Source organism: Mixophyes fleayi, chromosome 1 (genome assembly GCF_038048845.1).
Source record: "Mixophyes fleayi isolate aMixFle1 chromosome 1, aMixFle1.hap1, whole genome shotgun sequence".
In the NCBI taxonomy this organism is placed as follows: Eukaryota; Metazoa; Chordata; class Amphibia; order Anura; family Limnodynastidae; genus Mixophyes; species Mixophyes fleayi.
In genome coordinates this window covers 137049272-137121360 of record NC_134402.1, presented here as the reverse complement: position 1 = coordinate 137121360, position 72089 = coordinate 137049272, and the positions used below count along the sequence as shown (strand labels likewise).

General features: G+C 40.8%; 2 protein-coding genes and 2 long non-coding RNA genes across 4 annotated transcripts in view; 2 read left to right on the top strand and 2 right to left on the bottom strand.

The window, feature by feature from the left end:
• LOC142139099 (protein FAM200C-like) overlaps positions 1 to 1819 on the bottom strand; it is a 1938-nt gene extending 119 nt beyond the window's left edge. Inside the window, exon 1 of the mRNA XM_075196436.1 lies at positions 1 to 1819. This exon is cut by the window's left edge and continues 119 nt beyond it. Coding sequence (XP_075052537.1) covers positions 1 to 1819 — 1819 coding nt within the window.
• A 23088-nt stretch (positions 1820 to 24907) lies between these two features.
• On the bottom strand, positions 24908 to 28607 carry LOC142106080 (uncharacterized). The gene is made up of 3 exons (XR_012679736.1): positions 28510 to 28607; positions 28229 to 28374; positions 24908 to 25018 (listed from the first exon to the last, which is right to left on the bottom strand). It is a non-coding gene; the product is annotated as an uncharacterized LOC142106080 (long non-coding RNA).
• Positions 28608 to 35188: 6581 nt separating this feature from the next.
• LOC142139033 (uncharacterized protein C12orf50 homolog) lies at positions 35189 to 43809 on the top strand. The gene is made up of 8 exons (XM_075196309.1): positions 35189 to 35330; positions 35753 to 35884; positions 36578 to 36655; positions 37172 to 37279; positions 38142 to 38219; positions 41167 to 41253; positions 41646 to 41732; positions 43709 to 43809. The coding sequence occupies exons 1-8, from the start codon at positions 35189 to 35191 to the stop codon at positions 43807 to 43809; spliced, it is 813 nt and encodes a 270-aa protein (XP_075052410.1).
• A 1119-nt stretch (positions 43810 to 44928) lies between these two features.
• LOC142106069 (uncharacterized) lies at positions 44929 to 50893 on the top strand. Its single transcript, XR_012679735.1, has 3 exons — positions 44929 to 45010; positions 50036 to 50104; positions 50621 to 50893. It is a non-coding gene; the product is annotated as an uncharacterized LOC142106069 (long non-coding RNA).
• Positions 50894 to 72089: the final 21196 nt, after the last annotated feature.

Sequence of the window (72089 nt, the reverse complement as noted above, 5' to 3'; positions counted from 1 at the left end):
TGGACTTGATGTTTTTAAGATGTGAGAATGACTGCTCACATGCATACGTAGATCCAAACATGGTCAACACAGCAATACTCACACGCTGCAGTGTGTGGTATGTGACAGGAAGCGCGTTCCAAGTTTTGAGAATCAGCTGGTCTGCGGGTTGAAGTTTTTTCATTTCTGTCCACATGTGCTTGCTCGCCAACTCCGCTTTCTGTCGTGTGATTCTTTCCAAATCTTCATTCAGTGACTTGAACTTATTCACCCACATGTCTGAGGCCTTCAGGTCAGCCACTTCTGCTTCAAAATCTCTGACGGAGACACCAGCAATGTAACTCAGGTCGGCTGTGTTCAGTGAACACTCGGTTGGATGGGTGATGAACTTAAAAAGACGAGCGTGCTCACCAAATTCTGTAAAGCGTGCTTTGAAGGACTGTAGGAGACTGGATGTGAAGCCAGCTAGCTGGTGGAGATCAAAGTTTTGAATGGGCTCACTTGCTGTGCATGCATCTTTAAACTGGCTCAGTTTTTCAAAATGTAGTAAACGACCTGTTTCAAGATCCATAATGAAGAGCTCTAGCTTGTTTTCAAAAGCAAACACAGCTTGTTGAAGGGATAACACTGTATTTCCAATGCCTTGCATTTTCACGTTGAGCTGGTTCAGATGTTCAGTCATATCTACAAGATAGTAAAACTTGAGGAGCCACTCAGTTTCGGCTAGCTCAGGATGCTCGATGCCTTTCATTTCAAGAAAAGTCTGGATTTCATTCAGGCAAGCCGCAAAACGGCTAAGCACCTTCCCTCTTGACAACCAACGCACATTGCTGTGCAAAAGCAGACCAGGATAGTTATTTCCAACTTCATCCAGCAGTGTTTTAAACTGGCGATCATTTAAGGCTCGGGCAGCAATAAAGTTGATCACACGAATGACCAGCGACATCACTTCGCCAAACTGCCCGTCACACATCTGAGCACAAAGTGCCTCCTGGTGTAGAATGCAATGGAAACTTAGGATGGGTCTATTTTCATGTTCACGAAGAAGCGCCACAAATCCTTTGTTTTTCCCCACCATACACGGAGCACCATCAGTACACACTGAGAGAAGTTTATCCATAGGTAGATTTTTTTCTTGAGCAAACTCCATGAAAGACTTGAATAAATCCTCACCTCTTGTGGACCCTTTTATTGCCAGAACAGCAAGACTTTCTTCGCGCAGTGTGTCATCAACAGCATATCTTGCAATCACGCTGAACTGCGACAAATGGCTCACGTCTGTTGACTCATCCAAAGCCAGGGAAAAGAACGGCGCTGCATTTATGTCCTTCACTTGCGTTTCCTCCACTTTGTTTGCCATCATGATGGTACGATCATGAACAGTTCTTGCCGACAGAGGCATGTCTTGTATCCGTTTGATTATCTTGTCTTTGTCCGGAAGATCATCAAAAAGTTCATTGGCTACATCCAGCATGAACGTTTTAGCATACTCGCCATCTGTGAATGGTTTTCCGTTCCTCACTATTGCTAAAGATCCAGCAAAGCTAGCGGAATTATAGTCACCTTGCCGGGTCCATACGCGGAGTTGCTGCTGGCTAGCTTGCACCCTGCTCAGTAGCTCTTGGGCCGCTTTCTTTCTGCTGTCTCCCGCAGGGTATTTTGATGCAAAGGTAGCATGGCGCGTGTCGAAGTGCCGCTTTACATTCGACCGTTTCATCGATGCAATTTTGTCATTGCAAATTAGACACACCGCAGAACCTGCTCTCTCCACAAAGGCGAATTCTTCGGTCCATTCGTCCCGAAATATACGATACTCATCATCTTTTTTTCTTTTCGCCATCTTCTTTGTCGAAGGGTTAGCTTTGAGCTAATGACCAGGGTTGCCAACTATAAAATACAGAATAAGCAACCAATTCGTAAAAAACAAGCCCAAAACAAGCCAAACACAATCCTAAAAAGCCCAAAAACAAGCCCAATATATATTATATATATATATATACACATATACACACACACACACATATATATATATATATATATATATATATATATATATATACTTAGGATTTATTGATTATTATTATTTTTTTTTAAATATGCTTTACAATGACCCTCCTCCTTAGTGTCCATTATCCCCTCTGCTCTATTTCACACCCCCATTCACACTCCATTCATACTTCATTCACACCCCCATTCATACTCTACTCTAGTTCACACCTTTTATACTTTACCTACACTCGATCTTCTCCCCTGCAGAGTACTCCTCCCCGGCTGTCCAGCAGATGAGGAAAAAAAAAAAGCCCAAAAAACCGCGACCCGCGGCAGACAAAAAAAAGCCGCGACAATTGGCAACACTGCTAATGACCGAGCAGACTGATTCAAAAGGGGGCGTTTACCTGTTTACCCAGCAACGGCCAACGTAGGCCAGTATCATCCAATTAAAATAATGGAAAATTGCTCCTACAGCTAACTGCAGCCCTGAACAGGACATGAGCAGTGAAAAATCGATCTGCGAGCCAGATGCAATCATCAAAAGAGCCACACCTGGCTCGCGAGCCATTGGTTCCCGACCCCTGCTGTAAGTGGAACACAGGAAATATGTGGTTTTCACTACACTATTAGACTATTTTTGACTGTGTGGAGATCTAAGAATAGATAGGACTAAGAGCACTTTTATTGTAAAATAACTAGGGAACAGCTAGTCTACACTGTTAACGTGGATTTGTCAGTCACAAAGTACATGACAATGACTCAAAGTTATGGAACCTGCAATTACCATTACATAGAGAGATAGAAAACACTGTTCAAAAAATCAATCTAGAATTTGCCCAAACCGATGACAAATTTACTCACAAGATAATGAGGCCAATCACAGTGCTTGGAACATAAAGAGACAAATCAGAAAACATCAACAAATGTCACATGTCCACAGCAGTATAAATGGAGCTTACAGCCCCTTTCACACTCATTCTTCCTGGATTGTTGTAGGGGGAAACATCTGCAAGTTCTATTTGTGACTCATAACGTGAGATATCAGTGGTCGCTGACTTGTCTGCACAGTTCACCAGCATTACCTTATTTACCTATAGTTTTTAATGGACTTGTTAAAGGTTTTCTACTCCATTTCACAAACCTCCCCCATCATCACATCACTCCGTTTCTTTCTATTATTACTGTATTAAATAAAAATACATGTTTTGTATTTATTTATTACCCATAGAGGTGTGTAATAAATTGCTTGTTAACTTAATTGGTGACTTCTTACAATAAAACTGAAAGACAGAGTTTCCAGCTCCACTGATTGTTTTCACACAGATATATTATAAGTAATAAATTACATAATTTGTCTTGAAGTCTGTGTTCTTTCTTCAATACTTTAGTGACATTCACTCATCCAAAATGTTCAGTAATGTTTATCACATGTGAAAAATAGAATACAACATAGAATAATATTGTGTACATATATTCACACGATTAAAGTAAAATAATAATGTGAATCTTCCGTTTAATCGTTCCTTCTAGTTTCTGTTCCCCAATGGGAATTCACTTACTAGAAAACAATTAATATATATACTCCTGGTTTGAGAGTCTTTTTATTCCTGTGTCTTTTTCTATAGTGAGTAACAATCTTCTTCTTTCACCATGTATCACCTATTGTGATTGCACTTACTAGCGCTAGAAAAAAGTGAAGTGTTGTATCAAAAAGTCTTGACAATCTTTCTTCCACACATTCACTGGTGCGTTCTTCACAAATATATCAGTTAACCAGATGCATTTTTTAAACATGGGTAACTGCCATATTTGTGAAGAACAGATGGTCAAAAATTGAGATTCGTCAGATCAGGCAACATTTTTCCAGTCTTCAGCTGTCCAGTGTTGGTGACCCTGTGCCCACTGTAACCTCAGTTTCCTGTTCTCAGCTGACAGGAGAGGATCCCGGTGAGGTCTTCTGCTGCTGTAGTCCATCCACTTCAAGGGTGGACATACTGTGCACTTAGAGATGCTGTTCTGCATACCACGGCTGTAACACAGGGTTATAGGAGTTACTGTCACCTTCCTTTTTCAGCTTGAACCAGTCTGCACATTCTCCTCTGACCTCTCTCATTACAATGGAAATTTTGCCCTCATAACTGACGCTCTCTGGATGTTTTTTGCTTTGCTCACCTCTCCCTGTAAACTCTAGAGCACAGTTTCCCAAACCCAGTCCTCATGGCCGCTGACAGTGCAGGTTTTCCAGATGAGAAGTGAAATAATCAGTAGAAACTGTCATCTGTTACAATGTGTCAGTCAGTAATGATTACACCTGTGCTCAAGCAAGGAGATAGGGAAAACATGCACTGTACCTGAGGGGTACCTGAGGACTGGGTTTGGGAATCCCTGCTCTAGAGTCTGCTGTCATATTTCCAAAATGCAGGTATCCCTGCAGGTATCTTGAGAGAGCCGGTATGCTGAGAGGTTTGGTATGCTGATAGAGCCGATATGCTGAGAGAGCCGCTATGCTGAGAGAGAGCCGCTATGCTGAGAGAGAGCCGATATGCTAACAGAGCTGGTATGCTGACAGAGCTGGTATACTGGCAGAGCCGGTATTCTAAGAGAAACTTTATGCTGGGAGAGCCGGTACAACATATTTCTAACAGTGTGCAGGTGAATCCAAATCTGCAGAACATCTTACTAACACTTTGAGATTAAATACCTCAGCACCTGTTTTATGTTTGATGTTGTAGTTTATGTATTTCATAGAATATATTTTAAAATATTTCAAAAGTCTTGACATTTTGTTGTTGCTGTGGAGAATAAAAAAATGTTGCTGTTTTGTCTACAAATGTCCCTAATTCCACTTCTGACTCGTTCATGTTTTCAGATAATTATGGTTAAATTGGTGTGACTTATGACTGTGACACTTCAAAAAAACAAAACATTTTTTTTAAAGTACAAACCAATCACATAAATGACAGATACCGGAGGGTTCAGACAAAAGATTGTTTCCGCATGACATAAAGATATTGTTGTATATCTATACATTTGTCATCGAGAATATTGATCCCCATGAGAAACACAACTTTGCAGGATGAACATGGATGGGAAACAATGCACATGATCCTTTTTTATCATTTACATTAATCCCCCATTATATGAAGATGTCTCTATGCACTCTTTCTCAAAGGGATCAATGATCCCTATTGCAACAATTTCATACAACAGATGAGACCTAGCAATGTGTAATCAGTCTGAGAACTCACAGGAACCCTCTGCTGCTGAGCAGGAGCAGGTAAGTGCAGTAAGTCTGGATCAGTCTCAGAGGAAGTTACTACACCACAGTCCCTATCTTTACATGTTTATTAAACTTCATTTTAATTAAGGGTGTGCACCGGGCACTTTTAGTGTTTTGGGTTTTGGGTTCTGATTAGCTTGAGGTTTTGGGTTCTGATTTGTTTTGCCAAAACACCTGACGAAAGGTTTTGGATCTGATTTCTGGTTTTGGGTTCTGATTTATTTTTAAAAAAGCATAAAAGTGCTAAAATCTAGTTTTTTGTTGGTTTTTCACTCATACGCTATTATTAACCTCAATAACATTCAATAACAATCATTTCCACTAATTTCCAGTGTATTTGGAACACTTCACACTTCCCAATATTGTTTTAAGTCCAAATCGTTGGACCGAGGTAGCTTTCTGGAGTGCGTAGTGGAGTGTCCCCGGCACCCAATTTGGTACCGGGGCCACAATAAATAACCATAAACTGGTCTCAATTCCACTGCACAGCTATCTGGACTGCGTAGTGTAGTGGCCCCGGTACCCAATTTGGTACCGGGGCCACAATAAAAAAATAAAAACTGGTCTCAATTCCACTGCACAGCTATCTGGACTATGTAGTGTAGTGGCCCCGGTACACAATTTGGTACCGGGGCCACAATAAATAACCATAAACTGGTCTCAATTCCACTGCACAGCTATCTGGACTGCGTAGTGTAGTGGCCCCGGTACCCAATTTGGTACCGGGGCCACAATAAAAAAATAAAAACTGGTCTCAATTCCACTGCACAGCTATCTGGACTACGTAGTGTAGTGGCCCCGGTACACAATTTGGTACCGGGGCCACAATAAAAAAATAAAAATTGGTCTCAATTCCACTGCACAGCTATCTGGACTGCGTAGTGTAGTGGCCCCGGTACCCAATTTGGTACCGGGGCCACAATAAAAAAATAAAAACTGGTCTCAATTCCACTGCACAGCTATCTGGACTACGTAGTGTAGTGGCCCCGGTACCCAATTTGGTACCGGGGCCACAATAAAAAAATAAAAACTGGTCTCAATTCCACTGCACAGCTATCTGGAATGCGTAGTGTAGTGGCCCCGGTACACAATTTGGTACTGGGGCCACAATAAAAAAAACCTTGACTGGTCAGATTTTCACTCTACAGATGGCTGATCCTACATCCTCTGCAGCATATACAGGGTGTAGTTCTAACGCGTCAAAACATCTTGTTTTTGACGATGACAGGTAATTTTAATTAATTTTGGATTTGGCCCCAACATTGAATGTAGTTTAATATCTGATACGCATCTATCTGGACTGTGTAGTGTAGTGGCACCGGTACACAATTTGGTACCAGGGCCACAATATAAAACCCTCAACTGGTCTGAATACGACTGCACAGATGGCGGACATCGGATGAATGTCTAACACCAACATAGCAGTTAAGGCCGCAGTTATTTTTTTTTGGAGCTACAAAAAAAAAATGCGTAGCAATAGAAATGGCAGTTCCTCTTTTTTGGAAATACAGAAAGAAAGAAAGAAAGTAGTAATAGAAATGGCAGTTCCTCTTTTTTTGAAATACAGAAAGAAAGAAAGAAAGAAAGTAGTAATAGAAATGGCAGTTCCTCTTTTTGGGAACTACATATGCAATTAAAGTATTAAATAGAAGTGGCAGTTCCTCTTTTTGGGAACTACATATACAATTAAAGTATTAAATAGAAGTGGCAGTTCCTCATTTTGGGAACTACATATACAATTAAAGTATTAAATAGAAGTGGCAGTTCCTCTTTTTGGGAACTACATATACAATTAAAGTATTCAATAGAAGTGGCAGTTCCTCTTTTTGGGAACTACATATACAATTAAAGTATTAAATAGAAGTGGCAGTTCCTCTTTTTGGGAACTACATATACAATTAAAGTATTCAATAGAAGTGGCAGTTCCTCTTTTTGGGAACTACATATACAATTAAAGTATTAAATAGAAGTGGCAGTTCCTCTTTTTGGGAACTACATATACAATTAAAGTATTAAATAGAAGTGGCAGTTCCTCTTTTTGGGAACTACATATACAATTAAAGTATTAAATAGAAGTGGCAGTTCCTCTTTTTGGGAACTACATATACAATTAAAGTATTCAATAGAAGTGGTAGTTCCTCTTTTTGGGAACTACATATACAATTAAAGTATTAAATAGAAATGGCAGTTCCTCTTTTTGGGAACTACATATCCAATTAAAGTATTCAATAGAAGTGGCAGTTCCTCTTTTTGGGAACTACATATACAATTAAAGTATTAAATAGAAGTGGCAGTTCCTCTTTTTGGGAACTACATATGCAATTAAAGTATTAAATAGAAGTGGCAGTTCCTCTTTTTGGGAACTACATATACAATTAAAGTATTAAATAGAAGTGGCAGTTCCTCTTTTTGGGAACTACATATACAATTAAAGTATTAAATAGAAGTGACAGTTCCTCTTTTTGGGAACTACATATACAATTAAAGTATTCAATAGAAGTGGCAGTTCCTCTTTTTGGGAACTACATATACAATTAAAGTATTAAATAGAAGTGGCAGTTCCTCTTTTTGGGAACTACATATACAATTAAAGTATTCAATAGAAGTGGCAGTTCCTCTTTTTGGGAACTACATATACAATTAAAGTATTCAATAGAAGTGGCAGTTCCTCTTTTTGGGAACTACATATACAATTAAAGTATTAAATAGAAGTGGCAGTTCCTCTTTTTGGGAACTACATATACAGTTAAAGTATTAAATAGAAGTGGCAGTTCCTCTTTTTGGGAACTACATATACAATTAAAGTATTCAATAGAAGTGGCAGTTCCTCTTTTTGGGAACTACATATAGAATGAAAATATTAAAAACTGTGGCTGAAGTGATTGGTTTGTTTGGGCCCCCACACAAACAAAGCTATTCATCTCTCCCTGTACAAACTAAACTGGCTCTACTGAGGCAAGATGTCGTCCTCATCCTCATCCTCAGATTCCTGGCCCCCTTCAGTGTGTACTTCCTCATCCTCACACATTATCAATTCGTCCCCGCTGGACTCCACAACCACAGGTCCCTCTGTATTATCTTGAGGGCACTGCTGTGCTTGATTGAGGACTTGATAATTCATTTTTATGAACATCATTTTTTCAACGTTCTGAGGAAGCAACCTCCTTCGCCGCTCACTGACCAGGTTCCCCGCTGCACTAAAAACTCTTTCGGAGTAAATAATGGAGGGGGACAACTCAGGTAAAATAGAGCCAGTTTGTACAGGGGCTTCCAAACTGCCTTTTTTTCCTGCCAGTAACAATATGGACTGTCTGACATGTCTACTTGGATGGTGTCAGAATTACACCCAAAAATAGTATCTGCACTGCGTAGAGTAGTGGGCACTGGGCACCACAATAAAATATATAGAAAACCTTCAATAGGTCTGCATTACACTGCACATACGGCTGCTCCTCCATCCTCTCCATCATATACATGTTGGAGTTTCAGCGTGTCAAAACCTCTTGTTTTTGATAATGTCAGTGCATTTTGAATATTTTTCAATTTGCCCCACAACACTGAATGTACTTTATCTATGATATGCATCTATCTTTCTTGACTGCGTAGTGTGGTGGCCTAGGTACACAATTTGGTACAGAGGCCACAATATAATTAAAAAACCCTCCACGGGTCAGAATTCCACCAAAAAAGGGTATGGACTGCGTAGTGTGGTGTGCCCGGAACACAATTTTTTACAGCGCCAACAATATAATTAAAAAATTGGGCATCAACTGTCACCATTGTTTAATATCTGATACACCTAAATATGGACTGCACAGTGGAGTGGCCCCGGTAGTAAACGTTGTGAGGAAGCAACCTCCTTCGCCGCTCACTGACCAGGTTACCCGCTGCACTAAAAACTCTTTCCGAGTACACACTGGAGGGGAGACAACTCAGGTAAAATAGAGCCAGTTTGTACAGGGGCTTCCAAACTGCCTTTTTTTCCTGCCAGTAACAATATGGACTGTCTGACATGTCTATTTTGATGGTGTCAGCAAAGTAATCCTCCACCATTTTTTCAATTGTGACAGCATCAAATGCAGCGAGAGTAGACATGTCTGCAATGGTTGGCAGGTCCTTCAGTCCGGACCAGATGTTCTCAGCATCCCCGCCAGCGGGTCTTTGAGGAAAACTGAGCTTTTTCCTCGCAGCCACAGGTGTGGAAGAAACTGATGGAGGAGCTGGTGGCATGTCACGGTCCTCTTCAGAGGACAATTTCCTGACCAGCGGGTCTTTGCACCGCTGTAGACTTGTGTCCGCCGGAAACAGAGACATAACATACGCTTTAAACCGAGGATCCAGCACGGTGGCCAGAATGTATTCCTCTGACTTTAAAAGAGTGACCACCGTCGGATCCTGGCAAAGCGTACGAAGGTGTCACTCACCGGACCGTGAGTGCTTCTTCCCGGACATTTAGGAACCGTGGCCGTCCTCCATCCTGAGGGTCTGCGCATGCGCAGCCCTTTCCAATCCTTCAGTGTATGTCCCTTTAACTTAATTGGCAGATCAGGCAACACTCCCTATATTAAGCACCTGTGGTCAACACCACGTGGCCTGATCTCGGAGTCTCATTCCCCATGAGTCTCTGAAGGTGTTCCTGTGTTTCCTCGTTTATTCAGCGCTGCTGATTCCTGTGGTTTCCAAACCACTTCTACCACTGTGGTTTCCAAACCACTTCTACTACTGTGGTTCCCATACCACTTCTACCATCAAGTGTATCATCGTGACTGTTAGCTGATTCCTATCCGCTGCCTCCGTGCACTACAGTCTTCTAAGCCACTTCAACTCTACCACATATCATTGTGACTGTTTGCTGATTCCTATCCGCTGCCTCCGTGCACTACAGCCTTCTCTCCACATCCACTCACCTGTTCATCATCAAGACTGTGAGCTGATTCCTATCCGCTGCCTCTGTGCACTACAGTCTCCAGCTTGCAACTCATCTGTGTTTCATCATCGTGACTGTTAGCTGATTCCTATTCGCTGCCTTCGTGCACTACAGCCTTCTCTCCACATCCACTCACCTGTTCATCATCAAGACTGTGAGCTGATTCCTATCCGCTGCCTCCGTGCACTACAGTCTCCAGCTTGCAACTCGTCTGTGTTTCATCATCGTGACTGTTAGCTGATTCCTATCCGCTGCCTCCGTGCACTACAGTCTCCAGCTTGCAACTCGTCTGTGTTTCATCATCGTGACTGTTAGCTGATTCCTATCCGCTGCCTCTGTGCACCGCAGTCTCCATCTCATCTCTCCCGTGTTTCCTCGAGACTGCTGCTATTATTGCCATCCGCTACTCTCCGTGATCAACAGCTCCTGGTCTACTCTGCTCTCCCGTGTTCCATCGCTATTGGCACCTGCTGGTTGCTACTGGTTACCTCCGTGTTTCCGCAGAGTCCTGCTGCTGCTGCCAGCACTAATCGTCCATCTACTGCTGATCCGCTCTCCACGCCTTCCTGTGTTCCGCTGGTCTCTACCCGCCTGTCAGCATTGGATTCGTGTCTCATCAGCTATCCTTCTGCTAGACCATCACCACTCTCCTGGGTCCTCCAAGAGTCCAGTTCCACGTTCTACTGATTCCTGTGGATTCGTGTCCCTGTTGGTCTACTTACCTGTGCGCTGCACCTACTAGACCTCTGCTTCATCCATCCAGGGACTTCTCATCCTGCCGGCCTCCTGCCGCTCAGGTATCGCTGCACTCCTGTCTGACTGCCTGCTTCTGAACCACGGTATGCATACTTCTCATTGACTGTGCTGGTGTATTGCATATCTTGCTGGACTGTGTTGGTTCTCCTCTGGAGTCTACTATCCGCTGAGTCTATTGCCATCATTGACTGTACTATCTTGTGCCGGATTACTTCAAGAGACTTTCCATATTTGCAGTGCTGTATCATTCATATATATATCTATATTGTGCATATTACTGTGGATCGTGTTTAAGGTGCCGTGTTTACCCTGTGTTGCAGTCTCTCCCCGTGCACCTCCTCACATATATATTCAGTGGTACAACTTGCTAGCGGCAGACCACTGATCCCTGTTTCCTGTATCACCTGTTCCAGTATCCTCTCACATAGCAGTGGTACAACTTGCTATCGCAGACCACTGACTCCCCGGATACCTCCACTTGGATTCCATTCCTTCACACAGACAGCGGTACAACTTGCTATCCGCAGACCGCTGACTCTCATCACCTCCTCGTTTCTGTTGGACATTCCTCCTCACTATAGCAGTGGTACAACTTGCTATCGCAGACCACTGACTACCTTCACGTGTCCTTGTCCATACAGTTCCTCGTGTACTATTACCTCCATATTACCAGTGCTGCTAGTCATAGACTTTCCTGAGCATCTCATCATCTGCTATTTCCTGTTCCGTGATCACCCTGCTACCAGAGTACCCTATTACCACCTACATTGCTCTGGTAAGCCTACCACCTGGTGATCCCTGGGTAAAGACTCCTAGTGCCCGTGACAGAAGGGCTTCATCAACAAGAGCTACATGCTTTGTTGAATCGCAATGGTTTACCAGCTCCTCCCTCACTTTCTCCAGCTGCTTCTGCAACAGCCTGATCAGGGGAATCACCTGACTCAAGCTGGCAGTGTCGGAACTGACTTCTCGTGTGGCAAGTTCAAATGGCTGCAGAACCTTGCACAACACGGAAATCAGTCTCCACTGCGCTTGACTCAGGCGCATCCCCACTCCTTTTCCTATGTCGTAGGTGGCTGTATAGGCTTGAATGGCCTTTTGCTGCTCCTCCATCCTCTGCAGCATATAGAGGGTGGAGTTCCAGCGCGTCACAACCTCTTGTTTGAGGTGATGGGAGGGCAGGTTCAGACTTTTTTGATGTATCTCGAGTCTGCGGTAGGCACTGGCAGAATGCCTAAAGTGTCCAGCAATTTTGCGGGCCACCGCAAGCATCTCCTGCACACCCCTGTCACTCTTCAGGTAATGCTGCACCACCAAATTAACGGTGTGAGCAAAACATGGGACGTACTGGAAATTGCCTATATGTAAGGCCCGCACAATGTTACTGGCGTTGTCTGACACCACAAATCCCCAGGAGAGTCTAAGTGGGGTAAGCCACTGTGAGATGATTTCCCTCAGTTTCTCTAAGAGGTTGTCAGCGTTGTGCCTTTTATTAAAACCTGTAATACACAATGTTGCCTGCCTTGGCACGAGCAGCCGTTGTGGAGATGCTGCTACTGATGCAGCTGCTGCTGTTGCTGCGGAAGGCGATGCATCTACCCAGTGGGCTGTCACAGTCATATAGTCCTTCGTTTGCCCTGAACCACTTGTCCACATGTCCGTGGTTAAGTGGACAGTGGGTACAACCGCATTTTTAAGAGCACTGAGGACACTTGTTCGTACTTCTCTGTACATCTTTGGTATCGCCTGCCTAGTGAAGTGGAATCTTGATGGGATTTGGTACCGGGGACACAATACCTCCATCAACCGTCTAAATCCCACTCCACTGATGGTGAACACCGGGCGCACGTCTAACACCAACATTGCTGTTATTGATGCAGTTATCCACTTTGCCATAGGATGACTAGTGTCTTACTTGGTGCTCATGGCAAACGATTGTTGGACAGTCAACTGTTTGGTGAAAGACGTAGCGTTGTTGCGACTTCCTCTCTGGGAAGATGACCGACTACCAGCAGCAACAGCAGCAGCGGCAGTAGTAGGCGTACCGCTGCAGGATTCCTCAGATGAATCCCGTATTGAAGAGGACTCAGTCTGGCTGGTGACAGGGCCTGCAGGACTAAATCTGATGGAGATCGTGGAGGAAGTTGACGAGGAGGGTGTTGGTGGTGTGTATCCAACAGGACCAAGGGATTTAGGTGTCCCTGGACTGATGACGGTCCTAGCCCCAGTTCCTGAACTAACCACTGAACTATGAAGGTTATTCAGGTGACGTATAAGGGAGGTTGTCCCTAGGTGGCCAAGATCCTTACCCCTGCTTATTTGAGCTTTACATAAGCTACGTATGGCCAGACATTTGTTATCCGGATTGGGGTAAAAATAACTCCAGACAGAAGAGGTGCATTTCTTGGTCTTCTGACCAGGCATGACGATGGGCTTTTTCATCCCATGGACATCCATTTTTTTCCCCCCTGGTGCCTCATTTAAAATAACCACATCAGCATCCTCCTCATCAAGTTCCTCCACAACGCCAGCTACATCAATAGCCTCCTTGACACCTTGATTGTCGTAAAGGGCATATTGGCAAGTTTACGTTTCTCCTCAGATGTTTTTCAATTTTCTTTTTTTACTAATTGTAGTGAACTTTTGCTTTTTGGATTTTACATGCCCTCTACTAGGAGATTGGGCATCGGCCTTGGCAGACGACGTTGATGGCATTTCATCGTCTATGTCATGACTAGTGGCAGCAGCTTCAGCATTAGGAGGAAGTGGGTCTTGGTCTTTCCCTACTTTATCCCCCAAATTTTGGTACTCCATTATATGCAGCACACGTTGTATTACAGTACTATTTTTTAAATACTGCAAGAACAGTGAACAATTTTTAATAGATTGCAGTATTAATGTTAATGGACTGCAATAATTTTTTTTAGACTTTTTAGAATATTTTTTTATAGTTTTTTAAAAGGATTTTTGTCGAATTATAATTTTTTTGGAAGATTTTTTAATACTTTTAAAATAAAGATGCACTTAGCAAAACAAAGCACAGGACAAAAGCACTGCTGGACTCAGCAAGGACAGAGCACTGGACTGATGCACCACTGGACTCAGCAAGGACAGAGCACTGGACTGATGCACCACTGGACTCAGCAAGGACAGAGCACTGGACTCAGCAGGACAGAGCACTGCCAAAAGCACCACTGGACTCAGCAGGACAGAGCACAGCACAGCACAGCACAGCACGAGAAATAGCAGGACAAAGGACCACCTAACACACCCACCCTCTTCCCTGATCAATGCCCGAGTGAAGATGGCGGCGGCAAGCAGGGAATTTAAAGGTTCCCAGTATCGCGAGATCCGACAGCGGGATTATGACTCAGAGCCTCGTTTTAAGTTTCGGAATCGGCGGGAATACGCGGACAGTGCTCGGATCTGACTCGGATCCGCGCTGTTCGGGGGGGCTCGGATTCCAGGAATTTTCCTGGGAAGGTCTATGACCAATCCGCCCCTGCCTGGCAGTGTCTTCTATCTCTCAATTTGAGCCTTAAATGATCAAGCTGTCTTGCTTTGTAGCTCCACCCTGGTTATATAGTTGCATAGAGAGGAAAAACACCAATTTTGCAGTTAATGTTTGATAGGCAAAAACATATGTATATTTCAACTAATTTTCTAATTTTGATGATCAAGAGTCAACATTAACTCTGACTGAGTGTTTATTTCCTTTTAAGGGCATAAGCTAAGAATGTATAAAAAAAAAAAAAAAAAAAGGGTTAACGTTTAGCTGACCAGAAAAAAATCTTCTGATGGCAGAAACTAGATAGATTAGGGTGTTCTTAGCTAAATGGGGGCTAATGCACTAATGTATCTTATGTTTTGCCAAAATGCAAAAACAAGATTTTGCTTTGTAGGACAAGTTATATTTAAATGACTGACTGGATAGAGATTGTGCCTTTACTGGGTGATCCCTAGGTAACATGTTGCACCTGCAAATGGATAGTTTTTTGGACAGGTGCTCACGTAATAGCAGATGATTTTAAAGTTTCCACAACATTTTTCCTGTGCAAATGGTTTAAAATCGCATTAAGAGAAAAGAAAATATAAAGAGAAGCATATTGTACTTTATATTCTATTGGCAGACATGGAATCTGCTATTACTAAGAAACAAATGTAAATTCATCTCTATTCTAATCTTAAAAGTGATGTTGGTGAACCGCATCTCATTTAACTGTAACCGATAAGGCTTAGGTTCTCAACCTGTAGTAACTACACGTACCCCAAGGTATATCTCAGATAGATTTAAAGGGTAATTTTAGCTACAACTCAGAATCCCAGAACATCTATCAGAAAATACTAAAACGCTATGTGTTATGCAGCGGCTTGGGGCACCTTCGGGACTCGCTGCTGATAGGCTGGCCGTGTCCTGGCCGTCTCCATGACAGAATAGGTGCCTTCACTGTGTGTAGTTGTGAGGTCCACTTTATACATTGATTAAAAAAATCCACCCGATTTTCAATACACATCATGGGAGGATATTTTGAATTGTGACACTAATTACCCATTGTAAATAATTTTGGGTTTAGAGCAGTGTTTCCCAAATTCAGTCCTCAAGTATCCCTAACAGTGCAGGTTTTCCAGGTCACCAGTGAAATAATTACTACAGCCTGTGGATCTGTTACAATGTGTCAGTTAGTAATGAATACACCTGTGCTCCAGCAAGGAGATATGGAAAACATGCACTGTTAGGACTACTTGAGGATTGGGTTTGGGAAATAATTGTCTAGAGCAAACCACAGATGTGTTAGGGATATTCCCAATGGTCACTTTGTTTTCAACAGGCATTCTGCAAACAATATGTACATTTAGTTTTATATATTGCATCCAGAAAAACCATGTGCCAATTGCGTAAAGCTTCCTGCTTATGGTCCTGGAAGTATTTGCCTCTGAGAGTGGGGGTTATGTACTAACAAAGCACAAAAATGATTGAAGTCCCAGTCTGAGAATTTTTTTTTGTGATGTTATAATGCTCCTCTTTAATAAATATTAATTTAACCCAGAAAAAAAAAAGACAGCGAGTACCTAGGACTGTCCTTGGAAGTTAGGGACATTTAGCATATGTGACTAATACTAGTAACTCTATAATATTAATAATAATAAAAGTAGTTATTATCCCATAAAAAGGATAATGTTTGAAAATTTAGGTGCATAGAGAAGACATACTCTATCCCTAATTTGAATGGACAGTATCAACTTTCAAAGGTTTGCTGTTGGAAATGTCCCTACTTTTCATATCAACCAACTACACAATAAAATGCCTTTTCCAGCAGTTAGCTGCCATTCCTACCATTTACTCGTCAAATTCAGTATAAATGAAATGACGAGCATTGCAGGGATAGACATCGTACAGGACATACTAGGCTGCACTGACCTAACAGCAAAGAGTCTTCTACATTTTAAATATGTCGGCAACTATGAATAGAATAAACATTAGAAGTGGAAATAGTGCGTGATGAATGTACAATATTAGCGTTACTTGAATGTGTTTTAATTTCAGTTATGCGGTGTCAAACAAGTTTTTTTGTTTTTTTTTTGCATTATTTGTACTAATGTTAACTACCAATGAGTTGGGGACAAAATCTACTATGACGACAGTTTTACTAACTTACCTGTGCTGGCGCCGCTCAGTTACATGATGCAGGAGACATCATCTGGGTGGAGCTGAAGTCATGCGAGAGCCTCTGCAGCCCCCTCTCTGTGATAGGCAGCCTCCTTATTCGCTGCCAAGACAGCAATATTGACGTCAGCTTCTTTAGGACAACCAAATGAGAAGCGGATTCAGCCCTCCCGATCCCCCTACCGGCCACCACCATCCCCTACGCCGCCGAGAGACAAATAAAAAAAATGTACTAAAAGAAAAAAAAGACATGAGACAGTATCCAGACGGCCTCATTAGGCCATCGGCCTCCCGGGAAGATTCCCGGTAAGGCCTATGTCCAATCCGCCACTGTTGTAAAGAGATTATATCCTCCGTCAGTGTAACATGAAAGTAAATGCAGAATGCTGTTCCCGTCACATGGAAGTTATTCAGCTGTCAAATAGTGATCGCTACATTGTATCAGGAGAAGACCAAGGGCTTCAATCAAGATGCTTTTGGATTACACTTCAATAAGATTGAGGAAGAAGGAATCAGCTGTCTACCCATAGATGGGTAGTTAGTAAAAAGGATAGGCAGGGGCAAACACAGGATTTGTAGCGGGGGGTTTCCACACCACGTCGCCAGTGGGCGTGACCATGCATGGGGGCGTGGCTATAATTTTAGACAGTGCTTGGCTGCTCTCCAACTCTTCCTATCCCCATATAATACATGGACAATCCTGCGTGCACTACTGTTAGGTGCATGCAGCTTTCCCTTTTCAAGCAGAACTGTGTGAAGCGGTAGCAGGGTCCGGTCACCTCAATTATACAGTGCCCCAGGCTTGGAGTGTGGTTTCCAGGCACTAGGAAACCCCCCTCAGTTTGCCTATGAAGGGATTAAATGAAATCTCTTTATTTAGGGGGAGGTTTTTGTTTCTATGAATTGTCTATTTTTATAGTGGTTTATAATGGTTAAGGGTCTATTTGGCATTTAGACAAGTCTACTGTCACCTTATTCCCAAACAGCATAGGGGGTGTAGAGAGCAAGTCTACTGTCACCTTATTCCCATACAGCATAGGGGGTGTAGAGAGCTTTGGAGGTTACGTTTAATTCCACCTCCAGTGTCCATACCCTACCACACCCTCCTCCCACCCAGCTATAGGAACCAGCTGTCACTGTATATTGTGACAGGTGATTCCAGATTCAGAGGTCCATAATTAATACCAGAACCCAAAGCCTGATATTAGCGCAATGATCTTCTCTCACACTCTGGAACACTGAAAGTTATCTCGAGTCCCCAAACCTGATACTGTATCTCTAACAATGCAGAGACAGACAGTTCCTGTATATAGTACAGGCTGGATATTAGTTAGATTTACTTGTCCAAGAAGTAAGTGTGTTCAGCTTTACCGGATTTTGACGTCAGTATTTACTTTTACAAAATGGTAGAGACTTGTTGAGACTTTGTACTATAGAGGGAACCAGACATTGCCATCCGCTACCTGGATTGTAACTATAACCACTTGAGAACATTATTGGGCTCATCCCTGCCCAGCAAGAAGTACCTTCAGACCTTCTGAAATGTTAATAGTCTTTTAGCAGACCTATTTATTAATTGACTGATTTGTTTACACCGCCTGCTCTCTAGAATGTGAAGGGATAGGCTGCCATGTCTTCCTGGAAATCAGGATTATATAGACCAAACAATAGACAAAATACAGCGCTGTAATTGATCAAAGAATATTTATAAAAATCAACACGATGCTAATATAACATATAACTTATTTTACAAAAACACATATCAGACGTGATTAAAAAATATATTATATATACATGTACAAAACAGATTATGAAATAAAATAGCTGAAATAAGAAACAATGAAAGCTGTGTAGCTTGTAAAAACATTCTGTTCGTTGGATCCCTCTTATATATGTGGGTCACAATTGTATAGTTTTGATGAACTGTAAATGTATATCAACAATGATCACCATCCAATAGGACTACGGGCAATTTGATACTAAACCCTTTTATTCCATACATAATAAGCAGAGTAATAAATTTCAAGTAGCAATGTATAAATATCATCCAATAATCCTCCTATTAGAACTCCAGCAGGCAGAGACAGCATGGAGGACTTAGTAGTGAGCTTGGAAACCACAGTTCATTTGCACCCTGCTGTACTAGTGATTAATATAGTGAGTGACAGACTGAATGACCAGTACTGGAATTGGATTGATGCACATTTAGGTCTTGTTTGTGTCTGATTATGTGGAAAATGTATTATATAAATTTATTCCAAAATAATGAATTGCCCCTTATTTCCTGTGAAAATTCCTGGTCATATTGGTGTAGGAATCATTTAAGAGTGCAGTTATTATTTTATAAGCATGGTCACTGTTCAGCAATTTACATTTAAATAATGCGCATGTAACAAGAGTGTAATTTCACAAAAGTGCTGTGCCGGACAGAAAAGTCTATTTATTAAATGTGAATACTATTAGTTAAATGTCAGGTCTGGTTGGAGGAAAATATGCCTATTTATTACATTTTATTTAATGTTGGAGCTGGTTGCAGGGAGGGAGGTCTAATTATTACATGTGGGTGCTATTGAATGCTAGTTAGAGCCTTCCCTATTTCATGTACTAGTATATTTTTTCCAAACAGGGCCCCAACATTCCAGGATCCAGACAAGCAGCAACTGAGCTCTAGACACCATTAGACACAGTTATTGATAGCTGAAAGAACAGGTAGGAGAGAGCAAGACAGTCTGCCAACTGTCCTGGTTCTGGTTGGATAGATTTGAGTTTTGGTGATTGTCCCACACAATCATGGACAGTCGACTGATATGTTCTCTTCACACTGTTCTGCTCATGAAGGGGGAGCTGGGTGCATCTAGCAGTAGTGCCCACAGCATTGCTTGTGTATTTGTGTACAATGGTAGCCACACTCCTTGCATCTTGGTAATGCCCATTTTAGGGGCATTGGCATGAAAACCCCTCTCCAAAAATCCTTTCTTTGTCCCTGTCAAGATATGTTTGGCAACATACGCACCTAGATTACGGTGCATAAACAGAGTATTTATACCCAAATTCAGAGCACCTGCATATGGGTGGAAATCAGTATTGGCATATGCACTTGTAGAAAACCCCCCACACACACTTCTTAAAGTTTTACATTATAGTTTTATATAGAAATCCTTTATTGTCTGCAACACATCACATGTGCTCATCTTTACAAAATCACCATCTATTAAATGTACCCTCATTGGCCTCTAAAATATAAGGCTTATTCTCAATGAACACTACTGTAATATAATTCATGCAATTAATATACTGGGCATTGATTTAAAAATTACAATTATATTAAAGTAGCACACAAATATATTGAATGTGTGTATGGGATCATTGCTTCTCTATGTACAGACCATTGTCCACGTAATGTCACTGTCCTATTTACATTCAGTATACTCTTCTGTACCTTCACTACTAAGACCTTCATAGTTACATGTATACCCTACTGTCCATGCACCACTAACACATTAATCACACTTTCCATTACAAATATAATTTGAACTAAACCACACATCATCATCAGCTATTTATATAGCACCACTAATTAAGCACATACTAAATTTTTTAAAATAGATATATGTGAACTAAAAATATAATTTATTAAACAATGAAACACAAAGAATTGATGAATCAGGCTCTGAGAGGTTCAATAAATACATCTTTAATATATATGGTAGGGTGCTAAGCTGCCATCTAAGATATTACCTTAAAAAGCTTTTTTGAAAAAAAATCACCCAATTCCTACATAGACAGCGGTCTAGGATAATAACCCATTAAAAATAATGTTACTACTAATCAAATGGCAGATATCATGCTTGTAGTCAACTGGCTTATACACATAACACATTATGATCATTCGCAATTGCAATTTACAATTTAAGCAATTTACAATTAATTAGAACATTTACACCTTACTCTATTAGGGCACATCAAACGTTAATTGATTATGCACATGGATGTATTGGTTTAATACTAAATATTTTATAAATGTTTCGAGCACTGAACATGTGACTAAGCTCTTTCTGGCTGCACCAATCAGATCTCACGCAGTTGAACACTAATGATAATGAGGAGAAGGGACTCCTCCCCCTATGGAGGGTTAAATAAGGACATGTTTGGTTGTAACATTATGCTCTGAGGGAGCGAAATGAGCCAGCGGTAGCAGTGAAGTCGATGCCCTTAAGAATATTGGTTGAACCAGGTGCCACTCTGCAATAGGTATTGTCATCACGTCATTCGAAGATTGATTTCGCGTTTACTAAAACAGATCGACCCAGTGGATGATTACTACATGAACTATCTGTACCGTGTGGCCACTCTGATTCATCTTTATTCTGGACGTGTATGCTAGCGGGAAACGTCATTGAATCTGGTGTGGAAGCTCCCACGATGTGGGTAAATATCAAGGGTGGATCTTTAACCTGCAATTGGGAACTATTTTGCTCCTAAACACGAACTGTCCGTTTTTAGAAATTATATTAGTACTGTCTTTTATTATTTCGCCCTTATAATTTCTATAATCAGCATTAGCCATCCTTGGCTGATCATCACTAATTAACTTATCAAAAGAAAGTCATAGCCATTACTGAAATCTTATAATCAAACATCTTGGCAATCAAACAGATAATTCTTTCCTTTCTATATTTTCCATGAATCACATTAAACCTTTCTCCTGTATAATCTGTGTATATATACACATTGGTTGTAGCTGTTATACAGAGGTATGCCACACCGCCACCTCTCCTTCTGCTTTCATTGTAAAACTATCAAATTCCTTGCATTTTCCACGCCGCCACTTTTAAATATCCACTTCGACATATATATGTGTGTGTGTGTGTGTGTGTGTGTGTGTGTATGTGAGTGGAAACTCCTATAATTAATATTTGATTGAGAGGTGCTTGTTACTGTCATCACTTCAGCGTTCATGCATCACATCTAATAGATGGTGATATTGTAACATTGTGCACAAATTCTCCCGGTTAGATTGATGAACTAGTAAATGTATATTTATAATTCCAGCGCATCAAATACAATATTTAAAGCGTATAGGATCTAATTATAATGAATGACAATCATCAGTACTTTTAAAGCATTTAATAGGTATTGTCTGTATATTAAAAAAATTAATTTAAGATGTGGAATGTTGCATATAATATAGATATGTAACAAAAACATATTAGATGTAATAGGGCACAAATTATTCTAGATCTTACTGATTTAATGAATAAATATTACAGATTCAGGACGTATTCGATATTTATTCAGTAGTAAGATCTAGTATAATTTGCAGCATATTTTATCTAATAAGTTCTTGTTATACAAATCTATATCATCTGCAACATCCCACATCTTGACTTATACAGACTATATATACTGAGTGCTTTAAACGTACTGATGATTGTTATTCATTATAATTAGAATCTACACATTTACATATACTATTAGATGCACCGGAGCTATAAATATACATACATTAGTAATTAAATTGTGTCCTCCGTAAGGTCCAAATATTGCATGATACAATCTAGTTCTGTCTGCAAACCTCTAACGTCCTGACGCAGACAATTTAAATAGCCAGTTTGGCGATGCCTCAGATCTGTGGGCGCCAGTTCCACCTCTACAGCAACAATACGGAAAAAAGGGACATATTAGAATTACAGTCATCAGATATTTTATATTATTAATCAGTACAGCGTTACACACTACATTCAAAATTGTGCTCAATGGTGATAAGCTGGTGGGCATGGTCCTTTATCATTGTCCTGTAAAGAATGCAGAATGTCTTTTACAGGATGCATTTTGCAATTATTTAAAGCTACGTTTGTTTACCTGCAGACATTGTGGTCAGAGCCTCCTGTGGTCCCTCCTCTTGGGCCTTCGACAGGCCCGCCTCCTCATTTTGGGACTGTGTTGACCACTCCTCCTTTTGGGCCTTTGTTAACCCCTGCTCTGCCGTGCCCAGGTCCTGTTCACCGTGGCCCTCCACTGGCCCTTCCTCCTCTTTGCCCTGTGCGGTCTGGGCGCTCTAAACCTTTCTGCGTTGTATTTCTGTGAAACAAACAAATTATTTGTTTTTCTGTAGTTGCCAAACAATCACTACATATATGAAAGACATATTTTCATCATAGGTTTCAGTCTTGTATGTTTGTCAATTAAACCACACTTACGTAACTTTTAAAATACCTTACATTAACACATGAGCAAACTTCTACAGTGGTTGCCCATAGTCCATTAGCATAAGTCACAATGATTTGCAGAGCCGTAACGAGGGTGGTGCAGCCGCCCCAGGGCGTAACGCCTACCTGCTGTATGCAGCCCCCTGATGGCCTCATCACACTCACCGCAGGGCCGTCATTTCTTAGTGTCAGGGAGCCCGGTCAGTCAGAAAGGAGCCGGCTCCAAGCATCCTGCTCCCTGCAGTGTAACTGATGGGCAAACTTGACTTGTCAGGGCGCTGCATAGAGGAGCCAACACTGAGACAAGAAGCAGGAGGAAGACAGAACAAGACGGTGACAGAGCAAGAACAAGCAGGAAACAGATGCAGAGATAAGAGAAGCTGAGGAGCCCTAATTAAAGTGCTGTAAGGAGAGAACAGTGGTGTGAGAGAGGGGCTGTAAAAATGGGGGGGGGGGGATGTAGAGAACAGGATGGGAGAGGTCGCTCTATGGAGAACAGGTGGGAGAGGTGGTTGGGAGTTGGAGAGAAGGGTGGGCGTACATATATATTTACTACATTAATACAATAAAAACATAAGTAATTAATTATAAAAAAAAGTACTATAGTCAAAAAGGCGGTGATGTGTTTATTAGTTATAATAATCTCTTTAAAATGTGGTTGAAATTTGTAAGCCATTCATTTGATTGTGGGGTTGGTGCGGGGTGAATTAGGTCTGTTAATAAATGGTAATGCTATTCAGTTAATGTTGGGAATGGTTGGGGAGAATTTGGTTGGTTTATTTAATGTAAATATGTCTAAATTAATTTTGGGGCTGATTGGGGGTAAACAGGTCTATTTATTAAACATAAACACTAATGTCGGGATGGTTAGAGGGAAGGAGGCCTAATTATAAATGCGGGTGCTATTTAATTTAATGTTGGGGAGGAAAATAAGCATATTTATTAAATAGGAATGCTAATAATTAAATTCTGGGGCTGAATGGGTGCAAGGAGGACTGTTTATTGAACAATTTTATTATCTCATATTCTAACATTGTATAATTTTTATTTATTTTCACTAATACAAGTTTTACTGATTCTGTGAACTACTGTTCAATCCCCATTTAATCTTTCCCCACCTTTCTAAAAATTCTCACTCCATTTAATCTGTCATCATATTTCTCTGTAAGTGTTACAACTCCTGCTCAGCTCACATTATACTCTAGATGCCGCGCACTCTACACACCTTCCAACACATATTCCCTATATACACATTTACAATGTCAACTTCCTGCCATTGCAAACCGAATATATTTGGTCCACCACATAATACTCATAATGTAACATCTGTTTATGACTATATGGTATATCTCTCTCATCCTTGTTATATCTTTAATTAAAATGTATTATTATTATTATTATTATAATTATTAGTGTCCTTTACCTAAATAGTAACCATCGATTTAACATAGATACCTCCCTTACATATAAATACTGCTGTACCCTTACTCATTCCCACCTACTAATACCCTCATAAGTCCCAGCACATATGCCCATTACTACCTCTATTCTCTGCCATCTACCCCACTTCCGATATGATGATCCCCATATTTTCCCTCTATACTCTCCCCAATGATCCACATCCCTACCTAAAGTCTTCACTCCCACCCTCCTCCTTTATACTCAGCCCCTCACTTATCTCCACTTGTTCCCCTAGTACCTCGCACATTATTACATTACAAATATTCAGTTTTCTGCTGCAAGAGTATTTTTAACCTCAACAGCGCTCATCCCACTACTCACGGCGCTAGTTTTTGTACCCGAAGGCTCTGCATACTTCCACTCAGCCCACTCACCCATCCTTGATCACATATCCATGGCCACTATCTATGGACCACAGCTCTTGTAAAACGCCACCACGGCAAATTCCTACAAGCAGTGCTCCAAGGACAGATAAGTATAACTTTATTTCTAGGCTCACTAGGTGGAGGAACCAGTGTTTGCTGTACACACACAATCTCTCACAAAAGCCAAGCACAATCGTACAACTGTATCTTAAAAACTGTCGCTGTGATTTCAATGTGTAACAGATTGTATTAATGTGAAGTACCTACCTTTTCTTCTTTTCATTATTGCTCTAATAATCCAGATTAATAGTGATACTAATAGAACAGTCAGTATGCGTGAAATTATGATCTGAATAATAGGATAAATTGGATTGTTGGTTGTAGCTGTAAAGAGTAAATAATAACAAAGAGAGGTGAACATGATACCACAATCTTCCTGCTCCAATTTAGTTTAAAAAAAATAATTCTATCAGTGGTCATTGGAATCTATCTTCTCACATTCTACTACTCTTTTGCAATTTATCATTGTCTCTGTACTTTGATGTTACATTACTAGTAACAACAAGACTGTCAATTTAAACAGTCTACAACTTTGCTACTTTGTATCAACACACATAGTTTATAATTGCATGAATGGAAGTATTACAATGTGCTTAGCTAAATAGTGCTTCTTTTGTAGTTATTTTGAGAGCATGGTATATTGTTTTATTTTAGCAATATGTAATTCAGTTTAAAGCATTTTTATTAAATCATATATCTACTTTAAAAATAATGCATATATATATATATATATATTAATATATATATATATATATATTTATATATATATATATATATATATATAAATATCTCTCTCTCTCTTTATATATATTTATATATATATTCCTAACTTTAATTAGGAGAAAATGTTATACAAATGTTGACACTTTGGGGGGTATTCAATTGTTAGCAAGACCGCTGAAATACTCGCGCTTGAAAGATATTACCAGCGAGTAAATTACCGTATTAACGGTATTTACGCGCAATATTACCGTATTAACGGTAATATTTTTGGAGCGCGAGTATTTTAGCGATCTCGCTAACAATTGAATACCCCCCTTTATGTGATTTAGTGCAGATGACATTGTTGCTTTCATTGATCAGAGTTTAATGTACGTCTGTCTTTAATCATGTATGAATGATTATATTGTATAGGTTGTATTCTTGTATAGTAACATCATTGTAGCACCCTGTTGTGTGTGTGTGTAAATTAGGGTGTGTGTTTAACTATAAGACCCTCAAGCTCCATTCCCACCAATATATATTTAATATTTCCATGTGCACCAAGGTGAAGAGTCAGAATAGACTATAATACACCTCTTCTATTGGACAGTAGATACAGACATCCCAACATTGTATAGAGGGACATAATAAGCCCCCCTGAACCTCGCCCATATCCTGTCCACTCTGCCCACCCACACCAAAATTCTAAAGCTGGGTACACACTACAGGTTTTTCGTCCAATAATTGGACAAATCAGTCGGCATCCGACTGTTTGATCAGATATCGTGTAGTGTGTATACTTACATAATGATCTAAAGTCGCCCCAAAGTGCCGATCATCGGGTCGTTTGGTTGGTCGTACTGTTTAATTTTTGCCAACCAATCACCTTCCAATCCTGCAGTGTGTATAAATTCACCCGACTATCGGCCAATAATGTATCTCAGAGTGACAGGTCTCATTCACCTTGTCCACGGTTTCTGTCAACTCTCTGCAGCTGTTTCGCTTTAGAGAAGATACTGATATCAATGGTACGGGCTGCTCCCCCCTCTCTCTCCCTGCAAATTCTTATTATGTGCTCTAAGTGGGTGCTCTCTCGTAGTAATCATTAATATCCAAGAGCAAAGTAGAAGAAGAGAACTAACATCAAAGTGGTCAATATGTAAAGTTACTGTGCAAAGAAAGTAAATACAAAAAGTGGTTACATTGTACGTCCAGGAAATGCACTTGAATTTAGAAGTGCTGGATTAAACTGGTAAGTCTGCTCATGATAATAGTACAAAAAAGAAAAATACATAAAATCTATATCTTTATTGCTATATGTGCAAAACGTACGCAATCTAAAAAGTAAAATATTAAAATCCTTAAAACACAGTGTACAGATTATTACATTAGCGGATTAGGATATTATCCTTCATATATAATATACACAGTTTCTGTCAACTCTTGGGCAGTACAAATTTAAATTCAGAAACAAATATATTATTTTTTATTTCATATAATTATATTATATTTTTGTAATACTTTTTTATGTAATACATTTCATGACATTATTGCGTAATAAATGATCACATCAATATAATTGCTCCTGAATTTAGATTTGTACTGCCCAAGAGTTGAGAGAAATTGTGTATATTATATATGACATATTATACCCTTATTTACTAATGTAATAATCTGTACATGGATTTTAAGGATTTTAATATTTAACTTTTTAGATTTTGTACGTTTTAATCATATGACAATAAAGATTTATATTTTAAGTGTGTTTTGTTTGTACTCTCATCTTAAGTAGACTTATCTGTACAATAAGTCACTTCCAATTTCAGGTGTCTCTCCTGGAGGTACAATATTATAGCTCAGTAAATATAATCAAACTGCAAGAATCTGGTTGCTATGGGTTACAGAACATTACTACTCCTGTGCACCATACTTCATAAATGTTCTTCAGTATATTTTATTCATGTGCTGTTTCCTGGACTATTCCAATTGCAGAGCACATATAAATAAATAATACAGCTTTCACTTGTATAATTCTTTAGAGAAGTATATATAAGCTCCCATATATTGTTTGTTAGGAAGGCAGGGCATGCTGGGATATGCAGTCCCACAGCAACTGCATAGACACAGACCTTGCTAAAGGAGACCAAAAAAGTAAATGATAAATAATGTCTCACAATAGGCATAAACTTAGTACTAATAATGATCTACCACCATAATCATAACAATGTAACAGTTTAATAATTATAAAATAACAATGCAACACATAAAAACAAGGATTTGTTGATAGTGTAAAACCATCAATTATATAACATTATTAATCAGCACGGCGGCTTAGTGGTTAGCACTTCTGCCTCACAGCACTGGGATCATGAGTTCAATTCCCGACCATGGCCTTATCTGTGTTGAGTTTGTATGTTCTCCCTGTGTTTGTGTGGGTTTCCTCCAGGTGCTCCGGTTTCCTCCCACAACCCAAAAACATACTGGTAGGTTAATTGGCTGCTATCAAAATTGAGCCTAATCTATCTCTGTGTGTCTGTGTTAGGGAATTTATACTGTAAGCTCCAATGGGGCAGGGACTGATGTGAATGAGTTTTCTGTACAGCGCTGAGGAATCAGTGGCGCCATATAAATAAATGATGATGATGAATCGGCTAGCCATAATCAGTGCTACCAGCCACAGAGTAGTGCCCCCAAACAATATTATGCCACAGAGTACTGACCCAATTCATATTATGCTAAGAACAGGCTACTCCCCCAGGTAAAAAGGGAACATTGTCAAGTTTGAAAAAAAAGGCAAAAAAAGTTCCAATAAAGTAAAGTAATGTGACTTACCTCTGCTTCATCTCCTCTCTGTGGTCGAATGGGCAGGGTCCTCTCAGCTCCTGTACGTTGTCAGCAACGCAACGTCATGATGTATGCGACTCTTAAAGGTGCAGGTGACTTGCGCTGTGCAAATTTTGGGCTTGGGTGGGTCCCACCTACAGAGAATAGGGCAGGGGCAGATAGGGAACTTAAAGTGGCCCTTGGAAAAAAAGCCTGAAAGTGATATCATGTAGACGAGGCAAATAAATGTTAGGTGGGGCCCAGTATGTGTGTGCACCTACTGTATGTACCTGAGCATGTGCGTCCTTTTCTTGTTGTTTCCTGACCTGTGGCTGCTGGTGTCGTTAGCTTAGTTGCTGCTTGTCTGGATCCTGCAATGTTGGGAGTCCTATCTGGAAAAAAATGGGTACATGACATTTAGAAAAATCCAACCAGCATCAATATTAAATCAGTTGTACACACGTCTAAAAATTAGGCTTCCTTCCTGCCTCAACATTAAAATTATAGTGATAAATGGATCTATTTCCCTCCAACCAGCCCCCACATTAAATTAATAGTTCCGCATTTAATGAATAAACCCATTACCCTACCTCCAAACAGGACTAGCAATAAATAGCATTTAAGTTTAATAAATATAACCATTTCCCACAACCATCCCTGGCATTAAATAATTCACATTTATTATATAGCCCTCCTGCCCAAACTTAACCCCATATTCAATTAATAGCCCCAGACCACCCCAGCATTAAAGGTCCCATCACCTCATCTTAAATTAATAGGTCCCACTATTAAATTAAATTGGCCCACCATCACCCCACAAATTTAAACTGCACACATTAGCCACCACCTACCTCACACCCACATTATATTATAACAGCCCCCCTGCCCTCACCCTCATTTCACTTATAACACCCCCACCTGTCCTTACCACATTTTATTTTTAACAGCCTCCCTGTTCTCACCCTCATTTCACTTATAACAGCCCCACCTGTCCTCATCCTCATTTTGCTTATAACAGCCCCACCTGATCTCACCCCATTTCACTTTTAACAGCCCCCCTGTCCTCACCCCTATTTTACTTTTAACAGCCCCCCCTGTCCTGGCCCCTATATCACTGATAACAAGCCCCCCCTGTCCTCACCTCCATTACATTGCCCACACACACATAGCACATAAATTCATTTCTCACACACACACACACACACACACACACACACACACACACACACACACACACACACACACACACACACACACAGACACTAACACAGTTATCATACACACTTATGCACATTCTCTCTCACACATACACACTAATACATTTATCATACAAACTGACACACATTATATCCCATACATACATACATACATACATACATACATACACACACATACATACATACATACATACATACATACACACACATACATACATACATACATACATACACACACACAAATACTTACATACATACATACACACACACATACATACATACATACATACATACATACATACACACATACATAAACACATACATACATATATACATACACACATACATGCATACACACATACATACATACATACATACATACATACATACATACACACATACATACACACATACATACATACATACATACATACATACATACATACATACATTCCTGCTTTACTTCCTCCATGGCAGTGTGGGTAGGGGGCGTGTCTGCTCTGATTGGCTGAGTGACTGTGTCAGCCAATCAGAGTATTGCAGAGGGGGTTGTGGGAGACAGTGAGGACTTCTTGCCTGAGCAGGACGCTCCTCTGCTTTACAAGCAACACAGGCTGCTACTACACTTACCTCTCCGTGGGGGTCTTCTTTTGCATGCTTGCCTACATTGGCAAGGACTCCTCCAGGAGATCAGGGGGAGGTGGGCGATTCATGTCTTAAGCCCCGCCCCCACCACTTTGCTATTGTAAAGTTTAGATACCTGGAGGTGGCTTCGCTCTCCTGGGAGTCCGGGAGACTGCTATGTTCTATTGTAGTGTTTTAAGCCTTGTTGATATACAGTATATGTATACACACATACACACACACACACATATACATGCTACAACGATATTTATACATCCACCACTGTAGAGAGAGAGAGAGATGTGTGTGCACAGATAGATAGATATAGATCTCTCTCTCTCTATATCTATATCTATATCTATATATATATATATATATATATATATATATATATATATATATATACACATATAGTGAGCGTATTTATATGTCCATATCCATTTAATGTTAACCCAGGTAATCAGGAGAAAGAATAATAGTATAAAAACAAATCTCAGCAGGTGTTAAATAATTGTTATTTATATTAATAAACAATTTTAAATATTACTAAGAAAAATGTATTTATACATAAAAGCAATGTTCTCATTAATTATTTAATGCAGATGGTCAGACAACTGAATAATATCCTGCCGACTGATGATTAAACAAATACACAATTCAAATATGATGCCAATAATTACAGTTATTAAAATAATGAATTCATAGCAGGAGCACATTGCAAATAACGGATCTTCCTAGAGTACCGCGGTTGGGGTTTAGATCATCGGAGGCTGTGAGTGAAAATCCAGTTTGAAATTCCAGGTAAAACTCATCAAGCTTCAGATGACATGATTAAGATGGCTGCAAGATGCAAGCAGAACCTTGGCAAGCCGCTACAATAATGCTCTTTTAAAGGAATCATGAGTCAACTGTTGCAGGGGCATGGGGGCAGAGCCGGATTAGACAGGGGAGCCATATAGTGTAATATCGGTATAATTTTAGACAAATACACGGGCAATACTGCGTGCACTACTGTTAGGTACAAACAGCTCTGCCTTCATGATCAGAGCAGTGTGAAGCTGGACTTACCTCCCAACTGTCCTTGCAGTTGGACCAAATCCTAACTAAGCGGCAGAGTCACCCAAATTTGTGGGTGCCCCACCAGAATCAGTACATTTGGCAGACTGTCCTGCTCTCTCCTACCTGTGGGTGCTGGTGATTTAAACTCAGTTGTTGCTTGTCTGGATCCTGGAATGTTGGGGCCCTATTTGGAAAAAAGACAGGTACATAAAATTTAGAAAGCTCCGACCAGCCCTGGTGTTAAATCAATAGCACCCTTGTTTAATAATAAGTCCCCCCCTACAACCAGCCACAACTATTAAATTAAATTAAATTTATAGTATTCACATATAATAAATAGACATATTTCCCTCCAACCAGCTGTGGCATTCAAGTAACAGTGTTTACAGTTAATAATAGAACTATTTCCCCCCAACCAGCTCCAACTTTAAATTAAATTAATAGTATTCCTATGTAATAAATACATTTATTTCCCCAAAAATTCCAGCAATAAATTAATAGCATTTACACTTCATAACTATACCTTTTTCCCACAACCATCGCCGTTGTTAAATAATTAATATTCACATTTAACAATTAGCTCTCTTCTCCACAAACTCAGCCCCAAAAGGCTCCAATCAACCTGATTAAATAAAGTTCCCATCAGTTGATGATGATGATAATCAGCCCACCTTAAATTAATAGGCCCCACTAATAAATTAAAAAGCCCCACCATTAAATTAACAACCCTCACCCACAAATACATTAATAGCATCTACCATAATAAGCCCCCACCCCCCAATCATCCATCAAATGAATAGCCCACTTCCTGCCCAAATTACATTAATAACCCCTCCCACCTTCTTTCATAAATACCCTCTTCCTGCTGTGCTGTGTTGGAGAGGCACACGCTTCAGTCTGCCTCTCTTGCAGCTCTGCATACAGGGGATGGCGTGTGCCATGTGTTGCACATTCCATGTGACCTGTGTCAGAGGGAGTTAGGAGGAAGCGGGCACACAAAGGAGGAGGTGTGAGATTTACTATAGGCCAACCCCCACACAAAATACCATGTTTTTAATTAATAAATGAATTAATAATTAAATAAATAATTAACATGGAACCCTGATTACTGGAATTATTATGGTGCAAATAATTTTTTAACATAAGTTGTGTTCGTGATAGTTACTAACCTGTAAACTTCTATTCTTCATCCAAAGTAATTCATATGTATAAATAAACTAAACAAACCCTATTGGAACATCAAATTGCGCACAAACCAATCAAGAGCAACTCAGCCATTTATGAATAAAAGGATGATCCTGATTGGCTGAACGGCTAGTAACTGGGTGAGCTCAACGGAATAGGTGCCTTCTCTGTGGGTGCTTGAGCACCCCCTGTATTTACTGACTATGCATGGCATTGTTCAATCACATGGGGAAAAGGAGAGAGGTAAATTAATTACCCCAAATCATTTTAAAAAGTTAACCCCTATATTCCCCGGGCAAATTTCACCGTGTTAGACCTCATACAGCCACAACTAATGACTTCTATGTCCTATAACTAGTCTAATGTCTTGATAGGATGGAGATCATTTCTAATCAGCATAGGAAGATTACCCCTCAGATTGCTGCCATTTGGCAGAACTGCCACCGACGTGTGTTTCATTGCTGCTTTTACTGAACTGTATCACCCCTGAGTAAATAAGTTCAGATTTGAGGAACTATTCTATGAATGAAGGATGACATATTATCACAGGTGCAGGTGGATTACTCTCTCTATTACATATCTGTCAGTTACCATATGTCTCTTGGTAGCCCCCCTACATGTGCCCTATATCCATAGATTCTCAGATGTAGCCTGTAATAGACAAATTCACAGTTTGCCATATCCACTTCATTTCTTTAAGATGAACTTGATAGCTCTCTGGGGGATATTAAACTTTAATATCTTTCTATATCCTTCCAATTGGTGTTTTTTAATAGCTTTTCCTTGGATGTGCTTGGCTTCATGATAAATCTCTATATATGAAAAACACTAACCTACCAATTAACACATCAATTAAAAAATGTATTCTTCATTTTTTTACAAAAAAAAAAAAAAAAGATTAGCACACAGTTGAAAAGTTGAGTAGCTGCTGCTCTCCCCATAAGGAAGGTGCCCCGTTTGTATGGGTTAACGTAGCATAAGGGGTGTCAGGAGTACAAATTTACATCTAAGTTATTTACTTACATAAATATAAAGTGTTTCTTTGTCTGGTGATCAAATGACAATAAATAAAAAGGTGCTCATTTATTTAAAAGAAAGGGCAGGGTAATCATTCTTCTCGAAATTAATTGGCACCAAATGAACACAATTTGAAATTAGCTAAATGAAGTAACATTTCTTCCTTTAATTTAGGCCCCCATTAAACTTATTTATAGTCTTTCCCTATGAGCTGTCTTAATAGGTAAAACCCTAGAACCAGGACATGCTTATTATTTACTACAGACTATGCAGAGTATTGAATGATGAATATTGCGGTACTCTATACTGAGCGTATTGTGTACTCAGTACACTGTATACTGTGCCTATGTCGATAAGGCCTATTGTTCTGGGCACTTATTACATTTCTAGCTCTTGATATAAAGACATCAGGAGGCTGCTGGGCTCAGTGTTCTATGACATCACTACATATGTCACAGTCACCAAGATTCACCTGTGATGAGCAGGTCATTATCACAGCAGAGGAGAGTTTGTCACACAAACTACTACAGATAGAGAGTGTTGCTGATTTAATATTAATCAGAGATTTTTTTTATTTATTAAGACATTTATATTTTTTTAAAAATGTCAAATATACAAAGACCTCCTGACAGGAATGTGAGTATAGTCTGGTAATATTTCTATTTAGAGCTATATATGAGACATTATCAAGTGACCATTCTGTTACTGGTGTGCCAGTGTTTGACCCATATTACTATATAAAGGTATGTACCAGGTATTAGAATTGTTCATGGATGCTGGGGATGCTTAAACTTGTTTACCTAACGATTGGTAAACCGTCCTTCATACCTATGTTATCCATCTTGTGGTATAAGTATAAGGATGTTATTTTAATTAAAATCATTTTTCCTCTTGATGTGGAGTATAAAGGAGATTTCCACATTAGACATCTCCTTTTTGTTACCTGTTAGTTGGGCCCCTACACAGGGCCCCCATAGAGTTCTGGGTCAGAGCTTCAAGTGATTTTTAGTCCTTCTGGCTGAAGAACCAGAGACTTAAGTCATGTCTGAGAGATCATTGTATGGGCTGAGAGGCAATGGTTTAGGAAAAGAGAAGGGGATTATGAGATAAACACTAAAACAATGGCTCTCTAATGCATGTCTCTACAATCACAGTTAGCATTAGAAGCTAGTGCCTGCAAGAGGAATCCTATTATTAGAATATGTCTTAATATTTACATATACAAAGGACAAAGAAGTAAATATAGAGAGTTATTGTAAGAAAATGGGTTTTTTAGAGGGTTATAAAAAAAGGCTGTAATAAGTATGGTCTAGAACACCTATTAATGTATTATTTGGAATGTAAGCAGAATATTATATTCCTCTATGAATAGGTCTCTGCTGGGGTAAAAGTCATTTTAGGGACTCAGGATGGTAACTCCAAGTTCTGCCTGGTTAACCTGTCTCTTTCCAGTTACACTGTCCCAGATTGTGACAACCATCCGGGTTGTTTCTATCATGAAGTGAGGTGAGAACCTCATCTCAGGCAGCACAACTCTAGAGGTGGCAAAGATGAGGTTCTTACCTCACCTCCTGGACCCCACCATACTTTCCCTACATCCACTTTAACCTTATGTAGCCAGTCACGGAGCCACCAGTCACTAGTGCTGGGGGGTCTGGACTGTAGGGGGCAGCACTATGACTAGGTCATAGATGGCAGAATGCCCCTAACAAGTACCACCAGCTGTTCACATCCCTCTTATTAACGTTGTGTTGCAATTTCCTGCTATATAACGCAAAACAATGCAGACTATTGTATAAGTTCTGGTCCTTTGGATATGTATTAGGGTTATGTCTTAAATTATTTATCTAGTTAGCATAAAGACTTCATGTCTTTAACTTTCTACGTGAAACAGAGTAAAATTCCCTGTCTATGGGAGAAGAAAGAGGTTGGCTGCAAAAACATCAGATGCGCCTATTTCCACACGAAGGCCAGGTACATAAATGGAGTGTTCCTGCGTCCCTCTATTGGTAAGTAGCTTGTTTATCACAATATTCTGCTTATACATGACCAAAGAACTACTATCTGTACTGTCTCAGCCATTTCTATACTAGAGGTTCACCGGTCAGTTTGTGCTATAGGGCCAAAACTTCTACACTTCTAGCACCAATTTACAAATCTTGTTCACAGATTTAGACATTTTAAGGGTATACAAATGTGTTCATAAATAAAACATATTCTATTGTTTTTTTAACATTTTCAAACACATTCACTTAATGCAAAATTGATAAATTGATCAGAATGTAAAATTTGCTGAAATGTTTTGTTCTTCTCTAATAAATACAGAAAAACAGATGTAATATTTTGAAGGGCCTTTTGACCTTATTTATATAGTTACATTAATGGTAAAATGTGATAAAAGTAAAAACAACTTACCATGTCTGATCTGCAGTGTCAGATATAACATCGGAAAAGTCAAAGAGCCTGGACAGCTTCCGGCTACCGATTTATCCTCCTGTCATTATCAATCTGATGGATGAGGAGGATGATGATGATTCTGAAGAGGAGGAAGATCCAAATGACTGTAAATATAATATACAATATATACACTTGTGTTTTTATTGACAGGTCAGAATTGTTCTGGGTCAGGTAATGGGATTGCTACATTTATAATGAATCACTGATTAACTATTGGGATAAGAATTATAATAACTGTATCAGCTGACTTGTTTATATATACTTGTGCTGTTCCTGTCAATATATGTTACATATACAATCATATGATAAACATGCCATTAGTACTATGTCTACATAGTGAGTATGACATATAAAACACAAATTTTATATAGGGTATTAACATTTTATACTCCAATATTAAACTCCAGAGTTAGGGGGAGACCTCCTGGACTCTGGAGGGACTAGTGTACTGTTCCGATAATAGTGCTTACCTGCTGCAAGGTGGGCAGGGAAATGACACAATCTGCCACCACATCATCGAGCCCTGTCCCCCTCCTCTATTCCCACCGTATCTCCACCTCTCCGGGAACTAGGAATAAAAGGGAAATACGGTTATATTTGCAAAACAATCCTGCGTGTGTGTCTACTTGATTTGTTTAACCCATCAAAGAAAAACGACAAAAGAACTCAGTCTTCAAATTAACAAGTATCCCATTACTGCTATTTGTATGTTTGTCAGCTTAGATATATATCAGTGTTTGTGAATTTAGGCAAATATGTGTGTAGGAATAAATATGAATATTTTAATTGTACTTATCAGATAAAGCAGAACAGAGACAGCTGTCTCCTGAAGAGGAAGAGGAGGTGAAAGCCATCATGGCTGTTTGCTATGGAGCAGGTAGTAATATAGATGCTGCAGTATGTAAGGGAAGTGATATGATAGTCAGCAAACATATATAGTATCCAGGAACACTTTACCACTTGGTCAGTAGATGACAGTAAGTCACGCTGCTGCACAACAGTGTCTGCAGATGGGGGAGATTTCATAAACATTTGTCCCCGGGACGGGCCTGCACAGACAGTCTGGGAGGGGGGAAGTGACACCATGGACTAAGTGAAAGCTGCTTCTGTTTTATATTGGTCCACAGAATCACATGCCACTGTGGAAAACATATAACACTATTAACCAGATGACTATGCTGGGGGATGTTACACTGTAAAGGTGTAGTCCAGAAGAAAACATTGAGTATGTAGTTCCCAGGGCTCAGAAACAGCCCACCACACATTGGCCCATCGGGCCATGACCTACAGGACAATGTGCCCCAGTCTACAGACATAGTGACAATACACCCCCAAATCAAATTCCTTATCTTATACAAGATATAATATAACTATAATATACTCTGTATTTTAGGAGACATCTATAAAGTGCCCATCTGTGATAAAAGTACTTTTAAAAAGTCAACACCAGATGGCGGTGACTCTAACATTAACAGAGCCTTGGATGCTGAACATCAGAAAGGTATAGTGTAGCTTTCATTTAATATCAGTATAGAGTACATTTTAGACATATACATATGGAACACGTTTGTGGAGAACTAATGCTGGCACTAAGCTCCTCACACTCCGCTTTTCCCCGGTCTCCTGCCAAGGTTACCCTATTGCTTAGGCATGCTGAACGGTGTTGAAGGAGTGATTAATCCTATTACAGAAGCCACTGATGACTATTAAAGTGGACCCCCTGGATGCTAGGAGCCTATGGCAGATGCCTTTGGTGTCCTGACCACAAAATGGACTTATAAAACAAATAAGGTCTGGGATTGTGGACACAACACCAGATAAGACTGACACAGCCAGAGAGTGGTGGTGCAGAGTCTAAGTTAATATCAGTATTCACCAGAGCCCACCGCAGTGCAGGGTGGATTTGGCTGTGTGTAGTAACCAGGTCATGGTCCACCGAACTGGCCATTAGCGTGGTAGTCAGAATACTACAGGCAGGTACAGGGGTGGAACTAGTGAGTTGTGGGCCCCGGTGCAGGGAAGCGGGGAGGAGGGAACTGGTGCCCACAGCTCACTAGTTCCCCACACAGTGAGCCCCATTATCTCCCTGGGCCCTGGTGCACTGCACCTGCTGCACTAATGGTAGTTCCACCACTGGGCAGGTACTTCTGAAGGAGGAACAATCAGACCAGCCGAGGTCAGCTGGATAGCAAAGGAATAGTCAGGAAAAGCCAAAGGTCAAAACCAATCTGTCAGCACAGAGAGGGGTCTCCATGTTATAAGCCCTGATAGTGATGACATTTTCCCAAATCCCTGGTGCTGAAAGTGGTAATCAATGGAGAAAATATTTATTAATCCTACTGTACAACGTGTTTCTCTTTCAGACAAGAAGCGCTCTCATAAAGGCCACAACAAGACCAGTGTGCCGGGGCAGCTGTATCCGACAGTCCAGATGTACACCGGTATGTATTTTATACATAAGTCACATTCTCTGCTGTACAAGTCATCATCTAGATTGTATAGGTATGTTCTGTGTACATGAGAACAGAGGACATATTTCCTTTATGTGTACAGCTTATTATTAAAGACTATTTACTGCATATAATGTAACTGAGCTTAGTGGATGTAAACACAGCGGCTGAACATAGCTTTATGTCTGTGTTTAGGGAAAAGGTGGCGTTTGTTGAGCAGTTATATCTGTTTCTCCCCCTGTACTACATGGATGTGGGAATCTTGTACCTCTAGTGGTTTATCTCCCTCTGGTGTTAATATCCTCTCATTACACAAACTGTAATGTCTTATAAATCAGTTTTACTATTGTTTTTCTATAGGGGAAAATGAAAATTGTTTACAGTCACAGTTAAAAATATTCAGTCAATGGAACAGTGGTTCTAGTTATAATCATAAGATTTGTTATACTTCCTTTAAACTTAAGAAAAGCTTAGGAAAGAGTTTTATAATCACATTCATAAAATTAACTATTTTCTAACTGAGATTAATACAAAATATGTGTCAAACGTCCTGGGAAAGAGGTTATAGGAGTAAATATCATCATCATAATCATTATCAACATTTATTTACATAGCGCCAGCAAATTTCGTAGCACTTTACAATTGGGAACAAACATTGATAAAACAATACTGGGTAATACAGACAGACAGAAAGGAAAGAGGGCCCTGCTCGCAAGCTTACAATCTATAGGACAATGGGAGTTTGAAACACAAGGGCACGTGCTACATCATATTGCACATTGGACCAGCTAAAATGCAAAGGTAAAAAGTATTGAGTGGGGGTGTGTGTTCAGTCACACAGCAATGTTGGTCAGAGGTTTGATGTCTTGTGTGAATTGTAAAGAAGGTGGTAATAGGGTAACCTAGGGAGATTAAGATGCTGGTTTAAGAATATCGTAAGCTTGTCTAAAGAGGTGGGTTTTCAGAGAAAGCTTGAAAGTTTGAAGATTAGAGGAAAGTATTACTGGGCGAGGGAGGGAATTAAACAAAGTGGGTGCAGCCCGAAAAAAGTCCTGTAACCGAGAATGGGAGGATGTGATGAGAGTCGAAGAGAGACGTAGATCTTGTGCAGATCGGAGGTTTCTTGTTGGGAGATATTTTGAGGCAAGTGAGGAGATGTATGTCGGCCCAATTTTGCTGACGGTCTTGTATGTTAGTAGAAGAATCTTATATTGGATTCGTTGAAAAACAGGCAACCAATGTTGAAACTGACAAAGTGGCTCAGCAGAGGAAGGACATTTTTTAAGGAAAATCGATCTAGCCGCTGCGTGCAAAAGAGATTGTAGGGGTTCAAGTCTGACTTTAGAAAGACCAGTAAGGAGGGAATTGCAATAGTCGATGCGGGAGATGATGAGTACATGAATTAATGTTTTTGCAGTGTCTTGTGTGAGATATGTGTGTATTCTGGAAATGTTCTTTAGGTGTATGTAACATGATTTAGATATAGAGTTGATGTGGGGAATAAACGACAGTTGTGAATCAAGGATTACACCAAGGCAGCGAGCTTGCGGGGTGGGATTTATGGTCATGTTATCAACAGAAATAGAAATGTCAGACAGGAAGCTTCTGTTTTTGGGTGGGAATATTATTATTTCAGTTTTTGAAAGATTGAGTTTGAGTTGGCGAGAAGATTTCCAATATGAAATGGCAGAAAGACAGTCAGTAACGCAAGACAACACAGATGGTGAGAGATCAGGAGAGAATTGATAGATTTGTGCATCATCCGTATAGAGATGATACTGAAATCCAAAGGAGCTTATTGGTTTTCCAAGAGAAGTGGTGTAGATACAGAATAGCAGAGGACCTAGGACTGAGCCTTGTGGTACTCCAACTGATAAATGAAGCGGAGCAGTAGTGGATCCAGAGAAATGAACACTGAAAGAGCAATTAGATAGTTAGAATGAGAACCAAGATAGGACAGTGCCTTCAACAATTAGGGATTGTAGTGTTTGTATGAGGAGAGAGTGGTTAACAGTGTCAAATGCAGCAGAGAGATCCAGGAGAATTAGAAGTGAGTAATGGCCTTCAGTATTGGCTGTGATCAAATCATTTACAACCTTGGTCAGCGCAGTCTCTGTGGAGTGTTGGGAGCTGACTGAAGAGAATCCAGTAGGTTATTTTCTGTAAGAAAGTGTGTGAGGCGAATGTAGGCAATTCTCTCGAGAAGCTTGGAGGGGTATGGGAGCTGAGAGATGGAGCGGTAATTTGAGAGAGAGTTTGGGTGAGAATTTTGTTTTTTTCAATATAGGAGTAATCACTGCATTCTTGAATAGTGATGGAACAATACCAATAGAGAGAGAGCGATAACAGATTTTAGTTAGAGGTAGAATGAGCACAGGAGACAGGGAACTATTAATTTGTGAGGGTATGAGAACAAGAGGACAGGAGGTAGAATAGGAAGATGAGCAGAGAGTAGAAATATTGTAAAACATGTAAGTAACAGTAACAATATAATGGTAACAAAAACAATATAACAATACGGTGACAATATATCAGCAACAGTAACATTTTGCCAATAACAATAACAATATTCGAGTTCTAGACAGCTGCAACCACATTACACAGCCCCAACCAAATCTGACAGTCCCAGGTACATTATACAGCCACAACAACATTGCACAGTCCCATTGTGTTACCCCAGCCCCATGAGCCAACATGCTGGTAATAGGGACCCATCCAGGCTCATGACCCAACAGGATTCAGGATCATTCTAGTAGTGAATTCCCCGAAGCATCTACATGTCCACTGATTGTATGGGGATTACATATAGTAATAGTTAATATTTGATAAATCAAATTTTATTTTACAACATTAGCAGATAGTATTTTCTTATAGAAAAAAAAGTCTTAGTGCATCTTAATGGATTAGCTCATTATAAAATATATATGTTTTCTTTCAGAACCCTACCAAAAGCCAGGCAGAAGACGGCCCCAAAACTGGGCAAACAAAAACAATCAGCCTGATGCCACCATGGAGAAGAATACTGGTATTTATTCATACACCTAGGGCTTCATTTGGAGCCACATTACACAGCCCCAACCACATTGCACAATTCCACATATATTACACAGTTCCAGTTACATTATACAGCCACACTGCACAGTCTCCCTAGTCTACCTGCACAGTCCCATTGTGTTACCCCAGCCGCATGAGACAACACCTGCTTGGAATAGGGACCAGGAAACAGTATCCTGGATAGTGACTGCAGTGACTTCCCCTAAAGCCTCTACATGTGCACTGATTATATGGGGATTACATGGCCTATAGTTAATACTCTGACATCTCAACTTATTTATTTTATAACATTAACAGAAAATATTTTTAATAGATAAACATGTAATGTTTAATGGATTAGCTCATTATAAAAATTTCTTCCAGGACAATACCAGACGGGCAGGATAGTATCCCGAAACTGGGTCAACAAAACTTATAGAAAGCAGGATTACACTGCGGACAAGAATACTGGTATTTATTAGTACACATATAAAAACTTAATTTAGATTTGGACTTATATAAACTTATATACATTTCCACACCAAAAATGCGTATACATATGTCCGGATATATTATTTTACATATTGTTAATTTTTATGTTATTACACCTGGAGAGATCATACAAGCATAGGCCATGTACAGTAAGGGCATGTTCCCATAATTGAAACACAATGGGGCATATTCAATTAGGTTTCGGTCCGCGGTAACGCGCCGGAACGGGCTGCGAAGGCAATCCACGGTACCGCTATAACGTGCATTTTCGTGCGCACCCCATAGTGTTGTGAAAGAAAATCTGCGTTATTACGGTACCGCACTGCGCATTTTTCATGGCAACGCACATTACGGGAAAGCTAATTGAATATGCCTCAATGTGACATGGACTCATCCCCAGATAAACTGGAGGGCTGGTGTAACGATACTCAATGATGATGATGACTATCAGCAGCACTATCCAGCCGTTTCTGATTGACTAATTTCATCAGGGCCGTCTTTCCCATTGGGCACAATGGGCAGGTGCCCGGGGACCCTGCAGCCCAGGGGGGCCCGTCGGAGGCAGCAAATAAAAAAAACCTGGAAAAAAAAAAAAAGACAATACTTACCTTGCGGTCAGCTGGTGATCCGGCTCCCTCCATGGTCTCCTACTCCGTCGCGCTGGCAGTGCATGTCGGACGTGACGTCATCACGCCCGACATCCATTGCGGAGCGCGACGGAGAAGGAGACCATGGAGGGAGTAGGATCACCAGCTGACCTCAAGGTAAATATTTTCTTTTTTTTCCAGGTTTTTTGGGTTTTTCTGCTGCCTCCGACGGGCCCCCCTGGGCTGCAGGGCCCATATATATAATCATTTATTTTTTTTGTATATATAGGGGCTCCGGTGCACTGCTGTGCCCGGGGGCCCAAGATGTTCTTAAGAGGGTCCTGAATTTCATATTGACCTCTACAGCTTTATTCATTAGCATGGCAGCTGTGTCATATGAAGTTGCAGCTGTTTATTTGGATTACTTAACTATTTGTACTGCTGCAGTTGGATTTTTACATTTCATTTGTATTTAATGTATAATGTAAAATGCTACTTTCACATTTATTTATAACTTTCCAGACACTTGTGTATATCACACTACATTACATTATTACATAGGGTAATGTGACTTTAGAATTGACTTCACTGACAAGACACATCTCTACGCTATCTCTATGCTTTCTCCACTCTATATCTCTATGCTATCAGTGCTATAGCCGGGAATAGGTATCACTAAGTGGGGACCACGAGCATGTGGCTTCCCTGCAATAGTGACTTTCCCAGGTTGGACTGGTACACTGTAGCAGGGAGACCCACAGATTGGGGTCCCCCAGTCATAAACCCCATCCTGGTCAGCACAGGGATGAAATAGCTGGGGGGGATCTGGCCACTATTAATGAGCTGCACTAAGACTCGTTCTGGTAAACCTGGTGCGACTGGTAATGGAAAGTGAAAATGAGGTTAAATACTAATGTGGAACTACAAGTCTCAGCATGGCCTAGCCACCAGGGCTTGTGGAACTACAGTACCTCATAGAAAGAAAACTTAACACACCTCTTAGAAAAAGCGTTTTAATAAAAACTCTCCCAAATCCCTCATTTACCTTTATATTATACTCCTAAATCCATATGGGATCTTCTTTTTTTTCTTTACTGACGTATTCCGCAGGGATATAGAATAAAGAGCCATAATAGAGCGATGTAACTTGTCCTAGCAGAGCTGCAACAAGAATGAATGAACTGAAATGACAAGGAGGGGTCATTGTGAGATCAGCCACGAAGAGTGGTTTTCCACGGGAGAGACATACAGACACAAGATGCTTTAAGTGCTAGAGCACATATTGTCCCCGTCATTCATTCTCTATGTGGCTCCGCTAAATAATATTTGTGCACCGTATTAGATTATGAAATATATGTTTCCTTTCAGACCAATACCAGCCGGGGACTAGATCACCATGGATAAACAAAAATGAAAGTTGGTCCAAGAATACAGGTATTTATTCTTACACATATAACAACCTCATTTAGACATTGACATATGTCTGTATTTTATGAGATATTTATCAGCACCAATATTGTGTATGCATACCTTACATACATTATATTGTGTATTGTTGATTTGTGTCTCATTGCGCCTGGACAGACATGTCGTGGTGTGGAAGCACAGGCGGTGTACAGTACAGGCGTGTTCCCATAACTGAGACACAATTACACATAGACTAATCCACAGATATGCCTATTAGGAGGCGTTTCTCTTGTGGGTGCTGGTGGGCTGGGGCAAATATACTCAATGTGCAGCTATATTATATGAAGTCACCGCCATCTATTCTCATTACTAATTTGTAATTTCCATTCGGTCTGCTGCAGTAAAGAAGATTGAAGTTGGATTTTAAAGAGGAAAGCAACCCATGATTGTATTTAATTTCCTTTGAATTTAATTAAAATCTATATGGAAAATTCAACTCTCACATGTATTTAGAACTATCCAGACATTATTGTCTCTTGTGTATATCACACTTCATTACATTACTATACTGTGTACACATGGGGTAACGCGACTTTAGAATTGACGTTAATGTCAAGGCACGTCTGTACACTATGTCTGTGCTTTATATACGCTAAACTCACTTCCTATGTCTGGCACAAACACTGCTGTTTTTGAACTGAACGTATCTTGAGATATGTCCTATTCAACATGTGATTGTAAATATGTTTTTCTTACGTGTCTAATCCTACATATGTTATGTGTGCACATGCATCCAACTCTGAATGATTCCCAATGTATCTCTCTCTCCTACCCACTGGTCTTCTACATATGGTATAATAAGAATATTTAATACTTATGGTATAACGTATATTCTGGTGTAGATTATAATGGTATTAGAAGTCACCAAGGAGTTCCATTACGATATAGAGTCAGAGACGACTGAAATATCCTTATTATCTAATGTAAGGTGATCCTACTATTGAATCAGTGAGGATGACTGTAACAGTGTCCAACAGATTATCATAGCAAAACCTTATACATTATATATTATGTTTTATATGTTGGGACTGATGATACTGTTTAGTTGGAGGACAGAGCTGTACTGTCTTTATAGATTTTTAATAATCCTACTGGAACAATTTGGTTTATTTTCAGAAAATTCTAAGCAACCAACCCAGAGATGGGAAAACAACAAACCCCAATATCCAAGACAGGATAGTAAAGCCCACGAGAAGCCCACTGGTATGTATTTTATACATAATTCTCCTGTACAAGTTTCATCATCTAGATGTTATTGACATGTCCAGTATACAAGAGACCGGGGGGTAAATGTAGCATACCCCGATTTGTACATGTAGCTGGAAATCGGCGAGTCGACAGCTAAAATTTAAAGTGGCGCTGCCTTGTAAAGGGAAACTTCCCTTAACAATGCAGCGCCGCTTTAAATTTTAGCTGTCAACTCGCCGATTTTCGGCGACTTGTACAAATCAGGGTATGATACATTTACCCCCGGGAGTATATTTACTAAACTGCGGGTTTGAAAAAGTGGAGATGTTGCCTCTAGCAATCAATCAGATTCTAGATGTGATTTTCTAGAATGTGCTAAATAAATTATAAATAGAATCTGAGTGGTCACTATATGCAACATCTCCACTTTTTCAATCCTGCAGTTTATTAACTATACCCCCCCAGAGTTCATTTTCCCATACAGCTGATATTAAAGCTTATTACTAATGGCTATAGTTTAATTGCATTTGCATTTTAATTGAATTTAGTCCAATTAAGTATTTTCTGAAATGAGGCAAATTATGTGTTTGTTAATATGGGAAATAAATTATTGAGAAAATGATGGAAAAGTATATAATAAGTAACAATAATTTTTGGCCAATGTGCCCAGTAGAGATGCTATAACTGTCCTTGTACCATTTGCTGTGTATCATTTCTCAAACTGGTTTGTCCAATTGGTACAAAAATCTGAAAAATTGCCAGAATTCTGTGAATTTTTTTTATACAAAAATTGAGCTAAATATGAGAAAGCCTTACAGGTTTGACCTGGTTCAAATATGGGTAAGCCGGTTCTTAGATGATTGAGGCAGTTTGCACATGTATGAATTGGCCTCAACACATTGAAGCTTAAAATGTTACATGTTAATGGATTTTAAATGTGAATGGTGAATCTCAAACACAAATGAGAGGTGGTTCCCTTGATTCTAGAGTTTCGGCTTTGGCTGTAAAAGCTAGAAGTCTCTTTGGCTCAGATTTCAGGTTGCAGATGTGAAGTCTAGGAGGTTCCTTGAACCCTTGCCATTTGATGATCAGTTGCTTTTTTTAGCCCGAGTTTCGCAAGATAATTACTCAAGCAATTGGAGGTAAAATCATATTTCTTCCAGTTCAAAGGCTAAAGTACTAAATTTTCCATCCTTTTCTATGCCCATCAGAAAGCCTGTTCTTCCTAAAGTCAGCCCATTACCCCACGGAGGGGGTTAATTTCAGAGGGGAAAGCAGGCATCGTCTTCCAAATACCCATCATACAAACTATTAGAATCTCATGGGTGGATAATCAATTAGCATAAATCCAACTTGATTTTAGCTCAGTGTATGGTTCTTTTGAGTCTTCTTTTCAACACTCACCTCCAGTGAATCTTTTTAACATCTGGAGAAGATAATACCTTCTGACAGGATGGACTGCCTATGCCACCCTGACTGCTGTGTTGCTGGGTACTGGTTGGGCTTGCATTCATACCGTCCCCTCATCTTTATCCCAATTGCGCCCTATAACCACAGTAGGAGGGGCTTTTCCTGCTGTCACCACTGGACTCCTTTGCGGCATCCAGAACCGCGTCCTTCTGTGTAACTCTGCGTCCTTCTAGTGTACCCCCTTGCTGGTACACCTAGGCTGGTACCCCAGACCTCTCACCTTCATATCAGGGTTGCTGTTGATGTTTCCCTCTGGCCTATCACACTGGCCAGAGCCTCTTGTAGTAGGCAAAGACACAACTGTTAGCAGGGGTAACACTGTCCCCTGATCCTAGATGGCTCTGCAAAGACTGATAAATCACATTCAATAATTACCATTAGGATGTAATATTTCCTTTAACCGTGAAGCTACCGCAATTTAAGGTTTTAATCTGGTGTCAGACATTTATAGTATCTCAGATCTCGGCTTTACATACTGTTAATGCACCTATGCAAGTGACTGCGACCACTGTTTAATATGTTATGAACTCCGTCAGGACCTATTACCAGGCAACACTGGGGTCTGTAGATTTAGCCCCACATCCAAGTATGTCCAGTTCCTTTGGAGCAAAACATTTAAAATTGTGACATTTGGATGTAACATTAATATACGTTACATATACAATCAAGTATATTGATTGTATATGTCATTGTTCCAAATGACTGCAAATATAAAATACAATATATACAATTGTGTTTTTATTGACAGGTCAGAATTGTTCTGGGTCAGCTAATGGGATTGCTACATTTATAATGAATCACTGATTAACTATTGGGATAAGAATTATAATTACTGTATCAGCTGACTTGTTTATATATACTTGTGCTGTTCCTGTCAATATATGTTACATATACAATCATATGATACAGAGAAAATTGGGGGTGTCACCTTGCGCTCAAACACATTAGTGAGGAGATGTGCGGAATGGCATAGATATGAGATGCTTCCCTGGGGGAACCAGATGGTGAGAGAGCTCAGGGAAAATGTAACGGTGAATATCAATACAATAATCAATCAAAATTCAAAATTACAGACAATAATGATGCAGATAATGTTAAATGATGTAAAATCAACAGTATGACGATTAGAATGACAACGAACTATGGAGATGCAGATGTGTTATAAAAGTTTGCAGATGGTTAACCGTTGTAGGTAGCGTAAACAGAGTTTGGAGAAATGGTCGTAGTGTGTCTCCAGTATAACGGCAATATGATGCAATTACCTTTGGAGGGTAGTTAAACCGCGTGTAACTATCACAGATGGTTCAATCTTGTCTCTTGCGCCCGATGTGTCCTGCACGTAAGATGTATATGTGACCGGTTCCCGTGGCGGATGCGGAGACCAAGTGCAACCATGGTGTTGCAGGGGGCTGCAGTCGTCCGTTTGTCCGGGTGTCTACGGAGGGCACTACTCGCTTTATGCCCTTCTCTGCTACGTGGGACGCCTGAGTGTAGAAATCCGTGCACGTGCGGTGTACGCGGTTCGGGAGAGACAAGGAGAAACTACATAGTGAAGTGCTGCGAGGAATTTAGTCTTAAACAGAAGAACAACCGCACTTACATTCAGGTGGTGAAAAAAACAGCATATAATACAGTGTGTAGGAGGCGATGTGATGTCTCTGACGCCTTTCGGCCGTATCACGGACTTTCTCAAGGAGTATGTAGTGGCCATGTTCAGTGGTTTATAAAGCCCGGGTATTTCCGTGATTGGTGGGCTTTGCGGGAATGGGATTGGATGGAGAGATTGGGAGGCGGGTGTTAGAGCTGCTGTGGAAACGGTGGGAGGGGGCGGAATGGAGACTGGCATGTCACACTGTTCGTATGAGTACGAGCATGGTGATTGGAACAGACATACAACATATTTGATGGCAGGGTGTGTAAGAGCTCAGATGGGGTGGGGAATACATTGACAGACCATAATAAACAATAAACAATATTATACAATCTCACAGGTGTTTCCTGGGCACAGTTGCATACGTGCTGTGTTGTTTTACAATTGTGTTGGTGAATAGCAACTGGGTGTGTATGAGAACAGGGCAGGCGGAGGAGGAAATGATAAAGGTTATGTTGATCGTGATCCCGTTGAAAGGAATGTTGATGTAGAGGTTGTGGAGAAAAGCCTCCCACAGTACATATAGGATATTTCCACGGTAAATAAACATGCAGTGAAATATGCAATAAGCATAAGTCACGTATTAATGGGAGGAGTGAGGATGTGCCTCAACCATATTTCAGCAAAATGCTGGAGATGCATGATTATTGGACTGCTGGACTGATCGATGGAAGGTCCATCTTGATTGTACAGAATATTGATGGGTGTGTTGATCTGCCATATTGATGTTGTGGACCAAATAGTGGGAGAGTGGATTGTGCCTACAACAGGAGTTACGATTCTGTGAATGCACAACCTTTTTGGCTGTGTGGTGTTATAGGTCCATAACAGACTTCATGTCGAAATCTATATTTAAACCCTGGGGGGTGAGAGTTCTAAGATCATAGATCCATCTCGCCTCTTCTTTGTTTATTTTCCTGATGTGGTCCCCCCCTCTCCAGTTTTTTTGAACTTGCTTGATGGCCACAAATTTCAGACCTTCAGGATTGCATTGGTGTGTTTTCTGGAAATGATCAGATACGCTGTGGAGTGGGTATCCTTTTTTGATATTGCGGATGTGTTCTGAAATTCTAACTTTCAGCGTTCTGATGGTGCGTCCAATGTATTTCAACTTGCAGGAGCATTCTAGCAGATAGATAATGTTGCTGCTGTTGCAGGATAAGAATTGGTTTATGTGGTATTCTTTCTTGGTGGTTTGTGAAAGAAAGAATGCTGCACCATGTCTTTGTTGTAGGCTTTGTCTAGGAATTGTGCTTTTAGGGTTCTGACCGTAATCCTGAGTGTTGGTGCAGTTCCTGTGTATCCTTTCAAACTGTCCAAGAGGGATATTGGATAACCAGTTGGGATGGTGGTGACTGGAAACTAATATATAGCTGTTAACATCTACTTTCTTGTGGAACGTCCTGGTGACAATGGATTGGTTCATATGATAAACATACCATTGGTACTATGTCTACATAGTGAGTATGACATATAAAACACAAATTTTATATAGGGTATTAACATTTTATATTCCAATATTAAACTCCAGAGTTAGGGGGAGACCTCCTGGACTCTGGAGGGACTAGTGTACTTTCCGATAATAGTGCTTACCTGCTGCAAGGTGGGCAGGGAAATGACACAATCTGCCACCACATCATCGAGCCCTGCCCCCCTCCTCTATTTCCACAGTGTCTCCGCGTCTCCTGGAAATTAGGAATAGAAGGGAAATACGGATATAAAACAATCTTGTGTGTGTGTCTACTTGATTTGTTTAACCCATCAAAGAAAGACGACAAAAGAACTCAGCCTTTAAATTATCAATTTACTGCTATTTGTATGTTTGTCAGCTTAGATATATATCAGTGTTTGTGAATTTAGGCCAATATGTGTCTAGGAATAACAATGAATATTTTAATTGTACTTTTCAGATAAAGCAGAACAGAGACAGCTGTCTCCTGAAGTGGAAGATGAGGTGAAAGTCATCATGGCTGTTTGCTATGGAGCAGGTAGTAATATAGATGCTGCAGTATGTAAGGGAAGCGATACGATAGTCAGCAAACATATATAGTATCCAGGAACACTTTACCACTTGGTCAATAGATGACAGTACGTCACGCTGCTGCACAACAGTGTCTGCAGATGGGGGAGATTCCATAAAAAAATTTCCCCGGGACAGGGCTGCAGAGACAGTCTAGGAGGGGGGAAGTGACACCACGGACTAAGTGAAAGCTGCTTCTGTTTTCTATTGGTCCACGGAATCACATGCCCCTGTGGAAAACATATAACACTATTAACCAGATGACTATGCTGGGGGATGTTACACTGTAAAGGTGTAGCGCAGAAGAAAACTTTGAGTATGCAGTTTCCAGGGCTCAGGAATAGCCCACCACACATCGACCCACCGAGCCATGACCTACAGGACAATGTGCCCCAGTCTACAGACATAGTGACAATACACCCCCAAATCTACTCCCTTATCTTGTCCAAGATATAATATAATTATAATATGCTTTGTATTTTAGGAGACATCTATAAAGTTCCTCTAATTGAGGAAAGTACTTTTAAAGCATTAACAGCAGATAGTGGTGACTGGAACATCAGCAGAGCCTCGGATGTTGAACATCAGGAAGGTATACTGTAGCTTTTATTTAATATCCGTATAGAGTACACTTTATATATATATATATATATATATATATATATATATATACATATGGAACACGTTTGTGGAGAACTAATGCCCATGTCCGGTGCTGGCCCTAAGCTCCTCACACTCCGCTTTTCCCCGGTCCCCTGCCAAGGTTACTCTATTGCTTAGACATGCTGAACAGTGTTGAGGAGTGATTAATCCTATTACAGAAGCCACTGATTTCTGTAAATTTGGCCCCCTGGATGCTATGAGTCTATGGCAGATGCCTTCTGTGCCCTGACCACAAAATGGCCTTATAAAGCATATAACTTCATAATATGTAGTCCATAGCTAGTGGAGTGATACCCCAGACTCAGTCCTATTACTTTTTTTAATCTACTGCAGACTAAGCAGTGACGGTGTGTAATTACCCTAAGTAGGTATCAGAGTAGAGGTCCGTTCATGTGACTCTCTTCTAGCCAAGTATACCCAGCTGCTGAAGATCCTTCATGTGAATTCTGATGAATAAGGTGATAGTATCTCTGTGTGCACCTACCTGTACAACTCGGGGTCACCACAAGCACCTTTGACTCCTTTGAATGAAGAATTGTCCCCTTGTTTCACTCCAGACATCACTCTGTAGCCTCTCAGGCCTTTTTAATCTGTATCTAATGCACATTGTATGATGATGGGGATCTGAACGTCTGATTTTATTACAGAGGAAACCTTAGAGCCACTGAGTGACAGAAATGCAGACTGTAAGACTGAGATACCTATAGAGCAGGACACCAAATCCTCAAATGTCAACAGTAAAATAATACTTAAGTATAATCAAAATAATAGATGGAAGCGCTAAGATTTCTGAGCACAAAACCTTACATCCAAAACTAGTGTCCTTGGATGCAGAAAACATTACATTTGTAACATTTAGTGATTGTGTGAACAGTAGACGCTCGGAACAACTGTTCTGCTGAGGTCCCATGCCGCACTTCACAAGAGGCACTCACCGACCTGGTGGAATGTGCCCTCATGTATTCAGAAACAGGCAAACCTGTTCCCTAAGGAAATCATCTAGCAATAGATTATTTGCTTGCAGGCCATCCTCTCTGAGCATCATAGAAGACTATCAGGTCTGGGATTGTGGACACAACACCAGCTAAGACTGACACAGCCAGAGAGTGGTGGTGCAGAGTCTAAGTTAATATCAGTATTCACCAGAGCCCACCGCAGAGCAGGGTGGATGTGGCTGCGTGTATTTACCAGGTCGCGGTCCACCGAACTGGCCATTAGCGTGGTAGTCAGAGCACTACAGGCAGGTACAGAGGTGGAACTAGTCTCCACAGCCTTTATGGTGGATACCCATGATCCTCTCTGTGCAGACCTGTTGTGTGCTACTAAGTAATAATGAATCATGTACTACACAGGCCTAAGCTGGGTTATAGTGAAGGTGGAGTCTGGAGGAGTGTGCCCTATAATGGCATTAATACATTTTAATGCACTTTTATTTACATAATAACCGTAATCAGAGGCATTGTTATAAAGGTGCATGAGCTGTTATAGAACGGAACACAATCCCCAAATACCTAAACATTATAGTCATGGGCTGCAGAGCTGAATCACAGACATAATATGGGTCATGGGCAAAAAGTGAAGAACTTTACTTTAATCTTTAGAGACAAGCAATATTTAAAGCATGATCCTTATATGTTTCCTAATTGTTTACAATATGTCTTCTCTGCTTTTCAGGTGGATCCACAAACAGAAGGTACTTAATATGATAAGACCACAGATCTGATATAATACAATATACATCACAAAAGTTATTTAGCTCAATACATTGATAGTTTGATTCTCATCAGCAAAACAATCCCCCAATATGAGAACAATTTCCTCTCCCCTCTAATGATTTTTTAAGTACCCCCCAGTCAGGGTAACAGACAACAGTACCCTGCAACAACCTCCCACATTATTACTAAGAAATCTCACAAATGGGTTGGCTATGGGGCATCACCTTGTGGTACAAACACAAATGAGGACATATATATGTGAATATACATCATGGGTCTTATTCATCTTCTGGTGTAAGTCCATTTGTGTGCCGTATCTTGTGTGAACTAGCTCTGTACATGCTCAATAACGGACCTTATGTCAATTAATGCAATTGCATACAATTCATGTCCAAATGCAAATGACACTTACGACTGCGGAAATGCGGCTGGTTCAAGTCCTGGGTATCTCGTATGTGTGCATTTGTAGTTGTATCATTTGCACCAGCTACAGGGCAGGTGTCAGTGCCGACTGATAGTGATGACTGACACAATATCGTCTTTGTATTAAAAACTACATGAATGCGTGCCACTAGATAGCACAGAACATTTCTATGTAAGTGAGAGAAAATATCAAAACATATTGTATGTACAGTATGCATTAAGAACATCCCGGTTTATGTATTTAATGTAAAAAAAGGAAAAAACAATTTTACTGATGATTATAGTACTATGAATTGTTATTTTATTTTAAAGAATATTTTTTTTGCATGTCTTCTGATGGGACTGTATATTGTGCATATCCTGCACCGTGTTCTGTCTGCTAACATATGACAAGTAACGTTTAGGCAGATGTATCTCAGATGTATCTTGAGATCCGCCTGGATTTAAATACGGTCGGAACTTCTGTGCTCGTTTTTTAACCACAAGTTGCGTGCAGGTTGCGCCTGAACATGAATCAGGCCAAAGATATATCTAAGTACCTCAATGACACAGAGATGAAGGTTACATTACTATACAGACGCCACAAAATCTGTCCCTCCAATCCTGATGTTTTTTCTTCTAAACTATAACACATTTATTATGTAAGACATTTCTGTAAAATCAACAATTTGCCTTCGTGTGGTAACATCTGTCTTCTGCTTCTTAACAGGAGCATAAAAAAAAGACTCTCCATGGCCTTCCGTGCAGTAGCCAGGTGAGTAACCTTATTAACAGTCACCATGACCTCACAACTAAATTGAATAGCCCCCACCATCAAATAAACAGCCCCCACCAATAAATTAATAGCTTCTACACCCAATAAATGATTAGCCACCACTCTCACCCTTATATTAATAGTCCATGCCCCCACCAATATTAGATTAAGAGCCGCCCTCCCTCTACACTTCCCTTCCTACATCTGTATCTTGTCTACGTGTAATTGCGTACCATGTGTGACGCTATCAGCGGGTGGGAGGGCGGGAACACACAGGAGGAGGGGAGGATTGGATTAAGTGACCTGCAGCCCCATGTAGTACAGTGACTAGTCCTGGGAGAGGGACCAGCATGGTAATCAGTATTAGCACCATGTCCTGGGTCCTCCACCGATCCACTCTCAGGATGGGTAGTTTCTGGGCAACTGGTGCTTGCTGCTTCCTCAGCAGACATTAACAGAGCACCATACTACCAAGAGAACATTCTGCCTACATATAAATCAAGGACTGACCTGACCCCAGAGGTAAAGCGGTGCAAAAAAACTTAAACAAATATGTCACATATATACTAACTGACATGGCGGTATACATAATGGTAACACAATCTACAAACTTGCTATAAAAATATCTCTAGGAATAATCTATGTAAACCAATGAAAAGGAAAGTAGTTATCATTAAAAGGATATTTATATATATATTTATTTAAATAAATGAGTAATATAAGTACATACATAAAAATCGTACTGCTCTTATTATCCTAAGGGTTGCCAGGAGTATGGTATTTAGCACAGGGCTTCTTTGCCCTGGGGTCACCACACGCGTTTTACAGACCCAATTTCCATAGGGAATCCCACCCCATGCTCTAAAATGTGACTTGTAGCTGTACTTACATCTAAATCTAGATCAGGCCTTTAGTCTGGGTTTATAGCAATATAACAGTGTAATACATCTGGTATTATAGATTGTTTGATCACATTATGTAATGTAGTAATGTGCATTTATTACCTATGCCATGATAATCTGGAGGACAGAAGAAAAGCCCCCTACCATACATTTCTTACTGAATAAAACAAAATGTGGGGACCTCTCCTGTGATCTGATATCTGCACCTACACATTATCATTCCTTCATTAAATAGCATCAATCAGCTAGAGAGGTCCCACAACTAATCCTATCAAATGAAGCCATAAACCTGAATGACCTCATCCCAATCCAGAATCCTGCAGACACCACACAATCTAGGAGTATGAATCCCAAGTACTGTGGATGTCAAGGAACCAAGTATCTGATGGATGAAATGGTTAAATAATCAGAACACGTGTATTAGCTATAAGGACATGTGGGTAACAAGAATAATACTATGGACTCATAATACTACTGTAGTTCTTAACTTAAAATATCTTTAGTATGTATGAAAATCTTTACAATTAGATTGTCACTTTGGTATGAACTAATAATTACTCAGAGCAATTCTCTTTCACCGATTGTTATCACGTCTCATTTTATTTTCCTTCTTTTTCAGATTCTTCTGCTGCTGCTGCATAAAATAAAAATTGTTTTTTTAATGTATGAGTAGTTTTGGGAAGTCTGTATTTAAATACATGTTTTAACCCTCTGTTACCCTTTTTCTTACTTTTGTGGGTGTCTTATTAACTTACTTATATATTACTTAATGGGGAAGTTTCTAACGTCATCGCCAGGGCCGGACTGGCCATCTGGCAAATGCCAGAAGGGCCGATGGCTATATGGGCCGGCCCGACTCCCCCTGTCTTCTTGGTGGCTGGAGGAACCAGCCACCTCTGCTGCGCGCTCCCCAGCTCCCTCCCCCGTTATGCTGTGCAGCCAGTTACACTGGTGAGTTTCCTGTCTTTTTTAATTTGTTTTTTTTGTTTACTGAAGACGGGGGGGGGGGGGGGGGGGGGTGCCGCGATTCTCAGGGGGGGGGGGGTCGCGGGGGTGCCGCGATTTTCGGGGGGGGGGGGTGCCGCGATTTTCGGGCGGGGGTGCCCACGATTTTCTGGGGGGGGGTCGCGGGGGTGCCGCGATTTTCGGGCGGGGGTGCCCGCGATTTTCAGGGGGGGGTCGCGGGGGTGCCGCGATTTTCGGGCGGGGGTGCCCACGATTTTCAGGTGGTGAGAGCCAGGAGTGCTGGGAAAGGGGGTGAGAGCCAGGGAGTGCTGGGAAAGGGGGTGAGAGCCAGGGGGTGCTGGGAAAGGGGGTGAGAGCCAGGGAGTGCTGGGAAAGGGGGTGAGAGCCAGGGGGTGCTGGGAAAGGGGGTGAGAGCTAGGGGGTGCTGGGAAAGGGGGTGAGAGCTAGGGGGTGCTTGGAGAGGGGGTGAGAGAGCCGGAGGGGGTGCTGGGAAAGGGGATGAGAGCCAGGGGGTGCTGGGAGAGGGGGGTGAGAGAGCCGAAGGGGGTGCTGGGAAAGGGGGTGAGAGAGCCGAAGGGGGTGCTGGGAAAGGGGGTGAGAGCCAGGGGGTGCTGGGAGAGGGGGTGAGAGAGCCGAAGGGGGTGCTGGGAAAGGGGGTGAGAGAGCGGAAGGGGGTGCTGGGAAAGGGGTTGAGAGCCAGGGGGTGCTGGGAGAGGGGGTGAGAGAGCCGAAGGGGGTGCTGGGAGAGGGGGTGAGAGAGCCGAAGGGGGTGCTGGGAAAGGGGGTGAGAGAGCGGAAGGGGGTGCTGGGAAAGGGGTTGAGAGCCAGGGGGTGCTGGGAGAGGGGGTGAGAGAGCCGAAGGGGGTGCTGGGAGAGGGGGTGAGAGAGCCAGGGGGTGCTGGGAGAGGGGGTGAGAGCCGAAGGGGGTGAGAGAGCGGAAGGGGGTGCTGGGAAAGGGGGTGCTGGGAGAGGGGGTGAGAGAGCCAGGGGGTGCTGGGAGAGGGGGTGTGAGAGCCGAAGGGGGTGAGAGAGCGGAAGGGGGTGCTGGGAAACGGGGTGAGAGAGCTGAAGGGGGTGCTGGGAGAGGGGGTGAGAGAGCTGAAGGGGGTGCTGGGAGAGGGGGTGAGGGAGCGGAAGGGGGTGCTGGGAAAAAGGGTGAGAGCCAGGGGGTGCTGGGAGAGGGGGTGAGAGAGCCGAAGGGGTGCTGGGAAAGGAGGTGAGAGAGCCGAAGGGGGTGAGAGAGCCAGGGTGGTAGGGGGTGCAGGAAGAGGAGTGAGAGAGCCGGGGGGGGTAGAGGGTGCAGGAAGACGTGTGAGAGAGCCAGGGGAGTAGGTGGTACAGGAAGATGTGTGAGAGCCAGCGGAGAAGGTGGTGCAGGGGGTTAAGTGAGAGGGACAAAGGAGAAGATGGTGCAGGGGCATAGGTAAAAGAAAGTGTAAAGAGAGAGACATCTTAAGAATGGAAATGTCAGGGATGCAGCCATCATAAAACACAAGTAGTAATGAAGAATGGAAATGCACAGAGGGGACAAGTGTTAAAAAAAATAAAAAAATCAAGCCTTCATACTCCATTCACTTATATTTTCTATACCCCCACTCCTAAATTTCTGCTTCGACCACTGCCCTCTATTCCTGCTCCCGACTGCCTGTGTGAGCTGACAGCTGCTGATCCCTCCTCGCCCAGCGCGCCCACTAGGAGAACAGAACACAGGATGCCATAATCAGGTAAGTTCATATATTTTCTCGTGTGCAATATGTTTTTAACCATCCTTTCTTGAACTGGGGACACTACAGCGTATCCAATAATGTTTAACACTATGTATTGCTCATTATTGCGCTGTAATGTTTTTTGCATATTTATCTGTACAGAGATTTTTAATTAAGAGGAAAAAACATTGCTTGTCATAAATTTTATCTGTAATTGTGTCAATATATCTATTTTTGTTTGCATTGTAAATGATGTATTAAGCTGCTCTTGGGACTCACACTCAGTATCTGATATGCTGTAGCAATTTTTATTTGTGAATGAGTTTTTATCTGAGCTTTACTAATGATTTGGGGGCACTACTATGCCATAATATGATTTGTGGGCACTTCTGCATGACCAAATATGAATTGAGGGTAATACTATGTGGCATAATATGACCTTGGGGCACTACGATGTGGCATAATATGAACTGGGCACACTACGGTGTGGCATCATATGAACTTCTGCCAAAGGCAAGTCTTTCATTGTTGAATATGATGGGAGCCCAAAGAAGTTGCTGTATCGGGGCCCAAAATTCCTCTTGTCAGCCCTGCCTGTGAGTCAAGGCGGTAGACGCCTCCAGGTAAATAATCTAAATGTTTCCTATCTAATCAAACTGATGGATCACATCCAATTATTTCTCACCCACCTCCTCTATCCCCCTTAATTTATATACTGTGTTATTTAAAATGAATAGAAAAGACGCATATCCAATTACTGTAGTAAAACAAAAATATTTTTCTCTGTCATTTTGCTGTAGATGGAAATACTTTTAATGCGGCCGTGTGGATTCAACTGATCATTCAATAGTTATGTTTTTTTTAGATATATGTTAGTTTTATTTCATGTGGAATGATTCATGAAAATTCTGCCATTACTATTTAATTGAAGGAAAAGGGTACCTGTTACCTATATGTGTGTGTAAGTACTCTGTTCGTTGTTGCTATTTTGTGGGAGATTTGAAAAAAGCAAAACATTGTTTCCTACAGTGGCGTCTGTATAATTGGTGGTATTGCTGTAGTATGGGGTGGCGTGCTGATGGCAGTGTTGTAGTGTGTTTGGTGCTAGTATTGCTAATAAGTAGGAGAGGGTATTGCTATAATGTGGGGGTGATGCCGGTTGCTGTAATGTGGGGGGTGATGCCGGTTGCTGTAATGTGGGGAGTGATGCCGGTTGATGTAATGTGGGGGGTGATGCCAGTTGCTGTAATGTGTGAGGTGATGCCGGTTGCTGTAATGTGGGGATGATTGATGTAGTATGAGTGTGTGTGGGGGGTTATTTATTGCTGTAATTTGGGTACTAATAATGTATTGTCATGGTGTTTATTGATGTAATTGGGGTGCTAATAATGTAATGTTGAGGGTCATTAGGAGAAATAAATACCCCCCCCCCCCACACACACACTCATACTACATCATGTTGTACTGCGCCAGCATCAGTGTGCAACAATATAGTGCATGGAGCCCACAACACGTGGGCCTGTGTGCTTTAAATGCCAGGGCTGATTTTTAGTCCCAGTCCGGCCCTGGTCATCGCTGACTTCTTACCAGGGGACTCAGACCGCTTGGTCTGGGGAAGATAACGCTGATGACTGTCACATCGTAGCTTCAGATGGATCTATACTGGACGCCTAATCTTGCTTGTTCTTGCAGCTTTGTTGTTGGCGCACTCCTGGAAAGTTGAAAATCTTGTGATAATGCAAAATGTTAACAAACCCGGAATTATTAAGCTCTTGAGTTCAAACACAACACTCCATTATGGCCAGATAAATCTACCCCACAGCACAGCCATATAGCAATAAAATATCTGAAAAATTGTTGTAAAAGAGCTATAAGAGAGCTAAGACAAACATCTACCAACCCCATCCGACTAATATTTAACAATCTAGTGATCGCTGAGAGCATCCTTGTAACCGCCACACAATACACAGCTCAACCCCGCCCCTCCCCCCACAAACTACTCTATTTTTTAAATCTCCCCTCAACCATTTCATTGACTTCCTACTCAGCCACCCCCAGACATCCACACTCACCCAGTGACATTCAGGCACAGCTGCCCTTGTCTTTATACATGACAGCAGCCTGCCAACACATCTAATTGCTGTTAGCTGCCTATCAGTGCGGGCTGCGGCTCTTAGTCCGGTCTTGTGAGAAGTGGTAATCCTTATCTCACAGACTGAGGACCGTGGCTCGCATGGACAGGCAGCTAACAGCAACCTGATTTACTGCTAGACTCCCTGTCATGTAATAGTGACTGCTGGGGCCACATAAAGTATAAAAATCCATTGGCACACCCCAAAACCCTGCGCCTTAAGCTGCAACATGTTTAGTCTATTGGTTGATCAGGTCCTGCCTTTGGGTCAATGAATTTGCTATGGATAACCGGCCTACTTTACAGTATAACACCTCCATTGTATGTCCAAATACAGTACCAGCTGTGTACAGTGATACTAATCAGTGGGACAGGCCTTGATGAGCTATGTATGAATTATTATTATTATATTTTATTTATATAGAGCCAAGTATATTACACAGCTCTGTACAGAGACTATGACAAAAGAGGCCATAAGCCGAAGCACTTAAAATCATGTGTGTGTGTGTGTGTGTCATGTCATGCACATACCTGTTCGGGGTTAAGTCATTTGTATACCCAGCCAATAAGATCCACAGGGAGGGTCCTAAGCTTCCCTCTATGTTCTCTCTGCAGTGTATGCTGAGTCCTTGTTTTTCCTGCACCGAATACCTCCCTCTCACCCTGCTATGGTCATATGGTTAATTTAATGTTGTCATTAACATCTTCTTTCCCGGTTACAAATAAAATAAATATATATATCTATACACATATATATATTTTATGATATTATCACAGTAATATGAACATGAACATCAAAGGAGGGTGGGTGATGAATAGAGGGACCTCCACGTTATGCAGTCATTAAAATCAGTCCCAGCCCCTTTGAAGCTTACAGTCTAAATTCCCTCACACACACACATACAGACTAGCATCAATTTTGTCAGAATCCAATTAATTTAGCAGTATGTCATTGGAGTTTGGGAGCAAACTAGAACACCCAAAGGATTCACGGGGGAACATACAAACTCAACACAGATGGAGTCCTGGTCAGAATAGAACTCATTATCCCAGCTCTGCGAGGCAGCAAAGCTAACCACTACGCCACCGTGCTGCCGAGCTAGGAGCTATGCCACTAATTACAGCACTGGGGGGGTTGTTCAGAAATCATTTTATTTATTAACTGACAGTACCTTAAACCATATTTGATCCTTTATACTTTATAAGGATATTCGTATGTCTATCCCAAGCATGTTTAAACTGCTCTACTGTATTAGCCTCTACCACCTCTGTTGGGAGGCTATTCCACTTATCCACTACCCTTTCTGTGAAGTAGTTTTTCCTCTGAACCTACTTCCCTCCAGGGCCAGTGCATGTCCTCGTGTTCTAGTGTTCGTGTACATGGTGGCCACAACTGACGTAGAACAGCTTCTACACAGAAAATACATCTAACACTGTAAAATGTGTTGTTGGTTTAACCACATGCCTCAGTCAGCGCTCTGCACATATATGTCTGGTCATCTGTTCTGTTGCCCACACAGCTTTATCTGACTAATTACTCCCTTCTGTGTGGTATAGATGCTACAGTTAATGACACGAGTACATACGAGTATGGTGCGCAGAGCATTTTCAGTGTACTGTATAAATGATAAGTATTGCTGAGTATAATGCTGCCTTTAGGGATTGAGAAGAAGGAATTACTCTGCCCTTTCAAGCAGATTCAGAAAAATTATGTTTGGGTGCAATGTAATTGTTAGGACATAGTGTTACTAGTTATACATAAGAAAATAATAGACAATAAAGTTGCCCTGATACAAATCAAATCAAGATGATACAGATAAGATACCTATCCTATAAGTATTATATATATATATATATATATATATATATATATATATATATACATACATATATATATATATATATATATATATATATATATACTGATAAGTCCTAATGTGTGCTCCAAACACTGCAATATATAATAACAGTCCCAAAGATGAGTCTGCAGCTTCTCTCCCGAGAAGAACAACAGTGTATCAAATAGAAAAGGACAAAAGTTGACTTATCTGGAGTATAAAATCTTCTTTCTTCAATGGTCTTATATAATGATTCTTGTTTGCTGTTGGTTCTACAAAACACCCACATATCAACCAGACACCCAAAAATCAAGGCCAAAAGGCTATTAATGTGAAGTAAATTATTTAAATTTTTTAAGAACTGAAGTTAAAACCTGTAAATTGTATAAAATGGTCAATAGCTTATCTCAAATCCCATAGATACAGGAAGCTGAAAACATCTCCGCCACATCCACGTCTGGAAAAGGCTTCGTACAACACTGTCCTCTCCTTAGGGATCTCTACAATTTCTTTTGCATCGGAAGTATAGCAGAGCACGTTGTGGGAGGCTCTGAATTCCCTCACACAGCGAGGATGTTATAACACGCTCCCTCCCTGGTGTCTAGTGTTGTAACGTGTCCTATTCCTCCTACCACCATTAGAAGGTCCGACTGAAGGGAGAGTGATTGGTTAACAGTTAATTGCTTGGCAACACACTGCTACCGGCGAATGGCAATGCAGCAATACATAAGTTGGGTACGGGCAATTGTGTTTCATGGTCTTTGATCTGTGTGCTCCGATGGGAGGGCCTTTGCCTATGAACAACAACACCACCAGGAGGATATTTTATTGTTGAAGATACATTAATGATGTTATATGTTAATTAAATTAAGCAGCAAAATAATATATATATAAAGGTGATGAAAGAAAAGAAATGTGAAATTTATTTCTTCGATCTACTTCTTACTGTGACCCCCATCGCGGCGGGGCTTCAACAAAATCGAGCTGCCAATCGACTTCACCAAGATGGTGGTGCCAGGCCTCCATGCCTGCCTACATCTAGGCTGCTAGGAGGAGGGAGGAGGATATAAATAGTATATTGATTTTACAGAAACTTGTTTAAAGATTGGGAAACTGAAACTGACATCACCTTAACTAATTCTATGATGTCATGATGATTTGTAGATTGCTTAGAGACACATATGTTCTAAAAAGTACAAGGAGTTATTAGATTACTGTTATGAGGCCAGTTCAAACCAACTTGTATGATGACTTCACTCTGATTTATCTGTTTGTTGTGGGAGGCCCGGCTTCCCTCGCATAGCGAGGATGTCATAACCCGTTCCCTCCCTGGTGTCTAGTGTTGGTAACATGTCCTATTCCTCCAACCACCATAGGTGGTCCTGCTGAAGGAAGAGTGATTGGTTAACAGTTAATTGCATGGCAGCACACTGCTACCGGCGAATGGCAATGCAGCAATACATAAGCTGGGGACGGGTAATTGTGTTTCATGGCCTTTGGTCTGGGTGCTCTGATGCTTCTGCTTCTGAAAAATCAAACTTCATAGAATAGAGTTCCAGTTTCCAACTTACACAAATTTCATGGGACACACTAACTTACATTTCTGTGACATTAAAGATGAATAAGTAACCACCCTCCTCCCTTAGCAGGAGCAGCTCCTAAACATCATATGAATAGAATGCCCCTATGTACTGTTGGATCACTGTAGAATTAAATACAAAAGACATAGCAGCAAAAAAAAGCAAGATTTGAATTTATTGATGTCACAACTGTAGTCAAAACCATACTTGTCAATAATTAAAACGTTAACAGTGTTTGCAGCTGAAAATGTACAATAAGCAAATTCTGAAGAGCTAGCATAAGGTGCTGATTCTGAATATAATAGTGGTTATATTAATAGGGTGGCACAACAAACCGGTTCAATGGAATTTACTTACATTTAGATAAATATCAAAATACAGATAAAGTGGGGGTGGTGATGATGACAATGGATCAGTTTGTAGTTTGCAATCTTCTCCCAGAAGTTATCCCCGTGTCCAGGGCCTGATTAAGGGTTCCAGCCGCCCTAGGCTAATACACCGGTTGCCGCCCCCCCCCCCCCACCCCCCTGCCACCCACCACCAATTTATAAACAGTGGTCAAAGTTTTACAATGAAGACGGTAGAAGTGGCTGTATGGCATAGAACAGTCTATACCAGCCCACTTCCACCACTGTGTGTATGTGTATATATATATATATATTTATATATATATATATATATATACACACACACACATACACACACACACACACACTCACACACAATTGTACAATATTAATACATAAAACACAATTAATTCTGCAAACATATTAAAATGTCATTACAGCAAGATTCTGCAGTGAAAGTTAGACAACTTGCGCCATTCTCTTACCTGATCTTGCAGCGTAGACTAAATGATACTCTTGCTTGTACTTGGAGCGTTGTTGCTAGCTGGCTGGATTCTGGAAACTTGGAGTCCTGTATTGAAAATATGCAAAAATTTTATTATAGGGAAAAATGTTAACAAACCCTGAATGATACAAACACAACACTTCATTATGACCAAATAAAAGAACCCCCTAGTACAGGCACATATAGACAATAAAATATTTAAAAATTATTTATAATCATACACTAACATCTACCAGCCCCATCTGTCTAGTATTTAACATTCTAATGAGTGACCACTGAGACTACAGAGAGCATCCACGTCTAAGCCACACAATACAGAGAACATGTCCCCCACAAGGTATGTCATCACCTACCCCAGTCATTTTTGTAAACCCTCACCAGAAAGTTTGACACCCCATTCATATCATCACCCACCCAACCACTTATTTGCTCACCCACCCCCCAGCCAATTAATCACCTCACTTTAACAAATCCATTAACCCTCCATAGCCAATCCATTAACACCACCCCACTAGCTAGTTCATCAACAGTTGCAGGTAATTCAGTAACCCCCCCTAGGTAAATTCATCAACCTGTTGCAGCCAATACATTGCCCTCCTCCCCCCCACAATTCTTCAACCCACTGCTGACAATTCATTAACCCCTGCCCAGTCAAATTGATCACCCCATTGCAGGCAGTGCATTACACCCCCCCACCTCAATAATCAACCTACTGCAGGTAAATAATTAACTTCCCCCCACACACAAATTCATCAATCCATTGCAGGCAACACATTTCCCCCCCCCAGGCAGTTCTTCAAACCCATTGCTGCCGAGTCATTAATCCCCTCCCCACACCAGTAATCCCCCCCCCCCTACACAGTTGCCACCTGTATCACATCCTCTTCCTTTATATTCTGGACAGAATTTACCTGGCTGTCTTCTGCTCCTCCTCTCTTCAGACGTTGGAACTTCTGTCTTCTGACAGACAGCTAACAGTAATCCGAGGATGTTAGCTGTCCTGCCAGTGCGGGCGCGCTGTCACTGCTTAATGTGGTCACGTGAGATGTGATAATCTCTAGTGACCACACTAAGCAGTGACAGCGCGCCCGCTCTGGCAGGACAGCTAACATCCTCGGATTACTGTTAGCTGCCTGCCTGCTTCCTAATTGGATCCGCTGACAGTCGGGACCGCCCCCTAGAGACTAAGGGGCGGCCTCGAGGTTGAAAGAAGAAGGCGCCGATCACCGGTAATTAAAAAAAAAATTAAATCTAATAACAAATGTTACTGTGCCCGGCACTGCGCCCCCCTGGACCCAGCACCCCAGGCTGCAGCCTGGTCAGCCTGTTGGCTGATCAGGCCCTGCCCGTGTCTGACATCCTCCCCTATTTCCTGAGCATACATTGCTTCCTCACCCCACCACCCGACACAATGCTGCTTGCTATGACAATAATACATTCACTGCTTTATTTATCTCCAGTAATACTGGCAGAAGAGAAACAGGAGTAGTGATAGTGATCACATCATGATTGTTAGGCATAGGGGGGATGAAATAAGCACATGCAAAATTACAAGGTGTGCACTTGAATCAACCTATGCAACCATGGACAAACAAACAAGAATTGTTATTCCACTCTGTGATCAAAAAGCTCAGGTCCTGTCTTTCAGGGATTGGGTGAAACGGCCGGATAAATCCTGACAGCAGTTTATGTTGTTGCTACATTATAGGTTAAGCTAAACAATGACTCAGTAATGAATATTGCATTCATACCTGGCACTGATTTTACACCAGCATAGATAATAGGCTCAGGAATGTATTAACTCAGTTCAGGAAAAGTCAGAAAAAAATATTCCATGCTTGATTCTTACAGGTAGATTAGTAGGTGTCACAGCGTTGAGGGAAGCCACTTTCAGCTGTTTGTTCGTGAAATAAGGCTCTTGTGTTTGTGTATGATGAACCACACAGGTGTAAAAGAAGCATGTCGGTCGTCTCAACGTTTAAACTGAAAATAAATTATTAAAATGTAATCATGAAAGTACTGAGCATAGTGACGGCAAAACACAAAGAGCAGAGATAGTGGTGATACATTAAAGGATAGAGCATACCTCCCAATTGTCACTACTCCATCGCGACAGTCCTGATTTTGGTGGCCTGTACTGATCAGTGGAGGATAGACATAGAGGAGTTTTCATTTTTTGTAATGTGTAGCCGGCCGTTTTGCACCAGCGCCTCCAGATATTTATGATGACGTGGAGCATTTAGGCTGCGATTCGTTGTGAGGGGGAGTGGCTAGAAGTTGATCTGGTGTTTGGGGTAAATGTGGGTGTTTTGGGGTCACTTGGGCAAGACATACAAACTTCCTACAAAAGACACACCCACTGAGCAGTGTACGATATACTCCCTCCAGCAGTTTGACCCTCTTTCCAATTTTCAAATGTTGTGAGGTCAGGAACAGAGAAAAGATTTTTAAAAAATCCTTGTTTTACAACTGCTGCATCCAATATTTTGTGTACATATCTCACTATGGGACATTCAGGTATGGCACATTTACATTTAATGTGTGACTTATTTAATTAATTTCATTTTTGTGAAATAAAATTACTTGGAATACTTAATCCAACAAAAAAATCATTTGTTTATTAAGCAGGCCAGATTTTATATTATAACAGTGGGATTGTAGTGTTCGAAGCAGCCATGTTGTGGTTTAATTTAATATTCATGAATGCAACCTATCATTTAACTAGGAACCAGTGACATTGCTGGCAGCCATTTTGTAATCCAAACCAATATTCATGAACCAATATTACTATTGATAGGCAACAATCCCAAAACTGTAATTCAGTCCACAAACTGGATATATCCTCTTTATATAGTACATTTAGCCAACTAATTTTGACAGAGACCATTACTGTTCTATATGCATTAATGGCATTGCTGTAAAAAGAACTATGAACATTGAAGACTTTTTACAGGAGCCTTTGTTCATAATTACTATGGTTACCTCTGACATTAGTATGTCTGCTAACATTTCAGATTGAAAAAATTAGGGCAAAATATTCCATGCCTGCTCGATGACCAAGCTACCCCAGTTTTCAGTGAGCCCACACCAGTTTTGGGGGAATGTATAACTGTTTAGGTCTCTGAAGATCAAGACTGTCCTGTGATAAGTAGACACCTATCCATAATCTTAAACTAAAGGATTATTATTATGCAAGTTTAATGGGGTTTTCCCAACTTAATATCAACATTCTATTTCCTATATGTACCAGTTGGATTTATACTTGTAGATTTATACTTGTCAGTAATTAGCATGCCCTGCTCACTAGATGGAGAACTGCAGATCGCCAACTGTGAATGAGACTCGTGACAGATTGGGGCTTTCTATGTCGTGTACTCATCCCTCTGTCACTTTCCCAGCCAATGAAAATGATGTGTAGACAATTATAATTGGTCAGTTATTTGAAATGGTTTCACTGATTTCAAAAATGTTAATGTCCAACAGGTTTCCTTAATGTGAAAGTTCCTACCTTTTCTCATTTTCATTCTTGCTGTAATGATGCAGATCAGTACTGATACTAATGCAATGATCAGTACATATACAATTTTGACCCAAATAACAAGATACATTCCTTTGCACGTTGTACCTGTAAAGAGTTCATTAAAATACAAGTTAGATATAGGAATTTGGCTTCACTTAGAGATGTTTTTGACATCACAAACTTCCTGTAACAATTTCATTTTAGGCTCACATGGTACTCTGTGCTGGTGGCGGGCCAAGCCTGGAGGAAGACCATAGAGGGTGAAATGCGTTGCTTGTACTTTGGTGAGAAACATCGTGCAACAGACAATGATCCCGGATTCTTATCAAGAGAACTACAAATCTCTTTATGCTGTACAGCCAATGACATCTGGTAGGAATGATTGCCTAACCCTGGGAGGGAACTTAAGACTTTGGGGTAAATTTATCAAGCTGCGAGTTTGAAAACTGACTGAGATTTGATCAGATATTGATGTAGAGCAATTGCCTCTTATACATGCTGTGATTTGTGGCCAATCAAGTCTGAACTATCTAACTAGTGGTATTTGTCTTATAAGTAACACAATCCAAAATTTGCATTAACACCATTTTTATTGAACTAGCCCTGACTGGAATAGATACAAGTAGTCTAAACCGTAGGCTGAATAATTATTAAAACCCTGGCAGTGAGAGTAATCCAATAACTGTGATGTCATTTAGACAGTTCCTCAAGCCCATGTGTGCTGCTGTTGGGTAGACCCACTCTGTGGCCTAAAGGAGCACAGACTTCAATATTAAGTTAGTTCATGGGTTTGGATTAATTATATATATATCATGTGTAGGCACAATCTGTGTCCTAAGTTAGTGATTGCAGGCTAGGAGGTCGGAGCAAAGTAGGTATGACAGATGAGGAGGTCAGGCAGGTTTTTTAGCAGTGATTCGGGTTTGGGAGTACTGGAAATAGAGAGGTGGAAGAGGAGTTTGGGTGTAAGGGAAGAAGGGAGGTGTAGAGGGATTGGGGGGTGGAGGTCTTATCTGTTCAGTGAGTCAGAGAGTGGAGAAGCCTGGTGAGTCTGTGAACTTGTGGGATGTCTGTAGATGGGGTGTTGTGACTGGTAGTCGGATATGCTCGGGAACGTCTTTGTTGACAGCCAAACATTTGCCAAACTGTTAGTTCTCTTATCCTTTTTACTTTTCTTATAATTATAAGTAAAATGATAAGCGAAGGACACTATTTTAGCTACTGCCTATGGCACAGAATGGTTAGGGACACCCCTGTCCTTACCCGTATTTGCCTCCAGTCTTCCACCAAGGTCAGGCCAGATGTCTTGTACACGGACAGAGATGTTCTTCTGATCCGCTGGGTTATGTACTATACACAGGAATTCCATGTCCCAGGACTCAGGCTGCAGTGACATCTGAATTATGTTTCCAGTATTATTATACGGCTGATACTCAGTGTCTCTGTGTCTGTATTTCCAAGTATAGAACAACACTGATGTGTTTGTGGGGACAGAACAATGAAGACTCATATTACACCAGTCACTGATTATATTCTTCCCTTCAAACCTTATAGTTGGAGCCGGAACAGGTTCTGTCATCGGAAAGAAATAAACCTGTTATATATGTTTTATAAAGTGTTAACAAAATCATACATACTGATAATACTATTTTCTCTTTAATAGGGAACCTCTGCTCTCTTCATCATGACCTGGTATCTCCCACACTTAGGGTATTTAGATTACAGGGTTGAGCTCTATCTTCCCGGGTGATCTTCCCTGCATGTAACATGTTACTGTATCTGTGGCAGGAAGGTGAATATTGTATGTGTTGGGCAAAGGTAAAATTAATTGGACTGATTTACCATTTTATAATGGTTAGATGGGATGTTGCTTTGAAGAAAGATCTGACAGTTTTTCAATTAGTCTGATACAATCACCAGCAGGTGAAGTCTTCAATTGTTGTAGGATACGTTGTAAACGCTGTTTTCTTATCGTACATATATCTATATGTGTTCAATGACTGCTCTGTGAATTTATCCCAAGCCTTCTGATGAAAATATTATTTATTTATCTGGCATTTAGGAGCGGCTTTCTCTACCTTTAATTACACACCAAGATCACTTATGGACCCTGGCGATAGATGAGGACACCAGTCTATTCATCCAGCTATCCAAAAACAAGCAGCTCTGATTTACAGAGTTTGGCTACAAGGGGACATACAAAGTTCAAGATATATATATTTACCTTATCCAATTTAATATTAAGACGATCATTCATATGGAAATATATACACATCTCGTTTTATTGTGATTAGTTTGTCAATTCAATGTTCTTTCTTTTTGCTTTTCACTGCATCCACTTTCATCGCCAGCGTTCGCGTTAAGTGAGTGGATTTATCTCTTCCAGCGCCCTTTCCACTATTTCACTCATTGTGCGTTTTGCAGATTTTCGCTGACAAATACTTCACACCACCTTTCTTTTAATGCAATGTTTCCATTGGTTTATGGTAGGCGCTTGTATATACACCCCATTATTATCTTTTTAAATATTGAATAATTATTTCATTTGAGTATTGTCGCTCAACTAAGACACTTTTTACATTTAGCAACATTCAATATTTTAATATCCGCATCTTATCATCTCTGTCACATCTTTTTACAGATGAACGTTCATTCCATCATCCTACATTTTATTTCACCTCTTTCCTCTACATTTACACTGACATTCATCATAGTGAAACTGTCTCTAGACCACTTCTTCATTCTGTCACATCCTTACTCCCTCTCTCCTCTCACGCACACACATGTTACATATAGTGATACACACGGCACGTTTTATGGCACTCTGATTTCCTCTACATTACATCCAGTCTAATACCAGCGTCCCTATTCTGTGAGCCGATCCATCTCTTTCAGCGTCACGTTACCACTCGCTGTGAGCTTGGATTATGGAAAGTGCTTGTATATGTGTCTGCTATCATAATCTTTTTAAATATTGATTTACTATTTGATATCAATGCTATTAATTAGTTAAGACACCCTTCAAAGCTGTGATTTTCATCCTTATTACCCGTTTTCTTAGAGCGCTGACTCACACACTTCCACAGTATTACCTTCATTCACTTTTATGAGCACATCAAGGGGTCTATTTATCAAGACCCCTCTGATAACAAGACTTTCTATTGCTACAATCAGAGGACAGTGGCGATACAAGTATGACTGTTCAGGATAAATAGGCTTCCCCATGCAAACTATCACAGAAGAAACGGCTTTCATTGCAGAGAAACGCGTCAGCTGGATCGCACACGAGTTTGATGTTGGTCCTCACAATTAACCCTGGTGTTTGGCTCCCATGAGCTATTGGACTTTTTCAATGAGGAGAATCGTTATTTTTATGGATTGCTACACTGAGACTGATTGTCTATGATTCCGTTATCTACAGGCTCATTGAAGAGATAAGTTCTTGTTACTTCATATCGCTGAAGGGTGCTTTTATATCGGACACCTTCGTGTATATCTTTTGAGCCACGGAAAGGATCGATTATACTACTATCTAGAGATGAGCGCACTCGGATTTATGAAATCCGAGCCCACCCGAACGTTGCCGATCCGAGTCGGATCCGAGACAGATCCGGGTATTGGCAAATTCAAATCTGAAACTGAGGCTCTGACTCATAATCCCGTTGTCGGATCTCGCGATACTCGGATCCTATAAATTCCCCGCAAGTCGCCGCCATCTTCACTCGGGCATTGATCAGGGTAGAGGGAGGGTGTGTTAGGTGGTCCTCTGTCCTGCTATATCTCGTGCTGTTCAGTTAAGTTCTGTGCTGTTCAGTTAAGTTCTGTGCTGTGCTGTGCTGTGCTCAGTCCAGTGGTGCTGTGTCCTGTGCTCTGTCCTTCTGAGGTCAGTGGTGCTGCTGGGTCCTGTGCTGTGTCCTGTTCAGTCCAGTGGTACTGTGTCCTGTGCTCTGTGCTTCTAAGGGCATAGTTATTTCCCCAATATTCCCAAGTGTTTAAAAAAATAAAAAAAAGTTATTTAAAAAAAATACAAAAAACTAATTAAATTTTTTTTTAATTACAACAAAATTTGGACAACCAATCCTGCAGTATAAGCCCATTGGTACTGCAATATTACCAAGTTCACACATTCAGCAGTAAAAGTCCAGTGGTTCTGCAATATTACAAAGTTCACACATTCTGCAGTATCAGTCCAGTGGTGCTGTGTCCTGTGCTCTGTCCTGCTGAGTTCAGTAGTGCTGCTGGGTCCTGTGCTGTGTCCTGTTCAGTCCATTGGTGCTGTGTCCTGTGCTCTGTGCTTCTAAGGGCATAGTTATTTCCCCATTATTCCCAAGTTTTTAAAAAATAAAAAAAAAGTTTTAAAAAAAATTAATTATAGCCAAATTTGCAAAACCAATTTAGCAGTATATAAGCCCATTGGTACTGCAATATTACCAAGTTCACACATTCAGCAGTAAAAGTCCAGTGGTACTGCTATTACAAAGTTCACTGATTCAGCAGTGTATAAGTCCAGTGGTACTAATATTACAAAGTTCACTGATTCAGCAGTATAAGTCCAGTGGTACTGCTATTACAAAGTTCACTGATTCAGCAGTGTATAAGTCCAGTGGTACTGCTATTACAAAGTTCACTGATTCAGCAGTGTATAAGTCCAGTGGTACTGCTATTACAAAGTTCACTGATTCAGCAGTGTATAAGTCCAGTGGTACTGCTATTACAAAGTTCACTGATTCAGCAGTATAAGTCCAGTGGTACTGCTATTACAAAGTTCACTGATTCAGCAGTGTATAAGTCCAGTGGTACTGCTATTACAAAGTTCACTGATTCAGCAGTATAAGTCCAGTGCTACTCTCCTGTGCCGCATATAATTTTTAAAGGCTTTGCTGAGTGTGTGTGGCTTAGGGGT

Coding starts and splice junctions, on each gene's coding strand:
- LOC142139033 (XM_075196309.1), top strand. CDS start 35,189: ATGTCTTTAACTTTCTACGTGAAACAGAGTAAAATTCCCTGTCTATGG. Junction 36,656..37,171: donor GGCTGTTTGCTATGGAGCAG/GTAGTAATATAG, acceptor TCTGTATTTTAG/GAGACATCTATAAAGTGCCC. Junction 37,280..38,141: donor GGATGCTGAACATCAGAAAG/GTATAGTGTAGC, acceptor TTTCTCTTTCAG/ACAAGAAGCGCTCTCATAAA.